The sequence below is a fragment of the Scyliorhinus canicula genome, chromosome 9, assembly GCF_902713615.1.
Source record: "Scyliorhinus canicula chromosome 9, sScyCan1.1, whole genome shotgun sequence".
In the NCBI taxonomy this organism is placed as follows: Eukaryota; Metazoa; Chordata; class Chondrichthyes; order Carcharhiniformes; family Scyliorhinidae; genus Scyliorhinus; species Scyliorhinus canicula.
Window position 1 is genome coordinate 30,553,076 of NC_052154.1, and position 72,089 is coordinate 30,625,164.

Consider the following 72,089-nt stretch of genomic DNA (forward strand, 5'->3'; position numbering starts at 1 on the left):
CACATGAGGTACCAGTGGGAGGTCATTTGGGAATAAGGAAAACTCAAGCTAAAATCCAGTAATATTTTTATTGGCCTGGACTACATAAAGATGTAATTAAATTTTGTCAATCATGTCACACATGTCAAGTGATAGGGTAACCTCAAGCAGTGATGAAACAGCACCATTAATACCCATTCCAGCATTTGAGGAACCTTTTACATGGGTCCTAATTGATTGCATAGGACCGCTTCCTAAAACGAAAAGTGGGAATCAATATCTTTTGACTATAATGGATGTGTCTACTAGGTTTCCAGAGGCCATTCCAGTACGTAATATTACAGCTAAAAAGATTGTGGAGGAGTTACTTGAGGTCTTTACTAGATGTGGACTACCCACAGAAATACAATCGGATCAAGGATCAAATTGTACCTCAAGGTTCTTCAAAGAAGTTATGGATAGCTTACATATAAAACCCAGAATCACAGGGAGCGTTAGAAAGGTGGCATCAGACATTAAAGACAATGTTGAGGGCTTATTGTCACGATTATCCAGAGGATTGGGATAAAGGAATTCCATTTGTACTCTTTGCAATTAGGGATGCACCTAATGAGTGAACCGAATTTAGTCCCTTTGAACTAATTTTTGGTCATGAGGTAAGAGGACCACTTAAATTGATTGAGGAAAAATTGGTGAGTGAGAAATCGGAAATTACATTATTGGATTACGTATCAAATTTTAGGGAACGATTAAATAGAGCAGGTGAATTGGCTCGACAACATTTAAAAGTTGCACAACATGTGATGAAACGGGTAGCGGACAAGAAATCCAAAGTTCGTATTTTTGCCAGTGGAGATAAAGTTTTAGTGTTGTTACCAGTGGTAGTTGAAGCAAGGTTTTGGGGACCTTATCAGGTTGAAAGGAAATTAAGTGAGATGAATTATGTGGTTAAAAACACCAGATAGAAGTCAGACTCACCAAGTGTGTCATGTGAATATGCTTAAAAGGTACTTTGAAAGGGAAGAAGAGAAAAAGGAGGAGGTTTTAATGATTCTAACTCAAAGTGACAAACCAAATCCAGATGACTGTGAATTTGACATACCAATTGGAAAACGACGATGTTCTTAAAAATTGGGATAAATTGTTGAGTTACCTTACAGAGGAAAAACAGACTGACCTGAAAGGGTTATTGATTACACATGGGCAAATTTGTAGAGATAAATTGGGAAGTACTAAAATGGCTATACATGATGTAGATTTGGGAAAGGCTGTTCTTATCAAACAACATCCATATAGACTTAACCCTTTAAAATTGGCACAGGTTAACAAAGAGATTGAGAGTATGCTTAAAAATGGCATAATTGACGTGGGTTGCCGCCAATGGAGCTCATCCATAGTGATGGTACCAAAACCGGATGGGACCCAACGGTTGTGTGTGGACAATAGAAAGGTTGGTGCAGTTACAAGAATGGACTCTTATCCTATCCCACGCTTGGAGGATTGCATTGAGGAAGTGGGCCAGTCAGCTTTTATTTCCAAATTGGATTTACTTGAAGGTTACTGGCAGGTAGCTTTATCCGAAAGGGCGAAGGTGATTTCAGTTTTTGTGACGCAAGATGATATATACCAATTCAAAGTTATGCCATTTGGCATGAAAAACGCCCCAGCCACATTTCAACGGTTAACTAACAAAGTTGTTTCAGGATTTCCCAATTGTGCGGTATACATCGACGATCTGGTAATTTTCAGCCAGACATGGAAAGAACATTTAAAACATCTGATGGAGTTATTCGATCGACTTCAGGAGGCGGGTTTGGTGGTAAACCTAGCCAAAATTGAATTTGGAAAAGCCCAAGTCACTTTCCTTGAGGAGTTTCCAATACCCTCGAGACAAAGGGAAATAATGCGATTTCTTGGCAAAAGTGGATTTGATCGAACATTTGTGCAAAAGTTTTGTAGCGGGGTTGCTCCACTGATGGATTTGCTGAAGAACTGTTGAAAATTTCAATAGACAGCGGAGTTTCAACAGGCATTTAACTGCCTGAAAGCTGTGATAACCAATGCTCATGTGTTGGAGAATTACAAGGGACTCTGTGATCAGTGTATCTGACATTAAAGAGAAATGCCAAGGCGTAGAGAAATGAATGGATCTTGCAGAGAACTTCTTGTTCAAAGAGATTGTCAATCGAGAAGGATTTCAGTTGGAAGAAGAATGGAAAAAATGGACTATATTATTATACCTGTTTGCATGTGTTGTTTTTTTGAAACGAAAAAGTATATTTACTGCGTGCATTTCTTAAATGTTAGTGAAAAGGTGAAAAATAAAACCTTCTTGAAGTTGATGGTTGATTTTTTTTCTTGGGGGGAGGTGTCATGTAAGAGTACCTTTAAGAAATGGGTGCTTCAGAAATGTAACCTTTGCCCCCATTAGTGCAAATGCAAACTTTAACTCACACTGCTCTACAGCAGGTCCCAAATCAATACAGAAGCATTACCAATAACGTCCAAAAAACAAGAAACTTTTTTAACATGAGTGCTGCAGCAAAGTTCAAAGACCTCAGTCCGCCACCAGCCCTTTCCTTCTAGAGAATTCCATCGCTTCCTCGGGCGACTCAAAGTAAAAATGTTGCTCCTCATACGTGACCCAAAGATGGGCCATATACAGCAGTCCAAACTTAACCTTTTTCTTAAAAAGGGCCGACTTTATCTGCTTAAACCCTGCTCTTCTCCTGGCCACATCCGCACTCAGTTCCTGGTATCTACGCAGGATGCTATTCTCCCATTTATAACTCCGTGTCTGCCTGGGCCACCGTAAAATATGCTCCTTATCCAAGTACCCTTGGAATCTCACCACCATTGCCCTTGGGGGGTCCCCCACACACGGCTCTGTGAGCCCTGTCCACCTCCAAGGGTCGGGGGAACATCCTATCCCTCAGGAACTTCTCGAACATGCCCGCTATGTATGCCCCAGCATTCCCTCTTTCGGACCGCTCCGGGAGACCAACGATTCTCAAGTTCTGCCGGCGGGACCTATTCTCTAGATCCTCCTACTTCTCCAGGAGACTTTTCTGCTGGTCGCTCAACATACCCACCTCCAGCTCCACTGCTGTTTGGTTTTCCTCGTGCTCGGTCAGTGCCTTCTCCACTTTCTGAATCGCCTGATCCTGACCATCCAGTCTAAGTACCAGCCGCGCAACTGAGTGCGATCCGGAAGCAAGGGAGATGGTTTGAAGTGTGGGAGGATTTGGAGCGAATAGCACTTTACCGTGTCTGGGTGAATGAAGCTCTTCGTGCTCCCAGAGTCAAACAGGCAAGGCGTTTCGTGTCTTTGGCAAAGTGTCCTTTCTTGCCGCAGTCGCTGAAGTTTGCGTTCCAAGCCGGACAGCGCTGCCTGGGGTGCTGGTGCTGGCCGCAGAAATAGCAGGGTAGCCCTCCGGGTTGGGCAGGCAGCCGCATGGCACAGGCCTGGGGTACTCTCTGGTCGGGAGTCCACGAGGGGGGGGGGGGTCACGTGATCGGACGGGAACGCGTTGAGGCTTTGAATCGCTACTTCTAGGGAGGTGGCTAGTTTTACCGTCTCTTCTAGGTCGTGGGCGCCTTTCTCGAGCAGGCGCTGTCTGATGTAGTTGGACCTGACTCCAGCCATGTAGGCGTCCCAGACTGTGAGTTCCATATGTTGAGAGGACATGACGGCCTGCTGGTTGCAGCTTCATGTGACGACTTTGAGGTTGCGTAGGTACTCCTCCAGCGATTTCCCCAGGGTGTTGGTGGCGCGTGGTGAGGAGATGCCGCGCGTACAATTCGTTCACCGGCCTCACGTATAGGCGCTTCAGCATCGCAAGCGCGACTGTGTATGGGGACGATTCCTCGAGTTGTACAGAGATTCGATGGCTCACCCGGGCCTGGAGGAGGCTCAGCTTCTGGTCATCAGTGACGGAGGGTGAGGAGGAGGTGGCGAGGTAGGCCTTGAAACATCGGAGCCAGTGTGAATAATGTACCATCAATTCACTGCAAGACGATGAGAGCGAGTGAACGTAGGCTTTATTATCCAAGAACTTGCCTGCCTGTGACAGCTGTAAAACTGCTTGGAATTCCTTCCTCGGAAGCATACGAGGAGCCATAAGACCGACCCCCTGGTCGTGAGGGTCCAATGGAGGTTCCATCCTTCCAATGGAAGAAATTATGAGGATTCTGGGGGAATTTGGCCGGTTTTCGGATTATAAACTGAATATGGGGAAAAGTGAAATGTATGCGATCCACGGAAAGGGGCAGGAGAGGCGACTGGGGGAACTGCCATTTGGGGTGGTAGGGGGAAGCTTTTGGTACCTAGGCATTCTGGTGGTGCGGGAATGGGAACGGCTGCACAAACTATATCTGGCCCGACTAGTAGACCAAATGGAGGACGATTTCCGAAGGTGGAATGTACTCCCGTTGTCACTCGCTGGGAAGGTGCAGACAGTGAAAATTACGGTCCTCCTGAGATTCCTGTTTGTGTTTCAGTGTCTTCCCATCTTCATTCCATGGACCTTCTTTAAACGGGTCAATAAGGTGATCACTGGCTTTGTCTGGGCAGGCAAGACCCCGCGAGTAAAAAAGGGGATGCTGGAGCGGAGCCTGGGAGAGGGCGGGTTGGCGCTGCCAAACTTTAGTAACTACTATTGGGTGGCGAATATAGCCATGATCAGGAAGTGGGTGGTGGGGGAAGGGTCAGTGTGGGAGCGAGTGGAGGAGGCATTATGCAAGGGCACTAGTTTGAGGGCATTGGTAACGGCGCCTCTGCCATTCCCGCCAGCACGATACTCCGCCAGCCCCATGGCCCTGAGAGTCTGGGGGCAATGGATGAGACATGTGGGAGCGGAGGGAGCATCGGTCTGGTCTCCAATCTGTAATAATCACCGGTTTGCCCCGGGAAGGCTGGATGGAGGGTTCCGGAGATGGCAGAGAGCAGGGATTGAGAGGCTGGGAGATATGTTTATAGAGGGGAGCTTTTTTAGCTTGAGGGAGCTGGAGGAGAAATTTGGATTGTCGAGAGGAAATGAGTTTAGGTACCTGCAGGCGCGGGACTTCCAACGTCGACAGGTCTCAACCTTCCAACTCCTACCACCAAGGGGGATACAGGACAGGGTAGTTTTCAGAATGTGGGTGGGAGAAGGGAGGGTTTCTGACATTTACAAGGAACTCATGGGGTCAGCGGAGACGCAGACCGAGGAGTTGAAACGCAAGTGGGAAGAGGAGTTAGGAGGAGAGATAGAGGATGGTCTCTGGGTGGACACGTTGAGTAGAGTCAACGCGTCCACATTATGTGCCAGGCTCAGCCTGATACAGTTAAAGGTCGTTCACCGGGCTCACATGACAGTGGCCTGGATGTGCAGGTTCTTTGGGGTAGAAGATAGGTGTGCGGGAGAGCCAGCGAACCATGTCTATATGTTCTGGGCATGCCCGAAGCTTAGGGGATTCAGGCAGAGGTTTGCAGATGTCATGTCCAAAGTGTTGAAAACAAGGGTGGCACCGAGTCCAGAGGTGACAATTCTCCTCATACTCATACACTGCCCCTCTGCCTTCTTTGTGGACACCAGCCCAAACTCCATCTGGAGACCTCACTTGTGTTGTTTACTTCCATATACCCCCGGATGGCAGCCCTCTCCTGCTCACACACCTCCTCCTCCGCTAGCAGTCCCATGTCCAACCTCCGCTGAGACCCCACCCCCCCGATCCACTCGCAAGTCCACTCAATGCGGTGCATGGTCTGAGACCACGATCGGCGAATATCCTGAGTCCACCACCTCTGCCAGCAACGACTTACCCACCACAAAAAATCAATCCCTGAGTAGATCTTATGCACATGGGAGAAGTATGAAAACTCCTTTGCCCTTGGCCTCCCAAACCTCCATGGGTCCACTCCGCCCATGCGTTCCATAAACCCCTTCAGCTCCTTCGCCACCGCCAACACTCTGCCAATCTCAAACTCGACCGGTCCATCGTCGGATCAATGACCGTGTTAAAGTCCGCCCCCCATAATCAGCCGCCACATGTCCAGATCTGGGATCTTCCCTAATATTCGCCTCATAAACTCCACATTGTCCCAATTTGGGGCATAAACATTAGCATCCCCTCCAATTACCCACTTACCATCATGACCCGCCCCTCGAATCCACTACAACATTCCCCACCTCAAACGTCACCCGCTTATTCACCAGCACCGCCATGCCACCAGTCTTCATATCCAACCCCAAATGGAAAACCTGCCTTACATACCCTTTCCTTACCCTTGCCTGGTCCCCAATCGTTCCCCTCTCCCCCAATAAACAAAACAACAAATCTAACCCCCACTGTTACATTAACCACCTGATCACCCCCCCCCCCCCCCCCCCCCCCCCCCCCCCCACTGCGCTCCCATTAACTAGCCTGCCCAGCCAGCCTGGCAGCCTCCGCTCAAGGCACCACACTCCTACCCACCCCCACTGATTCTCCTCCCCCACTAATTCACCTCACAACCACCAGTGCAACAATAAGAAAATAAAAGAGAAACAAAAAAAAACCAACAATGAAAAAGGTGCACTTACCACCTCATCGCCTCGACACATCTCGGAGGAGAAGTGTTCCCCAACCAGCAACCGAACAAATAAATACAAGAATTACTAAAGAACCAGAAGAAAAAAGGAAAACCACATTAATCTCCACAGTTCAATGTCCTCCTTCACCTGCCTGTCCATTGTCCTTCAAAAATTTCATCGCCTCCTCTGGTGTTCCAAAATAGTGCGAGGAGACTTTGCCTACAACAGTCGAAATGGGGCCAGTAGTGACCACCGGGCCAAGGACAGTGGAAACACCCCGGCATTCGGCCGCAAACGGCGCTCCCCAGTTCGTTATACTTCCAGAACACTGGACATTCGAGAGACTGTCTCGAACGAAGCGGGAAAAGGATCTCCCCCCTCCAGCCATCGAGATGGAAGACATGTTGGACTGAGGGAGGGGGAGTTATAACCCGACTGGAGGCCAAGGGATCTGCAACCTCAGAGACCCTGTAGTCTCATCCTAGTACGATCCCCCTAGATGAGGGGGGTGGAGCCATCCCCTTAAGCCAGGGGCCTCTAAGACATAAAAACCCCAGCCCAAGTGTGGGAGATTCTTCGTGGAGCAGGAGGTGTAATATAATATGGAAAACAAATTGGAGTTTTCTTAGTCATCGCTTCTGAGTGGTCGCTTGACTGGGGCTCTAATCTCTTTACATAACTCAATGCAGAGAAACAATCAAAAATAAAGGGTACCATTCTAAACAGAGTGAAGGAGCAGTGGGACCTTGGTGTGTATGTGCATAAATCATTGATGGTGACAGGTCTGGTTGAGAGATCAGTTAATAAAGCATAAGGTATTATAGGCTTTTTTATTAGGAGCATACAGTACAAAAACAGATGGAATGTGTGTTGTAACTTTTCTGTGGTTTCTAAGTTAAACTAGTATAAAACACTGATGTGGCCTCAACTGGAGTATTGTGTCCAGTTCTGGGTGCAACAGTTTGAAAGGATATGAAAGCATTGGAGAGAATGCAGAAAAGATTCACAGGAATGGTTCTAGTGATGAGGAACTTTAGTTATGCAGATAGATTGCACAATTGCTTCACAGCTCCAGGGTCCCAGGTTCAATTCCTGCCTGTGCGGAGTCTGCACGTTCTCCTTGTGTGTGTGTGGGTTTCCTCCGGGTGCTCCGGTTTCCACCCACAATCCAAAGATGTGCAGGTTAGGTAGAGTGGCTATGCTAAATGTTCTATGTTCTATAAATGGAATAGTGTAGGTCAGATAGGCTTCAGATGGTTTCACGAGTCGGCGCAACATCGAGAGCCGAAGGGCCCGTACTGCGCTGTAATGTTCTATGTTCTAAATTGTCCTTAGTGTTGGGTGGGGTTACTGGGTTATGGGGATAGGGTGGAGGTGTGGGCTTGTGTAGGGTGCTCTTTCCAAGAGCCGGTGCAGACTCTATGGGCCGGATGGCCTCCTCCTGCACTGTAAATTCTATGATTAGAGAAGTTGGGACTGTTTTCCTTGGAGAAGAGAAGGTTTATGGGAGATTTGTGGAAGGATTCAAACGTATGAGAGGTCTGCACTGAGTACTTAGGGAGAAACTGTTTCCATTGGGATCGCAAACCAGATGGCACAGATTTGAGATAACTGGCAAAAGAAAAAATGGCCAAATGAGGAAAAACCTTTTTGCGCAGCGAGTGGTTCGGACCTGGAGTGCGCTGCCTCAAGCGTGCGGCGGATGCAGGCTCAACGGAGGCATTCAAGAGAGAGTGGGATTATTATTTGAAAAGGAAAAATGTGAAAGGCTACGGATTGGATTTGTTTTAATGTCACGTGCATCGAGGTACAGTGGAAAGTATTGTTCCGTGTACAATCCAGAGAGATCACTCCATACATGAAATAAAACATAGGGCATACATAAATACACAATGTAAATACATAGGCACAGGCATCGGGTGGAGCATACAGGAGTACAGTCCTACTCAGTAGAGATGAGTGAAGAGGAAGGATAGCCAGCGCGCACACACGAGGGTCCAAATTGCCCTCCTTGTGCTGGAACCACACTGTGATTCTGGGAGCAAGAGCTGATATCTGCAGGCAGGGACGGAGTAATAGTCCCGCCTTTTTGTCGCTCTGATTGGACGGGTCGGGGACACGTGATGGAAGAATCGTCCTGTGGCTGGCCAAGATCCCCGTCAGTCACAACAGGACCGCCCCCTCTCCGCCATCTTGCTCGGTGCCTGGCGTCCGTTGCCGGGGGGGGAAGCTATGGTAACCCGGCACTAACTCATTGGCGGCTTCGTTAAAAATGGCCATCTACGAAATTTATTCGCATCCGTCGCTGGTCCGGTACAAAACCAGCGTTTTCACCAAAACCACATTGTTTTTGTTGATAGTTTTGGCGCTCACGTACATTCCGCCGCTTTTGATTGCTTACAGGAGTCATGGTGAGAGATTTATTTTAATCCAGGGGTACACCATTGGCCTAGCTAGCGGGCATCTCTGAAACTGTTTTACAAATGGAAAGAATTTCTTACGAATGTTCGAGTTAAAAACCAGGTCGACTTAATGTTTGTTATTGTTGTTTATTATTGCTGCTGCTCTTGCAGTTTTTTTTGGGGGGGGGGGGCGGAGTCAACCTTGATAGATTGTGGATGGGTAGAATGATCCTCATCATTATCGCTTAAAACTTGTCAATTTGAGCGACTACAAACGCAGTTCTGGATTAAAATCAACAAGCACTGGTACTGTATTTTGGTCTAACTTAACAATTTCTGCACTTATTGTATTTTCAAGAGTGCATTTGAAGCTATTATAAGTTGCAATCACTTCTGTTTGTGAGGGGAATACTTACCATAGTTGTATAGGGCCTCCCGTGAGACCACACTTGGTATACTGTGTACAGTTTTGACATCCTTACCAAAGAAAGGATATATTTACCTGGGCAGAGTGTAACAAGAGGTTCACTAGACCAGTGTTCTTCAAACTTTTTTTCCAGGGATCCATTTTTACCAACCAGCCAACCTTCGTGACCCACGTCGGCCTACTTGCGTGACCCACGCTGGCCGACCTGCATGACCCACACTGGCTGACCTGCGCGACCCACCATTTTCTCTTACCTTGTTTGTTGCTGACAAAATGGTTTCTGTGAAGAATCCTGAGAGAGAACCTTTCCAGAGCCAGTGGAAGAGCTGTATTGTTACTGTTAAACTTAAAATCCTAGGGCAGACTGCAAAACTACAGACAGACTTGGCTCCACCCATTAATTAGATCATAAGACATTCTTCCGTCTCCTCCCACGAAGATGTCCCATGTCCTGTTTAGTTAGGACTAAACATAATCCCTCAGAAATTATGTATATTCCATTGATTTCCCAAAATAAAAACAATGTTCCATTAAAAATCTCTCTGTAAACAAGTAAATGGTTAAAAACAATGATCACCTCACCTTTCTGACTCCTTAATCACAGCTTTAGCAGACATACTGCTCGTACGTATTTGAACCCAGAGTTTTTAATAACATTACTGCAACAAATGTAAAATATAGGGCAGGATTCTCCCATCACCCAGATCTGTGCTTCTCGGTGGCACGCTGTTCGCTGGCAACGGGATTGTCTATTCCTGCTGCTTGTGAATGGGATTTCCCGCTGAAGCCACCCAAGCTGCCGGGAAACTCAGGGGAGAGGGTGCGCTGTCAGCCAGAACAGAGAATCCCAATGGCTGGAGAATTGCGGCCAAAATGCATAACAATTTCCTACATTCATTACAAGACTCTTCTTAAAACCTACCCTTTGATCAAACTGTCCTGATATCTCCTTATGCAGCTAGATGTTAAATGTTGTTGATGCCACTGTGAAGCACATTGGGATGTTTTATTATGTTAGAGGCACTACATAATCCCGCAACCCGTAATGGATCAGCTCTAGGATCAGCAGTCCTGCCATATCCAGGTGTGAATGGTGGTGAACAATTAAACAACTCACTGGAGGGTGAGGCTCCACAAATATCTCCATCTTCAATGATGGAGAAGCCCAAAAAATTTGTGTAAAAGACAAGGCTGAAGCATTCGCAATAACCTTCAGCCAGAAATGCTAAGAAGATGATCCATCTTGGTCTCCTCCAGAAGTCACCAGCATCACAGATGCCAGTTTTCAGCCAATTCGATTCACCCCATGTGATATCAAAAAACGGCTGAAGGAACTGGATACTGCAAAGACTATGGATCCTGACAATATTCCAACAATAATACTGAAGACTTGTTCTCTAAAACTTGCCACGCCCTTAGACAAGCTGTTCCAGTACAGCTACAATACTGGCATCTATCCGACAATGTGGAAAATTGCCCAGGTGTGTTTGCACACAAAAAGTAGGACCCAGCCAATTACCGCCCTTTCTATCTACTCTAAATCATTAGTAAACTGATGGAAGGAGTCATAAACAGTGCTATCAAGCGTCACTTACATGGCAATAACCTGCACACTGATGCTCAGTTTGGGTTCCACCAGGCTCACTAAGCTCCCCTCATTCTCATTGACTCCAGTTTAGCTAGGATTCTTGATAGCATAATCAGCCGACTTCCAGTGGCTGCCGTGGAGTGAGTGGTTGCACATTTGGGAGCTCCCGCTCAAGGCGGGTTTATTCGGTCTTTTCCCTCCCAAAGGTGTAATATTTGAAGGCAAAAAGTATAGGAGTCCCCGGGAAGATAATATTCCTCTGGTGTGGTTGGTGCATGGACCTGTGGACAAGGGGCAGTGCGAGAAAGAAAGACCAGTTGGAGCAGTAGAGTCATCATGGTGCCACAGGTAAAGATGGCAGAGGTCAAGGGGGGTACGCCAAATTGAATATGGGAAAGATTGCGGAGTTCCCGATTGATGCCAGAGGGCAGGAAAGGAGACATGGGGAGTTGCCCTTTAGGGTGATGGGGGTGAGCTTCAGGTATTTGGGTATCCAACTGGTGCGGAGTTGGGCACAGTTGCATAAACTAAACTTGGCTCGGCTGGTGGAGCAGATGAAGATGGACTTTAGGAGGTGGGATATGCTGCCGCAGTCACTGGCAGGGTGGGTGCAGACAGTGAAAATGACGGTGCTGCCGAGGTTTTTGTTTGTTTTTCAGAACCTCCCAATCTTTGTTCAAAGTTGTTTTTTAGGTAGGTCAATAGGCTGATCTCTGGGTTTGTTTGGGCGGGGAAGAGTCCACGGGTGCGACAGGCCTTTTTGGAGTGGGGGCGAGGGGGTGGCAGGGTTTTGGTGTTGCCGAATATGACATTATTACTGAGCGGCGAACATTGCTATGGTAAGGAAATGGACCATAGGAGAGAGGTCGGTGTGGGGTCGGGTGGAAGTGGTCTGATGTCAGGGTACATGTTTAAGGGCCTTGTTGACGCCTTTACCGTTCTCGCCGGCCAGATACTCTGTGAGCCAAGTGATGGTGTCAACTCTAAGCATGTGGGGGCAGTGGAGGCAGCATTTGGGGCCTTGGCTTGGGCGCCGATCTGTAATAACTATAGGTTTGCGCTGGCCGGGCTGGATACGAGGCTTAGGGAGTAGCGGCAGGTGTGTTTGAGCGCTTCGATGATTTGTTTATCGGGGGTAAATATGCAGGGTTGGAGAACCTGGAGGAAGTGTATGAGTTGCCCAGGGGGAACGGCTTTAAGTATCAGCAGGTTTGAGACTTCGTAAGGAGAGAGCTGCCATCCTTGCATTACGATAGTGACATTTTAATCGGCATCTTGACGAATACATGAATTGGATGAGAATAGAGGGATACGGACCTGGGAGATGTCGAAGATTTTAGTTTGGACGGGCAGCATGGTCAGCGCAGGCTTGGAGGGCCGAAGGACCTGTTCCTGTGCTGTACTTTTCTTTGTTCTTTCCTGGGCTGGCACCCCTTGGGTTGCAGGACAAGGTGCTGTTGAAGGATGAAATAGGGGAGGGGAAGGGGTTGGATATCTATCAGTAATTGATGGTGTGGGAGGGTGCTCGGGTGGGGGACATTAAGTGTAAATGGGAAGAGGAGCTGGGAGGAGGGGGCTGAGACATGGGTGGAGGCCTTGTGGAGGGTGAACGCATCCTCCCCATGTGCAAAATTAAGTCTACCCAGTTTAAAGTGGTGCAAAGGGCTCATATGACAGTGGTGAGGATGAGTAGGTTTTTTAAGTGGGTAGAGAATAGGTGTGAGTGGTCTGCGGGTGGGGCCTGTGAACCATAGCCACATGTTCTGGGCATGTCCAAGACTGAGGGGGTTCTGCAGGGGTTCCCGGACAAGATGTCCGAGGTGCTGGGTGTGGAGGTGGTTCCGAGTCCAGAGGTGACGATATCTGGGGTGTTGGAAGACCCGGGAGTCCAAGGGGTGAGAGAAGCCGATGTTTTGGACTTTGCTTCTCTGATAGCCTGGAGACAGGTTTTGCTAGGGTGGCGAGACTCTGAGCCAGCGAATGCTGGAGTAACCTGGCAGAATTCCTGAGGCTGGAGAAGATCAAGTTCGCTCTAAGGGGGTTGGCAGAGGGGTTCATCCGGATGTGGAAGCCGTTTATTGATTTCTTTAAGGAAGATTGAGGGGTCAGCAAAGTGGGGTGGGGTTTGGGGGGGTAAGGGGGTTAAAATGGGGAACGTGAGATGTGGGGGGTTGGCGTTGGGGGGGCAGGCACGGAGTGGTTGTTTATGAGTTGTATTGTTCTTCTGATTTTCTGTGTGTAGATGTGAAAATGCCTCGAATAAAATATTTTTGAAAAGATACCATACTCGGTCAAAATCTGCCTTGATGTCAAAGGCAGTCACTCTCATCTCACTGCTGGCATTCAGCTCTTTTATCCATGCTTGAATCAAGGCTGTAATGAGGTCGGGAGCCGAGTGACCCTGGCGAAACCCAAACTGAGCATCCGTGAGCAGGTTATTGCTGAGTAAGTGCCGCTTGATAGCACTGTTGATGACTCCTTCCATCACTTTGCTGATGATGGAGAGTAGACTGATAGGACGGTAATTGGCTGGGTTGAGAGAGAAAGGGAGAGAGATTGCTTGCAGATTTTAATGTCTCTCAAGACTGAGAAACAGAAACAACGCTCATGGATTCCCCAGGCGATGGCAAATTAATGTGATAATGAGAAATCATTGAAAACCTGGGTTCCTATATTCCAGCATGAGAGCTTCGTTTGCTGGCTTGGCGATGCCTCACTGTCCCACATGAGGTGCCAAAGGTTAGTGCAGTTTCTCTTGCTGTTCACCTCCCAATCAAGTCAAAGTTAACAATTACCACTGAGAAAGCTGCCAAAATTCTCTCTGCCAAAAAGCCACTGCACAAGCAAGCCATCACCACTGAAGAGGCACCAAGTCTGGGAAAGTCACCAGAATTGGTAGCATCTACCGAGAATTCGTCAATAATCAGAACCACATGGACAGATTCCAACTTCCTTGATACAGGGATAATTCTGGAAGTCTGATGCCATTCCAACTCAAAGGTGGGAAAACCTGCCCATGATCCAAAAAACTACTATCCTATTGCCCTCCTGTCTGCAATCCTTAACTGGGGTAAAATCTGTTCAGAAACTACCCTTTAGAGAAGGAAGAAGCTGCTCTGACCAGTCTGTCGCACGCACTACTAACATCCAGGCAGGGTTCAAGGAGCAGCTGAAGACTGGAGCTGTTTTCATTGACTTGTCATCAGCAAACAGCTCTGTCTGGTAAGAATGTCTGCTACTGAACCTTTCAATCAATGTCAAAAAACTCTGCAGCTTATCAGCACCTTAACATGCAGCTTTAAGTTCCATGCCTATCTTGGTGATGAGCAACTGGACACAGATGTTCAATAATGATGTGCCACAGAAATTGGTGCTCATGTGGCCTTTATCAACCGCTATATCTAACACCCTTGCACCAACTCCCGGATATTTGTTTATGCCAATGACTTGGCACTGCTAACGTGAGCATCAGTGCCACAGGAAACAACTAGGAACTCTCAACTAAACTGGACCTACTGGATCTGGGGCCAGGACCATGCTGGATTCCGATGGGGCAGTCATTCGTAAAACAATAGCAATTTCTAGTTGTACTTCAATTAAAACAAAGTACTTTGAAAAGTTCAGTTTGATCTAACACTTTTTTTACAGTGACACAAACAAGCTTTCAATCAAAATAAATCACATTTACACTTTCATACTTCCATGTACCCGTGGAAATGTTGACATCTGTATTGGGTTAGGAACTCAAAGTGCTAACCTTTTATAAGATGTTGCCAGTTCTCCAGCTCAAAGAAAATGACATTGGGTGAGATTGTCCTCTCCACAGACCATGTCTGCTGATGGGTGGGAAAAGTTGTGTTTTCAATGCTGGCTGCAATGGTGGGTTTTTGTGCTCAATTTGCCTGCTTCTCACCGCATTAACAGGAAACATGTTGTTTCATGTGGAGGTGGCCTTTGACCTCAGCAGATCGTCGCTCTGGTGCCATATTTAAACCTTACCCGCACACTGATTTCTCAGTGCCTTCATCCCAGGACTGCTCCAGGTGAGAGATGATCCCCAAACCAAAAGGTTCTGCATTGTCCAAGTTAAGTGACGTCTCACTGGGACAACTTCGAAAAAACAACCATCGAGGATCACTGGGAGGTGATCTACTCCTGTGATAATCGGAGATGTGGCTTGGGAGGAGATGGCTGCTGTGGTGAGCACCTGTTCCGCACAGAGGCAATTTAGTCATGCAGGAAGAGGATGAATGACCTCATGTGTTCCACAAAGGGAAGTCAACCATCTCATCACTCCACTGTCTCTCAAAAGCCCCTCACAGGATGACCATCCACAGGAATCTAGCACACCGCTTACTCAAAGGACATCACTATCTCACACACATCTTCACATATCCATCTGGGCTTATATTCTGTGTACCTTGCGCACTTATCCTGTGAGTGGCTCCATTCCGTACCCACACAAGGCAGGCATCCTTATCATTTGCCTTTGAATGCATTCTACTTGCATTCTTTCCAACTGTCTTTATGCTGGACAAGCTCACCCACAATAAAAGGAATAAGTTGCAGAATGGTGGCAGATGCCTGAACTCCAGGTCCTCCTCACTCCCGATGAGGAGCATGCTGATGAGCTCACCAGAGAGGGACAGTGCCTGTAGCGACAATGAGGTCAGCGGTGTAGACTCAAGTGAGGATCTTGCACCAGCTGATCCTCAGACAATTATACTGTGAATGCATTGTTATGCTTTTGAGTCGGCTACTATGCACTAATATCTCTATCACCTTTCATGGGCACCTCCACTAAGCGCCCCATGGACACCAGGAGCAGTATGCTCTCTCCAGCCCCCTCAACAGAATCCTGAGCACACCACCGGTGGAAACCCATCACAGAGCTCACCAACACCAGCGCAGCGCCACACATTTTGGTGGGAAGTAGTTCAGGAGCAGTCTGGATGTCATCATCTGGTGAGCACAGCACAGAATCTGGTCCACGGTAGGAGGATACAGGGACATCCAACATCACCAGCACTCTGGAGGACTGCTGAAGACCGGGTTTCTGCCGAGACCCAGTCAGATGATGAGCCTTTGGACTCGGTCTTAAGTCAGATGTTGGAGCTGCAATGGCATCGCAGGAATATTGGGCAGGGATGACAGCTGAATTCCACATAGTTCAACATACAATGAAGGAGTCCATCCGCGTATAATCTGATGCGCTGGCATGCCAGTGTACCGAGGACAACAGAAATGGGATGGTTGCCATGGAGATCTCGAATTGCACCAGGAGATGCACTCTGTTGATGCAGGTACTGATGACATCCGACATATGACTACGTGAGAGGGTTCGGGGCACCTAGATTACTTTCCAGTTGCCCCTTCTCATGAGGCAGCCAGGGGTTTCGGGGGGCCCCCTTTCCTGCGAGATCAACCATACTTCGTTGTAGATGTGTCCCTCCACTCAAGGGTTTTCCTTTGTTAGGGAACCATCTAACATGACCACGGTAACCATTCTCACCATGAGGCTGGGTCCCTCCGCTCCAGGGTTTCTCTTTGTCCAGGAGACACCCAACATGGCTGCCAACTGTGTCTACACCATGTGGGTGAGCCCCTGCACCCCATTTTTCCCTTTGTTTACGGATCCTCCAAAATGGCTTCTTAAGGTGCCATCCTGTTCCACATTTCCGAACTTGACCTGCTGAAGCCAGTCTCGAGCCCTTCACCCCCTTAACACAGTGTTCCTCCCATGGTTTTGATTTCCCCCTTCCAACTCCCTCTAACCTTCCCCATCCCTCGTTTCTATCTTCCCCGCCCACCTCGCGGACACTCTCTCCCTGGTGAAACATCCACCATGGCTCCCGTCTCTCTTATACTTTCTGGCGTTAGCCTTTTGCGCTAGTGTGATGGCCCCCCCCTCCCGTGATTGATCTGACCCCCTCTTATGCCCTCTCTGTCCCCTCCTCACCCACCACTGTGCTCTGCTGCCCTCACCCCTTCCTTCCTATGAGCTAGTTCCCTTACTCGTAGGAGGCAGTGCAGTCCGACGCAAAAGTGTTCCATTTTCCGTTGCTTTCTCTGTGTCTTCCTCACAGCTGCCTCATTTGCCATTTGTCTCGTCCTTTTGTACCGATGAACTAGTCCGTGTCTGCTCCATGTTCTGGTATGTAACCCAGAGCCTGACTGGGAATAACATCCTAAATCTAACCACTTGCATGGTTGAATTCGGCCCTGCGCTTTGCCAAGTATGCCCCAATGTCCTGGTGTACCCGTATTTTGTCTCCCTCCCAGCTGCTTGCCTTCGTCTGTCGAGCCCAGTGCAGAATCCTCTCCCGATCTTGGTATCTCTGCAGCTTGGCTATGATTGCCCTTGGCTGCTCCCGGCACTGGCCTTTGGTCAGAGTGACCTGTGGGCACTGTCAATTTCCGGCAGCTTGGGGAAACTTGGAAATCCAGTTCCTGTATTTTCCTTGGACTTCCAGCCTCCCTCCCATCCTGTTGAGCACCATCTGCATGGCAGCCAGCACCTCCGCCACTGCCACTGCCACCTTGACTTCCGTTTGAATCTCCGCCTTAATCCCGTCCTTCATCGTGGTTAGTTCCTTAGTTAGGAATGCCTTCCAACCATCTCCTGGTTGGGGGGGGGCTTGTGAGTCCGCTGACGCGCTTGCTCGCTGCCCTTTTCCTTTTCCACAGTTTCTGGCTTCCCTGCGGACTCTCGAGCTGCTGCTTCCTGGCATTATTTTCCTCTCTGCTATCTTTGTGGGTGAGGGAATGATTGAGTCCAATTTTCCAGGATAAATTCTGGCAACAGTGCCTATTTTATTGTTTTCTGGAGGAGAGCCACCTGATGTGCGACTGCTCAGCACATCTCTGTCAACAATTTGTTCCTTTAAGCATACAATATTTAACCTAATGCTGCAATTTTAAAATAGAATATATTAACATGTGATGCTTTGTAGTTTGAAAGAGGTATGCTAGATGCAAGTCTATCATTTTAAGTTTATGTATAAATGAATATATGTTCTTTAGGTAACCTGATTTTTTTTAACCATAGGTTTTTGGTTAAAAATAAGCACGTATGAAGAACAGCCAAATGTTAAATTCCAGTACCAAGTTTTGATGATTGTTGGAACCAGCACAAGTGGGGACTTTGTGGCTTGGAGCACGTTTGAGAACTTTAATAATCTCCAAGGGGACAACCTTCGATTCCCATTAGTGACAGTAAGTTATTAAATTTATGTAAATGCAATATTTCAAGCATAACTGGCACCTTAATGTTAAATTTTAAAATATTTTTCACACCTACTAGATTAATTCATGAGTATCAAAAAACTTAACTGGTCAGATCCCAAAGCTGCATTATGGAAACAGTCACCCAGTAGCAATTTTCCCTGAATTGGCCAGTTGGGCCAGAGGATGGGCTCACTGTTCAATTAATGATAGTGGCCAGGCTCTCGAAGCTGGAGGCTCTCTTTGAAGGAACTGCAGCCTGCTGATTCAGTTGAGAGCGATGGTGTGCCTCCATCTTGAGGTCCCATTCAGCAATTTAAAAAACATTTCTGTTAAAATGACTAGAGTAGCCAGGCCATCATTGTGAAGGGAAGCGCCTCCACAGGGTGATCTATGGACGCAGCTGTGGCCTGGCAGTCAGTGATGGCCTCAAAGCCTGCCAGAAGTCCTCGCCCCGCCAGCCTGCCACCAACAGGCTGCCCTCCAGGCAACTGACTTGTTGCCATGCTGTGTGGGCCCCAGGCTGACTGAAAAATTCTGGTTGGTCTCTGACAACAGGCCATTATCTCCCCTTAATTGGCTGCCCACTGCTTGTAGGATGGTTAAGAATTAGATAATAGTTAATCAGTTGTATTTGCTGTCTAATTAATGATAGTCTTGTTATTAATAAAGGTTAATTGTCTTTAAATTTACAAACCTGATGACTGTAGTTATTGAACAGCTAAAGACCAAAGACTTTGGATATTTTTAAAATTAAAAGTTAATTTCAGTTGTGTTGGACACCGGGTCAAGTGGACTGGAATTGACCGCACACTAGCCCAGGGTGTCGTAACAAAAGATTAAAAAGATTTTGTGCATTGAATTCAACAGGTTGATCTCACCAAAAATAATTTAGAACGAACTTTGGTGGTGATGATGGTTCTTTGATAACAGCCTTTATATCAGGTATATTAGCAGCGACTGCTGAGTTTTGTCTTTGGTTTTGATGGGGCTCTGTCCCCAAATGGGGGCAAGTATGGAGGCAGGCGGAAGGAGCCAATTAAGGAGAGATTTGATTGGGACACTTCTCACTCAGACGCTGCCTTGATATCAAGGTTGTTGATTCTCTTCCCTTCACTAGCATTGAGTTCTTGCATCTGTGTCTGGATCAGGGCTGCAGTGAGGGCTGGAACCAAGAGGTTCTCTTGTAATCCATGCTGAGAATTAATGAACAGGTTATTAGTGAATTGATATCACTCTGTTTATAGCATGTTGCTTTTGGTATGAAGCATGCAGCTAGCATAGTGTGTTGGCTTCATGAAGTTTGTTGCTCGTTCTGCAGTATATCACATCTTGCTTCTGACTCATCCTTTGATACTCCATTAGAGCAGATTGGTTGTGTGGCTTGAGGATGATTGAGGAGTGAAGGATGTGCTGGACCACAAAGTTACAGAAAGTGATGGTACACCATTCCGCTGCTCCTGGTGGCTCACAGGGCCTGAACAAAGTTGATTGTTGAATTGCTAGATTGGTTTGGTCAATTTAGCACCGTGCTAGTGAGGAATACTCAGAGTCTGGAAAGGGTTCAGATGAAGATCACCAGATTAATACCTAATTTAAAACATTTTTACTCAGACGAAAAGAGGTGGATTTGGATACTTTCAAAAATATAAGCACAGAGTTTTAAAAAAAGGGACTTTATTCACTCTCAGGCAAGCGCTGGCAAGGCCAGAATTTATTGCTTTTAGTCCAAAAGCTAGATTGGTATTGGATGTTAGTGGACTTTACATTTGTCTTTTCTTTTATGGGATCATATCATCTTTGTTTAACTGCTAATATCCAAGGTTTGTCTACTTTGTCAACAGTGTTACAGTGGTACTTTCAGGTAAAAAAAAAAATGGTAAAATCTGCAATTTGATGCGTGTATGACAATTACAAAGATACAATTGCAGATCCATTATTCATGTGTAAATAGAAAAATAGTTTGGGCGTTTTGGTTTGTGCTCACCATGGATTTGTAGTTACAAAATCATTTAGCTTTGTGCTTGTGGTAAGTACTAGAATTTATGCAATTATTATTCTACTAAATGGGCCTGAAAGACCAAATTTTCATGGATAATTAATTTATTTGCAAACTAGTGATTAAAGCAGAAAAAAGGATAAATTCTAGGATAAAGTAGTCTTGGTAAATTGAAGCACAAACATCCTCACAATTATATTAACTTATTGTTCAAGCAAATGTGATGTCCTCTATTAATTTTACCTGCACTTTCAGGCATATTTCTGCTCAATTTAAACATGTCATCTGCTTTCTGACCATGAATAACTGATTCAAGTAATGTATATTGCCTAGTTTACGAAACATAGAAAATGAGAAGGGGAGTAGGCCATTCGGCCCCTCAAACCTGCTCTACCATTCATTATGATGATGGCTGATCACCCAACTCAATAGTCTGTTCCCGCCTTTCTCCCCAAATCCGTTGAACTCTTTCGCCCAAGATTGTGGTAACCTAGCCCCTTTTAACGGCTGATGTTTTGAGGGCCACGTGACCCGCTCGGAGCGCGAATCCCGACCTATAGGGACAAAGCACGGGGCTGGGTAGTGTGGACCCAGGAGTCGAGTAAAAGCCTGCGTATAGTTAGATTTCATTGTTGATTCCAATAAAATTCTTTGTTCTACAAGAAGCCTCCTCAGTGATCCCTCATGCTACTACATATATCTAACTCCTTCTTGAAAACATATAGGGCGCAATCCAATGGCCACGATGCACCTGAAAAGCAGCTCACCTTGGCGCAATGTGGCCGATAAAAGCTGGAAGACCCCGCTCATGGGATCGATCCGGCTCACAACACCTCGCGAGATCCAATGTGATCTCGCAAGACTTTGCAATGTAAATCCCGCCCATTGTGGGCGGGATCACTTTTTGGCAAATCTGCATATTAGAGCGAGACAGCTAGTCTCACAGTGGGGGTGGGGGGGGGGGGGGGGGGGAATGGGGGGGGGTGGGGGGGGGGGGGGGCGGGGAGATATAATCCTAACCGACTCAATTTCTCCTCATATGACAGTCCCGCTATCCCAGGAATGGCAAACCTTTGCTGCACTCCTCTATAGCAAGAAACTCCTTCCTTGGATATGGAGACCAGCACACAGGTGTGGTCTCACCAAGGTCATGTATAATTGCAGGAATACATCCTTGCGCCTGTACTCTAATCCTCTCACCAGGAAGACCAACATACCATTTGCCTTCTTTTACACTTGCTGTACTTGTATGCTTACATGTATGAGGACACCCAGGTCTTCTTGCATATTCTCCTCCCTCCATTTATAGCCAAACAGATAATCTTTTGGAGTGGCACGGTAGTGCAGTGGTTAGCACTGCTACCTCACGGCGGCGCCTAGGACCCGTGCCCCGGGTCACTGTCTGTGTGAAGTTTTCACATTTTCCCTGTGTCTGCGTGGGTCTCACCCCCACAATCCAAAAAGGGTAGGTGAATTGGCTACGCTAAATTGCCCTTTAATTGGAAAAAAAAGAATTGGGTACTCTAAATTTTTCCTGATTTTGCTACCAAAGTGGATGACGTCACATTTATCCACAATATGCTGCATCTGCCATGTATTTGCCCACTCACTTGGCTTATCCAGATCACACTGAAGCATCTTTGCACCCTCCTCACAACTCACCCTCCCACCCAGCTTTGTGTCGCCTGCAAATTTGGAGGTATTACATTTCGTTCCCTGATCTAAACCATTAATAGATATTGTGAATAGCTGGGGTCCCAGCACTGATCCCTACAGTACCCCACTAGTCACTGCCTGCCTTTTGGAAAAAGACCCGCTTATTCCTACCTTTGTTTCCTGTCTGCCAACCAGTTTTCTATCCCTTTCAATACACTACCCCCAATCCCATGCACTTTTATTTTATATGCTAATATCTGATGTGGGATATTGTCAAAAGCGTTCTGAAACTATCACCAAAGTTTTTAAAACGGAGTTATTTAAAATCAGTTCCCACAAAAATCAATTTTAATATAACATTCAAAATATTCTGCTGGTGCCATGCTCAAGGACATGCATGTTTTCAGTTTGGCTGGATAGCAGAGGTGGGAAGTTGGAGATTGGTGGATCTGTGCAGGATTAAAATAGTGTTGTGCAATTATAAACTTGTTGCCTGTGTTATATTACTCTTTGGTAATATATCATTACTTTTTGCTTGATATATCCAGAATGGTCTGATGGTGTGATTCTGAAGAAATCACCAATCTTCAACTTAAAACAAAACAGATTTAATGCGAGGCCTGGATAGAGTGGACGTGGAGAGGATGTTCCCACTTGTAGGAAAAACTAGAACCAGAGGACACCATCTCAGACTAAAGGGACGATCGTTTAAAACAAAGATGAGGAGGAATTTCTTCAGCCAGAGGGTGGTGAATCTGTGGAACTCTTTGCCGCAGAAGGTTGTGGAGGCCAAATCACTGAGTGTCTTTAAGACAGAGACAGATAGGTTCTTGATTAATGAGGGGATCAGGGGTTATGGGGTGAGGCAGGATAATGGGGATGAGAAAACATTAGCCGTGATTGAATGGCGGAGCAGACTCGATGGGCCGAGTGGCCTAATTCTGCTCCTATGTCTTATCGTCTTATGGTCTAATGAATAACAAATTGATTAATATTGAGTTTGCACACTCGACAGAACTATCACTAGTAATCAAGTAATCAAGTTCTATACAAGGTTGATTATTTTTGCCTCTGATTCCTTTCTTACTCTTTTCTTGCTGTTCAGTTCTATTTATAAGATGACCTGTTTTATTTGCCTTTGAATTAGATTTTTTTTTCTATAAAAACTTGTGATAGAAAATAAAATTGTTTTAAGTGACATTTTCTTTTCATAGGCATTGGAAGAAGATCAAAATCTGGATGGGAAGATGGATCGTCTGAATTTCCGCTTGGAGCTTCCACTCCAACCATCAGAGCAAGTGTACAGCGTGCAATTTATTCTGACATTTTCATACGAGCTCTTTGTGAGTATTCACTTGTTCCTCGTTATGCTCTCCTTAATTATGCTAGCTCAAGAGTCGCCAGGTATCCTTTCAATACCGCCACAAGGTTCAAAACCGAATACTGACCAAAGACTCGATACACCAGTTAGTAAATTTGAAATCAATGCCCATTTATTTACACACACAGTTAATTATACTCATGCACAAACTCTACTCACTAAACTACAACTACTACTAAAAGCCTATACTTAGCTTCGGGTGCCCACTCAGTCAGAGGAACAATGGCCGTTGTCCGGTTCTGAGGCTGTTAGCATCGAACTGGTATAGAATAGTAACTCGGAGCGCCTATCTTGTAGCATGTGTTGACTTTAGACTTACTTGGCTGGTGCTTGGCGGGTCTCTCGTCACTGAGAGCCAAGGCCAAGATGAAGGTGAAGAAGAAGAGGGCGATCTGTCTTGGGGGCTCCTCTTCATACCCCAAAGGGGCTTCGCGCTCTTTTGGGCGGTCCTTGAACTTGGCCCCAATTAATTCGACCATGTCCTAATCATCTGTATTGATTTTCTCCAATAAAGGGGTGGTTGCTTGATCGCTGGGCGGGCCCTAGGTGACCGTTGGCCTGCCTTTGTTTTAGTCTCCACTGGCGCCGGGGAGTCTGCTCTGGTATCGTTTGCTTAAATGTTTCTCTTTTGTCCCCGGAGATAGCTCATTACTATGCTAACGGCTTGTCGTATGGGTTTTGTCTGGGAGCTGCAAACTCCAATCCACAGACAAACCTTGCACCTGCTTGTTTTCTTAGCATGGTCCAATTTTCCCTTTACTCTCTGCAAGTGTCCATTTTGAAATCGGGACGTGGCCACCCCAGGTGGCTGCACTCCCTCCTTGTGATCCTCAACGCGAAGGGTGAAGGATCACATTACTGCGTCGTCTTCATTCTCTGACCAAGCGGGTCACCCGTGACTAGGCTCTACACTGACCTATACTATGCAACACAATTTTACCTAAATCATTTAAAATACATACATCATCAAAAAAACTCTACGGGGCGCTATGGCATTACGGCATGCATTACAAAATAAAAAACTGGAACCTCTAACTATTCTCAATAAACTATCCTCACAAACAATCCAAAAATATTCTAACATTTTTTAAAAAAAATACTTTTTATTCAAATTTTCCAACAACAAATTTTATCCCAACAAAGAAAAAAAAAACTAACCCCCCCCCCCCCAATTCAAAAACAATAAATTAACAACAAAAAAAAGTAATAAGCGTAGAACCATAAGAACAAACCCCCATAAGGAGCCCCCAGCCCGGTTCCACCCTGGAGCCGACCACCTTGGACAAGGTCCCCGCCACCCCCTTGCAGAAACCCTTCAACGCTGGACACGCCCAGAACATGTGGGTGTGATTCGCTGGGCTCCCCGAACACCTGCCACACCTGTCCTCTCCCCCAAAGAACTGGCTCAGCCTGGTCCCAGTCATATGCGCCCTATGCAGCACCTTTAGTTGGATTAGACTAAGCCGTGCGCAAGAAGAGGAAGAATTCACCCTCCCCAGGGCGTCCGCCCACGTCCCCTCCTCAATCTCCTCCCCCAACTCCTCCTCCCACTTCACTTTCAGCTCCTCCACCGAGGCCTCCTCCCCGTCCTGCATCATCTGATAAATTGCAGAGATCCTACCCTCGCCGACCCACGTCCCCGAGAGCACCCAATCCTGAACCCCCCTTGGCGGCAATAGCGGAAACTCTGCGACCTGCCGCCTAACAAATGCCCTAATCTGCATGTACCTAAAGGAATTCCCTGGGAGTAGACCCCACTTCCCCTCCAACTCCTCCAAGGTCGCAAACTTCCCGTCTAGGAAGAGTTCCCCCATCCGCCTGATACCTGCCCTGTGCCAACTCAGAAACCCTCCATCTATCCTCCCTGGTACAAACCGGTCGTTCCCCCGTATCGGGGACCAAACTGAGGCCTTCACTTCCCCCCTATGCCGCCTCCACTGCCACCAGATTTTGAGGGTAGCCACCACTACTGGACTCGAAGAGTACCTTGCCGGGGGGAGCGGCAACGGGGCCGTCACCAGCGCCTCTAAACTCGTGCCCACACAGGACGCCGCCTCCATTCTCTTCCATGCGGCTCCCTCCCCCTCCATCACCTACCTACGAATCATTGCCACGTTCGCAGCCCAGTAATACCCACACAGGTTGAGCAGTGCCAATTCACCCACCTCCCTGCCTCGCTCCAAGAATACCCTCCTCACCCTCGGGTTCTTCTGCGCCCACACAAACCCCGTAATTCTCCTGTTAACCCTCCTAAAGAAAGCCTTCGGAATCATAATGGGTAAACACTGGAAGGGAAACAAAAACCTCGGGAGCACCGTCATCTTAACCGACTGGACCCTGCCCGCTAGGGAGAGTGGCAACACATCCCACCTTATTCTAACATCTTAACTGTACAAAAATAGCAGCATACAAATTTCTCTGGCTTGGCAGTCAAGCACAGAGATCACACTTCTTTATTGAAACAAACAAAACACACACAACAAAAACGGATGCACTTGAATCCATGTCAAGGGGTTCGGGGGTTTGGTGAAATACGAAAATAGGGGATCTAAGTCTGTATACCGGGGTGCGAGAGCGGTAGGCTCTCCTTCGCCATTTCCTCATTCTAATGGTCTGCACGACACTGCAAAGTATTGCCAGTGCTAAAAGTGCTTCTACAACATATGAAAGTAAATACCAAGTGATAAACTTATCACACCAGGTCGGGGTACTGTTGACTGTCGCTGGGCTCTGTGTACTGTGGGGGAGGGAATCATTGACGGCCTGTGGGGTGGGGGTGAGGGGGTTAGCATCCGCGCGCAACCGAAGAGATCCCGCTAAGATCCATGTAACAAAGATGGAGGTCGTCTTCATCTTTTTCTTCTCTTCTTTTCTTCTCTTCTTGTAGCCTTTGAGTTTCCGGAATCCTGTGAACACAAGCATAATACCTGTTATTATCTTGCTTAAGATCTCGTGTGTTTGTCTGTCTGTCCTTTATTGCCAATAGCCCTTTATAATTGGTCACCATCTGTGACTCCCTCATTTTTTTAAAAAGAAAAACCGAATTGCTGGACAAGACATTCTGGAAAAATACTGACACAGTGCGAGCCGTCTCGTAGCCTGTGCGATTTACCATTCCAATGTTTGAGGATGTAAATAGCATGAGGAAAGCAACCTAAGGGTCGCTGTGAAACAAAGCAAAAAATATTTTTAACTGAGAGAGCCAAAAGGAGGTGGGTATGGGCCGCAACGGGTAAGAAATGGATGGATTCCTCGGGTAGGACGGTGATCAGTGCCGCATGTACTCTACCCGAGCGTTGCTGACCAGAGGGGGGGTCCTCAGGCACGGCGGGGACCAGTGCCGTTTCTCCACTGCCTGAGCAACCGGCAAGAACGGGTACGAATATGGTCACAGTGGGGGTTGCAGTAATGCCTCTTCTCTCTCGAACCAGAAGAGCAGTTACAAACCGGTGTCTGGGCAAGTTCTCAGAGGTTTCTGCGGATAAGCTAGTCGGTTGTCCGTGGACAAACTGGTTCCATTAACTGCCAGTGGGTGTTAAAGGAGTGGTGGCCTGGGGCCATAAAAACATTTAGCAAACAAACAACATTCAACATTGACAGTAACAAACATTGAAACAACAAACTAACATAACAGAATCGTGCAGGTTCCATCAGAAAGAAGAATACCGTAAATCACATTTGGATTGGGGTGTAACTAGCATATGGAATCAGTGTAGTGTGACTCAATAAGAGAGGAAGGAAGAGAGAAACAAAAATGAAGTGGCATTACTGAGGTGTCCCTGCCATGAAAAGTGGCGGGTAAGCGCTCACAGTTTGCATGGGGCAGCTGGGACCTTGCAGCTGCTGTGGGTGGTGTTCTCTTTCGTATCTGGGGGCGAGTCTAGCTGGTGGTAGGGGTCTCCTGCAATCTCGGGCGAAGTGACCTGGCTGCCCACAGTTGTAACATGACCCCTGGGGCACGTAAGGTGGAGCAGGCTCTCTGGTACATTGCTCCCTTGGGTATGGTTCCTTGGGTGGGGTGTCGGGGCTGTTGGTGTCGTTGCTTGGTTCGGGGGCGCTTGACATTCTCGTGTGTAATGTCCTAACTGGCCGCAATTAAAACATTCCTGGGATTTGGGTTGCTGTGAGCTGTTCTTTCTCTCATTTACCCATGTTGGGTTCTGGTGCGCTTTAACTGGATTCATGTCTGCAGGTGCCTGCTCTTCCTCGGGTTTTATATATGTGGTTTTGCCTTGTACTGATTGCTCCCAAGCGCGGGACAACCTTTTCAAAACCCATTTTTCATTGTGGGCCTCGTCTGAGGGGTCATAATTTGCGCAAGCTCTCTGTCCTGCCTCTGTTGCATGAGAGACCAGGATTCGAGTCCATTTGGCCATGTTATCTGCGGACAAATGGACGCGGGCTAATTCTCCAAAAACTGCTGTGAAGTGTATACACAAGCATCCAGCAAACGCTGTGGGGTTCTCTGTTTTCTTTTGCCTACATTTGTTTAGGCCTTCTACCGGGTCTCCTCTGTTGTAGCCGATCGTATCAAGGATCACCGTGTGCATCTCTTGGAGTGTGCCTCCTCCTACATTCTGTGGGTCGGGAAGGGCTGCCACGACTGAAGGGTCGAGGCTTAAAACTGTGAGCTTTACCTGCTCTCTTTCTCGTCCAGGCCGTACATGGTGGCCTGCTGTTTTACTTTCGTGAAAAATTAGGGGGGGTCTGAAGTGGGGAGGAACGGTGTAATTTTTCCACACGTGTCCTGTAATTGGGTCACGGTTAAGGGGGTTGTGTAGAGGAAATCTGCTTCTCCTTCTGCTGTGGCCCTGCGGTGTGTGGTTACCGGGTTCATGGGGGTGTGTTCTGCCTGTTCAGTGGGTGGTTGGGGTGCTCTCCTTTTCTGGGGTTTCTCCTGCGTACATGCTCCATGTACGTATCTATGGGCCGTTTCAAGTCTGAATAGCCTAGATAACAAGGCAAGTTCAGATGGTAAAGGTTTTTTTCCCCATTTCTTTCAGTATACCAACTCTTTTGTCTTCACCTTTACAGGTTCTAGTGTCCTGTGGGAGGGGGCTGGGGTAGATTTTCTGCCCCTGCTTTTGGTGGGAGTCCCCAAACAGCTTTTACGCGGACGGGATTTCCCATTGACATTTTCCCCGCCAATGATGAACTCCCGTTCAAGTACCATTAGTGGACTTCCCGTGCTGTATTAATCCCCGCTGTATTATCCCCTCCACGTAAGGATCCCTCCATCTGACGTCACTTCAGCTGGATTTACAACAGGTCTGCACCAATGGAGACCTGGTCCCCACTGGGGGTGCAGAGGTAAGTACAGCCCCAAGAGGGAGTGGGTCATGCCCAGACAGTACCCAGATACTGCCCCAAAAGTGCTGTGGGGGGGTGGATATTAGGGGGACTTCTGTTGGGGAAGATGGGGGGGAGGGGGGGGGGGGGTGCATGTCCATTGTGGGGGCTTCCATTGGGGATGTTCAGAGTGGGAGACAGGTGGGGGGTTCTATTTGAATGGGGGGGAGGGATCCTTTTTAAAAGATCGGGGTGCCCTTCAGTGGCCGAGGTCGCTGGTGGGGAGAGCTCAGTCAAAGCCCACCTTGCCAGCATGGCGTGATGGGTCCCAGCAAGGCAGCTGGTGGGCTGTCCACTGCTTTTCCCTCCCTGAGCAACACAAAACAAAATCATAAAATGTTGCCCCTGGTCTCAATCGTCCTTCTTGAAAATCTGTTCGAACTATTGATCATACTAGGGGAAGAAATACTTCCTAACAGTGTCTTAATTTTGTCCTTGATGGCCTTAAATCAATGCATTTTGTTCTGCTGCCTTTGCATAACTTTTCTATGATTCTCTGATATCTGAAAGCAACGTTCCTAGCTTACTTTGAAAGGTTTACTTAACAGTATAGCTTTTTCTGAAATATCTCTCAAACTGAAGAACTTCGATATACCAAGCCATGCAACATGGCTAATTACACTAATACTGGAGAGACAATCCTTGTAGCTCTCCTGCGGACTGTCTGTAGGGATTGCATAATGCCTATAATGCCATATGATCAATTTTATACAAGTCCTCCAGCTGAGGTTTGTTCAGAGGATTGGATAGCTGGAGCATGATTTTTGGAGTTTTCAATTCACCCAACCTGTCAATATAAACTTAGTATTCTATTTGTTTTATTCATTGTCACATCTTAGTTTTTGTACATGAGGAGAAATACATTTATTAAAATTCTGAGATCTCTTCAGTTTATTCTGTGGTAAACTCTGTCTTTTAGAAAGTGAATGCTGTTCTGAGATTGTTTGGGTCCTTCTGTCTTGGACTGTAGGTGGTCTACAGTCTTAGGTGACTAAGAACCTGGTTCTTAGACAGACTGTAGATAGCCTCTGGTATTTGATCACACTTGTTTTTCAGTGCTACATCTAATCATAGAATCATAAAATTTACAGTGCAGAAGGAGGCAATTCGGCCCATCGAGTCTGCACCGGCCCTTGGAAAGAGCACCCTACCGAAGCCCACACCTCCACCCTATCCCCGTAATGCAGTAACCCCACCTAACCTTTTTGGACACTAAGGGCAATTTTTAGCATGGCCAATCCACCTAACCTGCTCATCTTTGGACTGTAGGAGGAAACCGGAGCACCCGGAGGAAGCCCACGCACACACTGGGAGAATGTGCAGACTCCGCACAGACGGTGACCCAAGCCGGGAATCGAACCTTGGACGCTGGAGCTGTGAAGAAACTGTGCTAACCATTGTGCTACTGTGCTGCCCTGGAATGAGGTTGCAGATAGGGACATTGCACCTACTAGGCAAGTCACTCACCACCTTGACTGGGAAATATATGCTTTCACTGTCTATGGGTAAAAATCCTGGCACACTCTCCATAACAGCACTGGGGGTGTACCTACACAACATGGACTGCAACGATTCAAGAATGCAGCTCACCACCATCTTCTCAAGGGTACTTGGGGATGGGGAACAAATGCCGGGTGAGCCAGCAAAGCTCACGTCTTGTTAAAATGAATTTAAAAAATGATTCCAATATCTCTCTCTTGTCTAACACATGACTTATTGATGTCAGTAGTACATCATCATCTACATCATACATAGCATATACCATTATTAACCCTTTAGACTACACCTCTTCCCAAGTACACTTTCACATGAACCTGTCCCCAGACCAGATTTTCCGGTGCCACTGAAAATCAATGGACTTTTGGCTGGCTCTCTAAATTTTCCATTCCTGCTTGCGATGTGTCCTGCTGTGGGTGGGATTGGAAAATCTCAGTCTATGCCTTTGACTATTTACATTAGGGCAGCATGGTGGCACAGTGGTTAGCACTGCTGCCTCACAACACCAGGGACCTGGGTTCAATTTTGGCCTCGGGTGAATGGTCTGTATGGAGTTTGCACGTTTTCCCGATGTCTGCATGGGTTTCCTTCCACAGTCTAAAAATGTGCAGGTTAGGTGGAATGGCCAAGATCAATGCGATGGATTATGGTGCTAGGGTAGGGAATGGACCTAGGTAGATTGCTCTTTTGGACTGTCATTGCAGACTCAATGAGCCAATGGCCTTCTTCTGAACTGTAAGGATTCTATGGACTATATTTCTGTAACTGCTTTTTTAAGAAGGGAAATGGAATTTTTTCCTTCATTGCGAGATACATGGAGTGGATGGAGTTTAAAAACAGGGAGGTTATGTGACAGCTCTATAGGATGCTGGTGAGGTCACACCTGGAGTACTCTGTACAGTTTTGATCTCCTGACTTGAGAAAGGTTGTACTGGCACTTGGGGGGGTACAGAGGAGATTCACTAGGTTGATTCCGAAGTTGAAGGATCGGTTTATGAGGAGAGACTGAGTAGACTGGGACTATACTAGTTGGAATTTAGAAGAATGAGGGGAGATCTGATTCAAACATAAAATTATGGAGAATAGATAGGATAGAAGCAGGGAGGTTGTTTCTACTGGCGGATGAAACTAAATCTAGGGGGCAGTCACAAAATAACGGGGAGCAGATGCGGAATTGAGTTGAGCAGGAGCTTCTTCACCCAAAGGGTTGTGTATCTGTGGAATTCCTGCTCAGTGAAGCTGTCAGGCTATCTCATTGAATGTTTTTAAGGCAAAGATTAATGAGATTTTTGAACAGTAAAGGGTTATGGTGAGCGGATGGATAAGTGGAGCTGAGTCCACAAAAAGAGCAGCCATGATCTTATTGAATGGGGCAGTCTCAAGGGGCCAAATGGCCTACTCCTGCTCCTAGTTCTTAGTAATAACATTTGTTCCGATACACCATATCCAATATACCATATCACCATTTGTACGTGGAATCACTCCTGGAGTGAAGAATCCATTTCTCACAGTCTTACAAATTAAATAAAATATTTGAGTTTCTGTTTGATATCCTAGCAACTGTTGGGTCTGGCCTGGGATCATAATAATGGTATTAGGTGCAGATTTCTGTAATGGATTGGGGAAGGTTACTTAAAGGTATGACGGCGAATAGGCAAAGGCAAACATTCAAAGAATGCCTGGGTAAACTGCAACAATTGTTTATTCCTGTCTGGTGTTAAAATAATGCGGGAAACATAATCAAACCATGGCTTACAAGGGAAATTCGAGATCGTACTAGATCTAAGGAAGAGACATAAACATTGGGCAAACAGCAGACCTGAGGATTTGGAGCCATTCAGAATTCAGAAATGAGGGCCAAAAGGATTGATTAAGAATGGGAAAATAGTACGGTTGCTTGGGACATAAAAACTGACTGTAAAAGCTTCTATAGATATGTGAAGAGAAAAAGATTGGTGAAGACAATACAGTCAGAAACCAAGGAACTTATAATGGGAACAAAGAAATATCTGACAAATTAGGTACATATTTTGGTTCTGTCTTCACAAAGGAGGACACAAATAACATACCAGATTTGTTGGGAACACAGGGTTTAATGAGAGGGAGGAACTGAAGGAAATCAATTAGTAGGGAAATGGTGTTGGGAAAATTGATGGGATTGAAGGCTGATAAATCCCCACGGTCTGATAATCTACATCCCAGTGATTTAAGGAAGTGGGCTGGAAATAGTGGATGTATTGGCGGTCATCTTCCAAAATACTCTGGAACAGAACAGTTCCTACAGAGGGTAGCTAATGATGTCCCACTTTTTAAAAAGGGAGGAAGAGAGAAAACGGAATTATAGACCAGTCAGACAGATGTGTGATGTGGGGAAATGCTAAAGTCCATTATAAAATGTTAATATCAGACCACTTGGAAAACAGTGGCAGGATTGGACAGAGCATGGATTTACGAAAGGAAAATCTTGCTTGCGAAATCTATTGGATTTAGTTTATTTGGAATTTCCAGAAATCGTTTGACAAAGTCCCACAAAATAGATTAGTGTGTAAAATTGAAGCCCTGCGGATTGGGGGTAGTGTTGAGATGGATAGGAAATTGGTTGGCAGACAGGAAACACGGAGTAGGAATAAACAGGTCTTTTTCCAAGTGGCAGGCAGTGACTAGTTTGGTGTCGTAGGGATCAGTGCTGGGACCCCGTCTATTCACCATATATATTAATGATTTAAATGAGGGAACTAATGTAAGATCTACAAATTATCTTTAAATGTGAGGCACAAAAACACGAAGGCAGATTATTGTCTGAATGATAAATTGAGAGGGGAATGTGCAACAAGACATAGGGGGCAAAATTCTCCCCTACCCGGCGGGGCGGGGGGTCCCGGTGTAGAGGAGTGGCGCCAACCACTCCGGCGTCGGGCCTCCCCAAAGGTGCGGAATTCTCCTCATCTTTAGGGGCTAGGCTCGCGCCGGAGTGGCTCCTGCTCCGCCGATGACCCCAAAACTGGCGCCAACGGCCTTTGGCGCTACGCCGCCTGGCGTCGGGGCTGGCCTAAAGGCCTTTGCCGGTCCGCGCATGCGCCGCAGGGGTTCTCTTCCGCCTCCGCCATGGTGGAGGCCGTGGCGGCGGCGGAAGAAAAAGAGTGTCCCCATGGCACTGACCCGCCGGCCGATCGGTGGGCCCCGATTGCGGGCCAGGCCACCGTGGGGGTACCCCCCGGGGTCCGATCGCCCCCAGGATCCCGGGGGCCCGCTCGTGCCGCCAATCCCGCCGGCACAGAGGTGGTTTAAACCACGTTGGCAGGATTGGCCTGTCAGCGGTGGGACTTCGGCCCATCACGGGCCGGAGAATTGCCGCGGGGGGCACGCCGATCGGTTGGGCGTGATTCCCGCTCCCGCCGGTTCCCGGGTGGCGGAGAATTCAGGCCACGGCGGGGGCGGGATTTACGTCAGCCCCGGGCGATTCCCCGACCCTGCAGGGGGTCGGAGAATTCAGCCCCAGGAGTGGGGTTTGTGCAACACATTGAACACCTTTTTGCAAAACCATTTTGTAGTGCAGGTCTATCCCCGGACCCTTTGCCCATCTCTCAAGGCAACCCCCCCCCCCCCCCATCCCCCATTGGTGGCCCAGCCCTGTGGAGGGTCCCCCATCCCCTGCCGATGGGGGTGGCAAGCTCAGCACCCCCAGGCTTTTTACCCGTGAGCAAAGATGGCTACTCACAACCTCTGCTCCTCGCAGAAGCCCTTCTGCCACATTCCCATTTTTCAAAAGGAGTACTAATCGGTGCCAGCGTGAGCACTTGCTGGGGAGGCCGCTGAATGACGGGAGGCTGTTGGATATGGGGTTTCTCTCGTTAATTAGATGGAAATGGGGCTTAAGTGGTGATAAGGTGATAAGAGGAAATGGTTCAACTATTGGTTAGACACATTGCAAGGTAGGCAAGGAAAGAACATCCAAACCAAGAGCCGTCTGAATGACTAAAGGTCGATATGAAGCAGGAAGAGAGGACTTATGATAAATGCCATGTTGATAATTCAATAGAGGACCAAGCTAAATACACAAATACATAAAGGGAGGAATTGAAGAAGGAAATAAGAGGGGCAAAACAAATGTATGAGATTAGTTAAGATCTTAGTGAGTATGGACCTAAATGAACGAGAAGTGATGGATGAGGAGGGAGTGGTGGAGAAACATGACTCATAGTTGCAAGGACCTCCAAAATCAAGTTATGGCCTCAGGGCTTCAAAAAGGATAGATTGGTCCTCCGGCTGCACCGACTCAAACATGTTTATCATGAGGATCCATTATTATGGAAAACGAGGAACTCATGAACTTATGTTTCAAGGGGAAGTGTGATAATCGAATTTGTGAACAATTCATAGAGGTCCCACTGGTTCCACATTGCCTGGAAGACAAGTCTCCAATTTGTCAACTAACACACTCATTGGCTTCTCTCCCCCATCTAATCATTTACCCTCCATTAAACCATCAATAATTAGAATCAGCAGTCTGGGTGCAATCAAAATCATATTAGTTACAATATATTGATTGGTTCATATTAAATGATGTTAATGATCAAAAGCATAAAGACCATCTAAGCTGAGAGATTCCAGAGTCTCAGCCAGTTCTACGGGATGCTCCTGTGGAAGAGGCCGAAACGGAGGCAAGTTGCTCACTTGTGTGTGGAAGAGACGGAGATGTCCATTGCTTTGGTTCCAGTGTGGATAATGGAACAGGCTGTCTCATCTCATGTGCATGCTCATGTGTGTGTAATATGATGGTGTGCCATGAGTGGTGCTCCTGCAAATGTCTTTCACCCAGAAACTGCTTCCTGACACCCACAATCATGTCCATGGTCTGGGACATAACTCACAGGGGATAGTTTCTGCTCTAATGATAATCATCACAGGCTATTACAGTTGTTTTTGCAGCACATATCTTCCTTTTTAAAAAAAGGTGCGACATTCCTTGGTCTCTCTTGGGACTAAGTATAACCCACACAGGAACTTTCCAGACAGTCATTGAATTATATCTCAGAATTTACATTCTCAGCCATTTTTGGCTTGTAGCTCCTTTTTAAAAAATACATGTCTTTCTTAAAAGTTCAATATGTCTGAAAGTAATTTGGCGCTATGATCCACTGTCATGACAGTGTGGATTCTGTTTCTACCTTAATATAAATTATGCCCATTTCCTCTAATGCTTGAATGTTGTCTCTAATTAGTACAACTACCCACCCACCCTCATCTTCATTCCTTATCTTTCTAAATATGTTCTGTCCTTGTATCCTGCCAATCCTGTTCTTTATGTTCCCTTTATCCCTACAATATCTGGCTCTTCATTTCAAATTATCACCTCCAATTCCCCTGTTTTGTTTCAAATGTTGTGCACAATTAAATTTGTTTGTTGTCCTCACTTTATTTTTAACAGTCATTTTGAGTGTGCGCTGACCAGCTCATACTGTACAAAGTGTTTCTGTGGATTAATTTTTATTTACTTTCCAATTAGCCCAGGAAAGGATCCTTTGCCTGTAAATCTTGTTACCTACTTCAAAGATAAACTTAACAGATAAAACTTCAACGGGTATCTATTCTCACATCCTCTCATGGACCTCTTTATTTCAGTGGCAGAAGATCTAATTTCTTTAGCCCTCTGTCTACAATGGGGAAGGAAAACATTTTATTTATTTTCCAGGAATCAAATATATTTCCAAAATCTTACATTGGAAATGTGCAGCACTTTCCCTGTACTCCCGCCATCCCCTCAAACTACAGTACTCACAACAGTAATACTTCCCAATTATGGAAGATCTGCCATTAGCTGAACTATGTCATGCTGTTATTTACAGAGAATGTCTACATTCATGATGCAGAGTATGGCGTATGCTTACTTCTCATCCTCCATACCTGGTTCACAGTTTACTGTGAATGGTGACTTGAAGCTACATCAACGAGAGCCACTTCGACACAAAGGTGTTGACACACGTTATAATGTAAGTTTATTTCCTTTTTTAAAAGCTTATATTTTAATAAGAATAGGGAATCTCTGCCTTGAAGCTATTTGTGAACAATAAACTGTCACCATGATGATTTAAATATTTTCTAAATTTATGTCTAAACTTGAAAAATATCTTCTAATTGAAATGATAACGAGTGAAACTGTTCACTTTCTACATTTGCATGTCTCAATAAACAGTGCCATCTCAGCAGTTTAAAGAAGATTTTACTAAGTTGTATTTATTTCACCACTGAATTCCATATCAAGAAGACTACATTCAGATTTGCACACATGGTACTTGAAACATTCAGTGAGGATGATTTTATCCTAAGGCATTCAACAGAATGTTGATGGGTGAAGTATGTCTGATGTTGTTGCTGTTGTAAGTTTCAAGCCATTTCAGGCCTAGCCTTGATTTATATGTTACCAGCAAGCTGCAGGTATCAAATTGCTGCAGGTATCAAATTGACACTGACGTAGGTAGCCAGTTGGGAAGAACCAGAAATTGGCATAATATTATGCAGAACCAGCTGAAAGTCAGAACTGAGGCATTCTGGGAAGGGTGGATGTTGTTCTTAAAAGGGCAGGCATATGAAAAAACGAGTAGAGGATTGACACTACTGGATAGATTGAATAGGCAGCAGAGGCATGATGGGTTGAATGGTCTTTCACTGATTGCTGTTCAAACCATTTAACACTGTTAAGAAGATAGGCGGAGCATTCATTGCAAACACTCTACCCATTAGTATCTCAGAATTGCAATTGAGGCCCTGTATATGTAATAGCACTCCGATTTATATATTTCAAGTAACCTCCCACCTCCACTTAGGTGCTCAAATCTGGATCCTGCTTCGGATGGTTGTCATTGAAGCATTGTAAATAAGGCAGCAAAAGTTCCAACCAGCGTTTTTGGACTGCAGATGCACCTTTTTTCACAGGCAAGGGCATCTAAATTCTGCTGTAAAAAAAAAGCAGAGACAAAAAGAATGCTATTTTTCTCGAGGCAATTAACGTTTTTTTAAAATTTAGAGTACCCAATTTTTTTTCCAATTAAGGGACAATTTAGCATGGCCAATCCACGTAACCTACACATCTTTGGGTTATGGGGGTGAAACCCACGCAGAAATGGGCAGAATGTGCAATTCCCACACAGACCGTGACCCTGGGACAGGATCGACCCGGGTCCTCAGCGCCGTAGGCCTTAGTGCTAACCACTGTGCCACCGTGCTGCCCAGCAATTAGCTGTTGTTGATTGGAGGGAATCATGGGAATTAGTTGATCGATTCATATGGATCAAACAGCTACTTTTTCTGCACTTAGCTTTGTGAGGTGGTGTGGACAAGCACCACAAATCTCGATCCTAGTGCCCAAGTATACTCTAATGAAGAAACTCTTAAAAAAACAAGTCTTTACACTTCATAAAGAATTACTGAGTAGGACTTATTACAGATATATAGTTAGTAACCAGTTACAGAAAAAAAAAATCTGGGGTGTTGCTTCAAACAACATGTTGTGTTACAGGTTTGTTTGGTGTCTCAATGATGCAACTTGTATGTTTAAACATGAACCGAACAGTCTTGACTATTTACAGATCCCAGGTTTGTCATGCATGGTGTTGCTCACCATGCAGATAGCTGCTTCCAACTGTCACTAATGAGCACCAATTGCTTCCAGAATGTTCTCTCCGAATTTAAGACCATGTGACTCTACATCATACCGTGGGCGGGTTCTTATACATCACAATAGCACGCAGGCACATACAACATCCGCATTTCTTCTCAAAAGAAGACCTTCCTCTCTTCCAACAGAGTATAACTATTTGTAATACAATCTTTACTTGCTATCCCTTCTCCCTCACCTGAAATAATGTTGGAGTGATTCTGAGGAAGTTCACGAGATTGATACCTGGAATGAGTGCCTATCTGATGAGAAAGGATATGTCAGGCTGGGCTTGTCTACACTGGAGATTACAAGAGTGAGGGGTGACTTGATTTGAAGTATGTAACATCCTGAATGGTCTTGACAAAGTGGACGCTAGAAAGGATGTTTCTTTTTTGTGGGTGAGTCCAGAATTAGGGGGCACTGTTTTAAAATTCGGGGTCACCCTCTTGGAACAGGAATGGGGAGAATTATTTTCTCTGACGGTTGTGCAACTGTGGAACTCCCTGCCTCAGGATGCCATTAAATATTTTTAAGGCAGAGGTAGGTAGATTCTTGTTAGGAAAGGGAATCAAAGGTTAGGGAATCAAGATTATCATGGGTAGTTGGGAATGTGGAATTCGAAACACAAACAGATCAGCCAAGATCTTATTGAATGGTGCCGCAGGTTTGAGGGACGGAATGGCCTACTTCTGCTCCTATTTCATCTGTTAGTATAACATCAAAACGGTAGGATATGGCTGCACGATAAAACGGGCAAAAACTTGAATGAGGAAGTTTGTCTTCACTAAAGGAACAGATCGTTTGGAATGACCTTTGTGGATTATCAAGCCAAAATCTCCTAACATCGCCTACCTCGTTTCCAGGAATGTTGTATTGTAGGTTGTTTATTGATTTTAAAATAGTCCAAAGTACCTTCCTCATTAAAATTTATACCGTGTGATCTTATGTGTGTACAGTCAGTTCAGTCTGCGGGGGTGAGGACAGTGTTGGTGAATAATTAGGGTGAATAGTCCACTGATCAAAGAGGATTAGAAATGTGTACCCATTAAGGGAAGTAGAGGGCACAGGCTGAACATGGTGTTGTGCAAAGTAGAAGTAAGAATAATTAAACATACTAAATTCCAGAACCCTAATCTTTTAATTACATATTTGTTAGTTCTCAACACTTGGGCTTGAGAGATTGAGGCCTGCCCCAAAGTTTGTGGCAGCACCCCCTTCCCTATCGCCACCTCAAATATCCCCGCCATCAGTGGTACCAATTTGTCCTTAAATTTGTTATAATACTCCACTGGGAACCCATCTGGAGTTGCCACCTTCCCCGACTACATCCTCCCAATTGCCTCCTTTAGCTCCTGTTCCCCTACCAACCTTTCCAATATGGCCCTGTCTTCCTCCGCCAACCCTGGGTATTCCAGTCTGTCCAGGAACTGCCTCATCCCCTGATCCTCCCCCGGTGGCTCCGACCTCTACAAATGTTCATAGAACTCCTCAAACACCCTGTTAATCTGGTCCAGGGCCACCACCAATTTCACTGTTCTGAACCACACCTGGACAATTTCCCTTGCCACCGCCTCCCTCCGAAGCTGGCCTGCCAACATGCCTTTTCCCCATACTCAAACTGCTCCCCTTGCCCGTCTCAATTGACGCACTGCCTTCCCCATGGATAACCGATTAAAACTAGCCTGTAGCTCCCTCCCTCTGTCTAAAAGTGCTGGATCTGCATTCCCCGTGTACCTCCTGTCTACCTCCAACATCTCATATATCAGCCTTTGCCGCTCCACCTCTCTTTATCCACCTTGGCCGTGAACAATATCACCTGTACCCTCCACCGCCTTCGGGTTTCCCATACCACCGCCTGCGATACTTCCCCCATGCAATTAAAACCCACGTACATCTCAATTACCCTCCCGATCTTTTCACTAAAACTTTGGTCCCCCAGCAACCCCACACACAATCTCCACCCCAATCTCTGCACTGTGCCCTTCAAGACCATGTCCACCCAATGCGGCGCATGATCAGAAATTGCTATCGCCGAATACTCTGATCCCCTAACCCGGGCCAACAGCGTCTTCCCTACTACTAAAAAGTCTATCCTCGAATAAGCCTTGTGAATCGAGGAGCAAAAGAGAAAAACTAATACTCCCACTCCCTAGGGTGCAAGAACCTCCATGGGTCCACTCCTCCCACCCACTATTAACTTGTGCAAATCCAAGTCTGCAATGGCCCACCCCCAAACTTGCCCTCCATTCTTACCTTATCCAAAACAACAACTCTACCCCATTTAACCCATGTAACAGCATGAAGTAAAAAAAAAGAACAATAGACGCTCTTCAAGTCCCCTCCCCATGGTCTACGACCAACCCTGAGTCCCATTCCTCACTTCTACCCCAATCCTTCCACCTTCACAAACGCCTCCACCGCTTCCACTGCCTCAAAATAAAAGTCTGTGGAGTTGTAGGTTACCCTCAACTTAGCTGGGTACACTACATCAAATCATACGCCACTAGTATACAGTTAATACATTCATTTTAATAGCACCATTTTAATAGAATTCATTTTAATGTGACAAAAGACTGAGCTAACGACCGACTTGTGTATTATGGATTATTTGCATACTACCATATGTTTTTGATAGTTCAATGAAATGTCAGTCGGATAAATGGATGAACAACTGAAAGGATTTTATATATTATTTTGTATTCCCTAGGTTTCAATATTTAATGATGGAAGTCCATTTGCAAGTGCCTATGACGTGGCACGTGTTATTGCATCATATCAAGATAGAAATGGTGAGATTTTCATTGTTGTGATATTGTGAATTGGTACAACAATATAAAATATTAATCACAAACCTACATTTTTGCCTTTGAGTCTAATTTGGTCACTATATCTTTTTTGTTTTTAGTGACAACAACTTTTAGCAATCAGTATCCTGTGTGGACAGCAGGAAGAGCAGCTGATGCTCCATTTGTGATTAATGCAGTCATCAGATATCCTGTGGAAATTATCACATATCCTTTTTAAAATTCAAGATAATGTTAAAAGTTACGATCTGTCATTCGGGATTCTGCCACAGGCAGTGATTTTATTTTACTGCTTTTTGTTTCATTGTTGGTTATCTGTGAAAATCCTTTAATGTGATTGGCTGTTTAAATAGCCATTTGATATCATTGGTGCTCCAGGCTGTGAACACCTTGTAAAGAATGCGGCAATCAACTGCACGGTGATAAAGTTGAAAATCTCAGTGGTGAGATTGCTAGGGTTCTCAACAAGACAAACACCGGGCCAGTATTCTGAATGTAACTAACATTTAGAATTCCGTGTTGAGGTTGAAACAATTACATTACAGTGCTAATATTTTTTCTTTTATGAAATTGCGCTGGATGTTTTTTTAGGAAACAAAGCAATTACAAACATACAAAAAGGACGGTCTGGAAAAGACCCGCTGGCCAATTAAGCCTGCCGTACCATCATGGCTAGACACACTTTCACCCTCCCACAAGCATTGAATCTCCTGGGGGAGGCAAAAAAAAATTTGGCAGAAAATTGTCCTATTATTTGTTGAAACAACCATCTGCAGTTCTGGTCTGGTGGTAGTTAGGCTGTTGTATACAACCATAGTCAGACTCCATTTGGAGTACTGCATTCTGTTTTGGGTACCAGATTTCTTGGAGGAGAATAGTAACCTTGGATTAGGGGCAGCACAGGTTCACTAAAATGACCCTGGATTCGAGGGTTACGTTAGGAGGAAATGATTGCAGAAAATTAGCTTGTATACACTTATGTATATGAGATTGAGGGTTAATTTGATCAAGTTGGTTGAAATGTTAAAAAGCACTCTGAGGCTTATAGAGAATATATTTCATCTGTTGGGAGAATCAAGAATGTGGCGAGATGTTTTGGGATGTTTTACATCTCCTCAAAATGATGGATGTAGGAAATTTACCTGCCACCCTTTCAATTTGGCTAAAACACAGCAATGAGAGGAAATCTTTTCCCAGGTTTATTCAGCAATGCTTCAATATCACGAATTAGGATATTTAAGACATTCATGTAAGCATTCGTGGGCAGCACGGTAGCATGGTGGTTAGCATAAATGCTTCACAGCTCCAGGGTCCCAGGTTCGATTCCAGGCTGGGTCACTGTCTGTGCCAGGTTCGATTCCCGGCTGGGTCACTGTCTGTGTGGAGTCTGCACGTCCTCCCCGTGTGTGAGTGGGTTTCCTCCGGGTGCTCCGGTTTCCTCCCACAGTCCAAAGATGTGCGGGTTAGGTGGATTGGCCATGCTAAATTGCCCCTAGTGTCCTAAAAAAGTAAGGTTGGGGGGGGGGGGGGGTTGTTGGGTTACGGGTATAGGGTGGATATGTGGGTTTGAGTAGGGTGATCATTGCTCGGCACAACATCGAGGGCCGAAGGGCCTGTTCTGTGCTGTACTGTTCTATGTTCTATGAAGTGATCATTCATAGATTTAAAATTGTTGCTTTTTGCCAGCCAGGCTATGTGCTCATTGGAGTTAATGGATCATTATTCAACTTTATGGTCCATTTGGAGCATCATGCTAAAGTCTATTGCCTACCGTCTATACCTTGTCAGTTCTATGGCAGGAAATGACGCTCTCATGATAAACAAATACATTATTTTATAATCGGTAACAGTCAATATGATCTCAGGCTCAGAATTCACTATCCCCCATCTATTACATTGTAACCCAGACCTAGTAGTCTTCAAAGTTTAACGAATTATAATAGGAACAAGAAGTATAAAGAATCGAAAATGAAAGACGTTATATAATGCCTTTCATGACCTCATGAGGTCCCAAAGAGCTGTCAGCCAGTAAGAGGAGAACTTTGATCTGCCAGCTATTGCTCAATTTTTGGATTGAAGTCCAATCACACACAATGCAAGGTACTGCCTTTCATGCTGCCTTCTCAGACGTATGTTAAAGATCCTATGGCACTATTTTTAAAAAGAGTAGAGGAGTTTTCCCTGGTATCCTGACCAATATTTATCCCTTCATCAACACCATCTTCTTCTTTCATATGACTTTGGGAGCAGAAGCTGTTATCACAATTTTAATGTCAAGTTCCCTAACCAGTCCAATGCCCTATTGGAGAGCAAATGCACTCCTCAAACTTGAGTTGGGGACAAGATATTATTATGTGCTCCGTAGTTTGGTCAGGGTTTCTGCAGTTGCAACCGGACAAGGTTTTATATATAATCTGCCATGTCCAGTCCTTATTCTATTGACGGCTGTTTTCATGCTTCAGGGGAGATTGAAACCTGATCTGAGAGCGGGTGTTTTATGCTCAAGCTTTTCGCCAGGTTTCATCAATATTATGGCGTTTGAAATGTTCAATTGGTCAACGAAGGAGTTTCATAGAGCCATGTGGCGAGTTGTGAGATCTGAAATTCTCTATGGATGGGGAAGCCCAAGTTATTCCTCTGCATTTTGCTCCACCCCCTCAATTGGAGGAAGGGGTGATATTTTAGAGAACTGGTAACTACTGAGTTAGAGCTGACCTCAGAGTTCAAGAGATTATCCTCATTACTGAGTGAAGCTGCGTGCTGGTGAATTTGGTGTGATGGCTTGAGGCCCATGCAGGTGAACAATACTTAGCTGCTGAGAAGACCAGATATATGGAAGGTGGCAGTTTTTGCACCCCAGCTTGTGTGGACAGACTTATGGGTGACACTTCCTAAGTATTCCCTTTTCCTTTTTGTTTTTATTTCTTATAACTATTATAATCTGCGTTACTTTCAAGGTTACTCGGTGTCCATGAGTGTGAATTTTAAACCATAGACCACTGCTTCTGCTCAGTATGGGTGTACAACAAGCAAAATATGTGAATGCAGGACGTCTGAAATAAAATTCGAAAATTGTGGAAAATGTTCAAGAGGTCAGGCAGGAATCCACTGGCAACAAGTCTGTTGCAATACTTATACATAGTTAAACTTCTACTCCTGTATTTTGTATTTACTTCCTTCTGCGTGTTTTGTTCCTTAATTGTGATTTTACCTATCGCCCTGGTTTCTGGGAAATGATCAAGTTTGCTTGGATCCAGTATGTCAGCATTCTTCTCATATTTTTGTGGATCTTTGCGAAAATCAAGCTCTTTGTCTTCCAAAATCATGTGTTAACTGCTATAATGGTGCCACCATATAAGCAGCACCAATTGTAACTAACTACTGAAGAACTGTGTTACTGATCCCAATTCACAGCAGCAATCAAATATTCCACAAGTCATGTTGTCATATCAATATTTGATCCTTAAGTGCAATTTACTTCTATATATGCAGCATACCTCAAGTGCAAATTTTAATCTGTATTGCTTGCATACCTGTGTGAAGTAAGGGTTAAGTACAGTTATAGAAAAGGTGCTAATCACAACCTTTCCCTCAGCAAAAATATATTGTGCCCTATAACACCTTTCATAGAATTACAAGGAATTTTATAACAGAGAAGCAGGTCATTCCGCCTGTTAGTTCAATACCGGTGCTTATCCTCCCAACTTAATTGCCCAATTTAATTCATCACATTCTATCAACATATGGTCCTAGTCCTTAATCCCTCATGTACTTGTCTGTCTTCACCTTAAAAGCATCTATGGTTGGAGGTTATTCATGTCTTGCACAGAATAATCACAGCATCACTCAGTGCAGAAGAGGCTTTCGGCCCACCAACAGGTGAAAAACACCTAACCTTCCTACCTCATCCCTCATCCCATTTACCAGCACTTGGCCCATAGCCTTGAATGTTCTGATGTGCTCGTCCAGGTAATTTTTTAAAAAAGATTTAGAGGACCCAATTCATTTATTCCAATTAAGGGGCAATTTAGCGTGGCCAATCTACCTAGCCTGCACATCTTTGGGTTGTGGGGGCGAGACCCAATGCAAACACGGGGAGAATGTGCAAACTCCACACGGACAGTGACCCAGAGCTGGGATCGAATCTGGGACCTCGGCGCGGTGAGGCAACAGGGCTAATCCACAACGCCACCTTGCTGCCCCTCGTCCAGGTAATTTTTAAAGGATGTGAGGCAACCCGCCTCTGACACCCTCCTAAGCCGTGCACTCCAGACCATCAACCACCCTCTCGGTGTTTCCTCACATCAGCATGGTAGCATAGTGGTTAGCACAATTGCTTCAGAGCTCCAGGGTTCCAGGTTCGATTCCCGGCTTGGGTCACTGTCTGTGCGGAGTCTGCACGTTCTCCCCGTGTGTGCGTGGGCTTCCTCCGGGTGCTCCAGTTTCCTCCCACAGTCCAAAGATGTGCAGGTTAGGTGGATTAGCCATGCTAAATTGCCCTTAGTGTCCAAAATTGCACTTACTGTTGGGTGGGGTTGCTGGGTTATGGAGATATGGTGGAGGCGTAGGCTTGGGTAGGGCGCTCTTTGCAAGAGCCAGTGCAGACTCTATGGGCCGAATGGCCTCCTTCTTCACTGTAAATGCTATGATCACTCCCACCTCCCCCCCCCCCCCCCCCCCCCCCCCCCCCCCCCAAAACCTCCTGTTCCTCACCTTGGACTTGTGTCCCCTCGTAACCGACCCTTCAACTAAGGGGAGTAGCTGCTCCCTAACCACCCTGTCCATGCCTCTCACAATCTTGTACACTTTGATCAGGTCAGGTCACCCCTCAGTCTTCTCTGCTCCAGTAAGAACAACACAAGCCTATCCAACCTCTCGTCATAACTTAAAATGTTCCATCCCAGACAACATCCTGGTGAATCTCCTCTGCACCCTTTTCCAGGCAATTACATCCTTCCTATAATGACAGTACTCCAGCTGTGGCCCCACCAAGGTTCTATATAACTCCAAAATTACCTCCCTGCTTTTGTAATCTCTACCTCGATTAATAAAGGTACATGTCCCATATGCCTTTTTCACCACCCTGTTAACCTGCCCTTCCGCCTTCAGAGATCTGTGGACAAACATGCCAAGGTCCCTTTGTTCCTCAGAATTTCCCAATGCCAATCATTGAATACTCCCTTGTCAAATCACTCTTTCTGAAGTGTATCACCACACACTTTTCATGATTAAATTCCATCTGCCCATTTGACCGGTCTATATCTTCCTGTAGCCCAAGACACTGAACCCCATTGTTAACCACCCGGCCAGTCGCAAACTTACTGATCCTCCCATCCATATAGTCATCTATGTCGATTATATAAGTGACAAATAATAGTAGGCCCGGCACAGATCCCTGTGGTATGCCACTGGACATCGATTTCCAGTCACTAAAGTAGCCTTCTGTCATTACCCTCTGTCTCCAACGACTTGTCCAATTTTAAATCCACTTTCTCAAATTACCATGTATCCCGTGTGCATTTGCCTTCTTTAAAATGCTCCCATGTTAGACCTTGTCAAAGGCTTTGCTGAAATCTAGATAAACTACATCAACTGCACTCCCTCATCTACACACCTGGTCACCTCATAAAATTCAATCAAATTTGTTAGGCATGACCTACCTCTGACAAAGCCATGCTGATTGTTCCTGATCACATTAAGAAGTCTTACAACACCAGGAAATGAAAAATTGAAAATCGCTTATTGTCACAAGTAGGTTACAAATGAAGTTACTGTGAAAAGCCCCTAGTCGCCACATTCCGGCGCCTGTTCGGGGAGGCTGGTATGGGAATTGAACCGTGTTGCTGGCCTGCCTTGGTCTGCTTTCAAAGCCGGTGATTTAGCCCTGTGCTAAACCAGCTGACTTCTTACTGTGCTATGTCCAATGCCGGCATCTCCACATCATGGCTATTCCTAATCAAACCTTGCCTCTCAATGGAGATAAATTCTCTCCTTCAGAATTTTCTCCGTTAGTTTCCCGACCACTGACGTGATACTCACTGGTCTGTAGTTCCCTGGCTTATCTCTGCAACCCTTATTAAATAGTGAAACCTCATTGCTGTTCTCCAGTCCTCTGGCATCTCCCTCGTGACCAGAGGTGAATTCAAAATTTGGGTCCGTGTCCCTGCAATCTCTTCCCTCGCCTCCCATAGCAGCCTGGGACACAATTAATCTGGACCTAGAGGTTTGTCCACTTTTAACTTGCCAACAGCTCCAATACCTTGTCACTCCCTATGACAGATTCCTCAAAATAATCGCAGTTTCTCTCCCTGAATTCCATTCCTACATCTTCATTCTCAGGTGAAAACAGATGTGAAGTATTCGTTCAACACCCGACCAATGTCCTCTACTCCACCCACAGATTGGCCCCTAATGGGCCCGACTCTTCCCTGGTTATGAGTTTTCTCATATCCCCCCTTTGCTCTCTTAATTGATTTCTTAAGCTCAATTTGCACTTTCTGTACTCCACTAATGCCTCTGCTGATTTACTCCCTTTGGATCTAATGATGAACAGCATCACTTCATAATTTGGTTTGCACTTCTGTGGATCCACTTCATTTCAATACTAAAGCATCATATTGATGAGGAATTCACAAGATAATACCTATATGAAGCACGGTAGCATAGTGGTTAGAATTATGGCTTCACAGCTCCACGGTCCCAAGTTCGATTCCCGCTTGGGTGACTGCGGAGTCTGCACTTTCTCCCCATGTCTGCGTGGGTTTCCTCCCACAGTCTAAAGATGTGCGGGTTAGGTGGATTGGCCATGCTAAATTCCCCTTGGGTTAGATGGGTTGCTGGGTTATGGGGATGGGGTGGAGGTGTGGGCTTGGGTGGGGTGCTGTTTCCAAGAGCCGGTGCAGACTCGATGGGCCGGGTGGCCTTCTTCTGCACTGTAAATTCTATGATTCTATGAAGTTAATGGACTTTCAATAAGAAGTTAGGACATTTATAAAGTTTTAAATTATTCTCTGTAAGAACATCAAACTTTTATGAGAAGCTCTACCTCGGATACAGCACAGCAGTAGAGCACACACATAATGCCTAATAATAGATTGGAATATTTAATTGTAGATCATTGGAAAATCCTTGCATTTAAATGATCTCCATACAAATTCTTTACAACTTTCATTGTTTAGATATGTGAATTTGAATTTGTAATGTTTGCATATGTTATTGCTGATGCAATTTCAGAAACACACGTGCATTATTTATATATGTATATATGTATACAAAGTCAGAGGATGTAATATTTTCTAAGTAATGTACGATACCACTGATTTACAAATCAAATTGTGCTTTTGTTACATGATAATCTGACGGTGTTATCAGTATTTAATAGTTTGAATTACGTGATTAGATCTATATTTTGAACAGAGTTGTCCATCATTGACCTTGATTATGATTCAAAAATAAATAAATTGCTGTAATCTGTATGAGATTTGGCACCTTTGAGGTTTTTCATTTAATACGCTACGCAATAAACAGATGTATGTGGATCAGATACAAATGCTGGAAAATCTCAGCAGATCTGGCAACATCTGTCGGGAGAGAAAAGAGATAACGTTTCGAGTCCAGGTGACCCTTTGTCAAAGCTAAAGACAAAGTGGGAAATATATACCGTGGAGTGAGAATGAAAGATGAGTCAAAGCCACAGAAACCCACGGAAATGAGGCGCTATTGCCACAGAAAGCAAGGGGAAAGAGTGCTAATGGCAGTCCCCAGAGAGAACAAAAGGTGTGAAAGACCAAACTGCAGCGAAACTAACATCAGAGGGTAAACTGTGACAGATGTAGATGTGGGGGAGGGGAGGAGGGAAACAAAGGGGAGAAAGGGTAAGTAACTGGATAAGATGGGGGGGTTAATATATATATATAAAGAAAGACGAGAGAAAGAAATGGTAAAAAGTAGTTTAAATGAAATGGGATGAAAACAAATGGGTTGAGGTGGGGTACAGTTAATCATCTGAAGTTGTTGAATTCGATGTTGAGACCGGAAGGCTGTAGTGTGCCTAAGCAGAAGATGAGGGGTGGGATTCTCCGACCCCCATCCGCTGTCCTCCAAATTCTCTGGGCCCTCAAAAATCGGCCTGACATGAGTCGCGCCACCCACCTCGGAGAATGGCAGGGTCCGGCGCGACTCACTGGGACCCGGGGCCGTCCAAATTCTCCGACCCGCAATGGGCCAAAGTTCCGCAGGTTAAAAGCTGTTTAACCTGGAATTTGTGTTTTGGGCCTGGGATGTTAAGCATGGAAGAGGTAATGGGGCAGGTGTTACACCTCCTGCGATTGCATGGGAAGGTCCCATGGGTGATGGGAGAGGTGTTGGGTATGATGGAGGACTGACTAGATTATCTAAGAGGGAACGGTCTCTGGAATGCTGACAGAGGGAGTGAAGGGAAGATGTGTTTGGTGGTGCATCATGCTGGAGTTGGCGAAAATGGCGGAGGATTATGCTTTGCATACGGAGACTGGTGGGGTGAAATGTGAGAATGAAGGGGCTCTTTCCTTGTTCTGGGAGGGAGGGGGCGAGGATAGTGGCGTGGGAGATTTACCGCATATTTTTGAGGGCCCTGTCAACAACTGTAGGTGGGAAATCATGGTTGAGGACGAAGGAACACATTTTCGAAGCACTATGTGGAAAGTGGCATCATCGGAACAAATGCGACGGAGGCGAAGGAGCTGAAAGAGATGGAGTCCTTGCAGGGTGTAGGGTGCAAAAAGCTGTAGTCCAGATAGCTGTGGGAGTCAGTGGGCTTGTAGTGGATATTAGTCTATTGCAGGAAATGGAGACAGAAAGATTAAGGAAGAGAAGGTATGTGTCTGAAATGGACCAGGTGAAAGTGATGGAGGGGTGGAAACTGAAAGCGAAGTTGATGAATTTTTCCAGGTCGGGACAAGAGCATGAAGCGGCACCAAAATAGTCATCAATATAATGGTAAAGGAGTTGTGGGAGGGGAGGGGACCGGCTCAACATTGGAATTAGGGAACGGCGCAGTAGCACAGTGGTTAGCACAGTTGCTTCACAGCTCCAGGGTCCCAGTTCGATTTCCGGCTCAGTCACTGTAATCTGCACGTTCTACCCGTGTGCACGTGGGTTTCCTCTGGGTGCTCCGATTTCTGTAAACGCCGGGGGCGAGCCCGCCGACAGGCGCGGCGCGATTCCCACCCCTGCCGAATATCGGGTTGGAGAATCCAGACCCTGATGTCTGTGGGTAAATGTCGATGGAGCAGGCATTGCTGGAGGAAATAAAGAGGAAATGGGATGCTGAGATCGGTTTGGTCATTGACCAAAGGAGGGTGGGAAGGGTGGTATGGTAGCACAGTGTTTAGCACTGCTGCCTCACAGCGCCAGGGACCTGGGTTCAATTCTGGACTTTGCGTGACTGTCTGTGTGGAGTCTGCACGTTCTCCCTGTGTCTGCTTGGGTTTCCTCCGGGAGCTCTGGTTTCCTCTCACAGTCGGGAGATGTGCGGTTTGGGTGGATTGACTGTGGTAAATTACCCCTTAGTGTCCAAGGGACTGCAGGTCAGCTGGGGTTATGGGGATGTGGGTCTTGCTAGTGTGCTCTTTCAAAGGATCAGTGCAGACTCGATGGGCTGAATGGACTCCTTCTGTTCTGTGGGGTTCTATGATTCTCTGAGGGGGGAATTGTGAAGTGAGGCTGGTGAATCACATGTTTCGGTCTTGCCCCAAGCTTGTTAATTTCTGAGTCTCCTTATTTGTGGGCGTTCAGCTGGAGCTGAGCCCTTGGGTGGCCATTTTTGGAATATCAGATTCCCCGGTGCTGCAGACGGGGCTGAGGGAAGGTATCCTCGCCTCTGCCTCGTTAATAGCCCAGTGGTGACATCTGCGTGGGTGGAAGGACCGGATGGAATCTTTACACCAAGAGGAGATTAAACTTAGCGTGAGGAGGGGGGTGGAAAGGTTCTACTCGAGGTGTGAGTCCTTCATCCCCTGTTTCAGAGAACTGGGTTACTGTCAACTGTTGGGGGGGTGGGGGGGGGGGGGGGGGGGGGGTGGAGAGTTGTCTTTTTAGTTGGGTTAAGATTTTGTTTTCTTTATGCGGTGGAGGGGAATTTGGGATTGGGTGGGTGCATTTTGGGAATATGGTTGGGTTGGGATTTGCTGTATTGTTGTTGTGTTTGTTCGAATGAAACATTTGTTTGAATAAAAAATGTAATTTGCAGATGTGTATATAAATATCCTGTGTATGCACAAATGGAACTTCCAAGACTTTATAGCCTCGATTCTCCCAAAGGCAGACAAAGTGCCGACGTCGGAGTGAAAACCGGAGTGTTTTACTGCGAAGGCCACTCTTTGCCCCCTACCCTACCCCCAGGGGGCTAGGAGCGGTGACGCGTCAATCTCGCGTGCCGGGCCTTGATGCTTGCGTCAATGGGGCGCCGCCTGAATGACGCGGACGGCGGCGCCTAAATGACGTCACCCGCACACGCGCGGTTGCCGTCTTCCCCTCCGCCGCCCCGCAAGTAGCACAGTGGTTAGCACAGTTGCTTCACAGCTCCAGGGTCCCAGTTCGATTTCCGGCTCAGTCACTGTAATCTGCACGTTCTACCCGTGTGTGCGTGGGTTTCCTCTGGGTGCTCCGATTTCTTCCCACAGTCCAAAGATGTGCAGGTTAGGTGGATTGGCCATGATAAATTGCCCTTCGGTTAGGTGGGGCTACTGGTTTACGGGGATAGGGTGGAGGTGTCAGCTTAAGTGGAATGCTCTTTCCAAGAGCCGGTGCAGACTCGATGGGCCAAACGGCCTCCTTCTGCACTGTAAATTCTATGAATAGGCCCCAAAACCTCAACTCCCCTGGCCCCAAAACCTTTGACATTGTTTCAAAGAAGGCTGTCCAGAACCCACCAAGTCTAGGCATAGAATCCCGACAGTGCAGAAGAAGGCCATTCGGCCCATCAAGCCTGCACTGACCCTTCAAATGAGCACTCTGCCCATCTACACGTGTCCACCCTGCCCTATCCCTGTAATCCCAAAACCTTACACATCCCTGGACATTAAGGGGCAATTTAGCATGGCCAATCCACCTAACCCCCACATCTTTGGGCTGTGGGAGGAAACCGGAGCACCGGGGGGAACCCATACAGACACAGGGAGAACATACAAACCCCACACAGACAGTCACCCGAGGCTGGAATTGGACCCATGTCACTGGTGCTGTGAGGCAGCAGTGCTAAACACTCTGCCGCCCAACCAACCCTCAATTCATGCAAATATATTAGCCCCTCACCTGAGCCTTAACTTGTGCAACATTCTTTCGTATGGCACCTTATACTTTTTGAAAATTCAAATATACTCAGTCCACTGATCTAGCTTCCACAAACTCTGCACAACTTGCCCCTGAAGTAGTGTTTTTCAAACTTTTTTGCCCGGGACCCATTTTTATCAACTGCCCATCCTTCGGGACCCACACCACCCGATCTTCACGGCCTACTCGAGTTGATGTTTGCAACCCATGTCGGAAGTCCTTCGCAACCCACCATTTTCACTGACCTTTAATGTGACAAATGAGCCTTCTTGGTCCTCACAATCTCACTTGCTTTGTTATTCATTGTTACATTTTTGACACTGACTTCCACTGATGACTGAAGATCTCACTGCATCCATTGAAACAAATAGAGGTTTGTTGATAAATTGCCCTTCGTGTCCAAAAAAAAGGTTAGCTGGAGTTACTGGGTTACAGGGATAGGATAGAGCATGGGCTTATGTAGGATGCTCTTTCCAAGAGCTGGTGCAGACTCGATAGGCCGAATGGTCTCCTTCTGCACTGTGAATTCTATGATTCCTCGTACTTGCCATGTTTAGTTTCCAAATGTCTTTGAAGTATTGAGTTTTAAACTTTCATTTGCCTGTGCTTCCGTGCATATAAGCACATGAACTTTGAATCCACATGCAGTGGCACAATTAACAACCCATACCTCAAGTAATCTTTATGCTGCTTTGTTCCTGTTTTAGCTTATTCTTCTTGGGTTGTTCACCAGAGGCCCTGGAGTTCACACCAGCACTGCTAGCACCTGCAAAATGGAGAATCTCTCTCGCACCCAGAACACGTGGCATCAGTAAACGGGGAGCGTAACGTATTCTCTGCCTCTGCTTCCGGCGGGAGGACTCTGTTATTTGCTGAAAAGAACTGGCCCGAAACAGCACGCTGCCTGTGCGGAGTCTGAACGTTCTCCCCGTGTCTGCGTGGGATTCCTCTGGGTGCTCCGGTTTCCTCCCACAGTCCAAAGACGTGCAGGTTAGGTGGAATGGCCATGATAAATTGCCCTTAGTGTCCAAAAAGTTTGGGAGAGGTTATTGGGTTACGGGGATAGAGTGAAAGTTAGGGCTTAAGTGGACCGGTGCAGACTCGATGGGCCGAATGGCCTCCTTCTGCACTCTATGTTCTGTGTTCTAAGGTCCAGAAAGATGTGCTGTTCGGTGAATTGGACATTCAGTGTACCCGAAAAGGCGCTGTAGTGTGGCGGCTGGGGGATTTTCACACTAACTTCATTGCAGTATTAATGTAAGCCTACTTGTGACAATAATAAAGATTACTATTACTATTTTGGAATATTATAACCAATACTAATAACATTGTTGGAGATGAGGAGCAGAAAGTGATTCTGCTGGCAGCATGTGGACCCTGACATTTAGCCTGATAAACAGCCTGGCCCACCCAGATGCCACTCATTCGAAAACGTTTGTTGAGCTCGTAGATCAAGTGCGAAACCACTGAGATCTAAAGTTTTCTATCATCCCTCCGGAGATATCTCTTGAACATGGCATGGGGAACCTGTTACTGAATGTTTGACCAGATTGCGGAAACTGGCAGAACAACGTAAATTTGGTCCATCCCTGACTGAGATGTTGCGAGACAGATTGGTGTGTGGAATAAACAATGTTATTGGCAGAGCCCAATCTGGATCTTAAAAAATCCATTGAGATAGCCCTATCCCGGGAGCACATAGAAAAAGGAGCTCAAGAACTACAAAGGGCATCAAACAGAAATGTCCTCGCTTCGAGGTAGAGACCTTGTGTAAAAGTACCCATTCCTCAACTGTAGGTGCCTGTGTAAATAGTCCATCACCTAATCAGAGCTAGGCTTGAACCCAGTGCAGTCAGGGAAATATAATGGCAGTTCTAAGGAGACTAGAGATCCAGCTCCAGAAGGTTGCAGATGTCAGACGATGGACGATGGACTGCCAAAGGACACAACCAAGGCAAAGCTATAGGAATAGGCAAGTCACGGGCTACTCAGGGAAGAAGCTATGGCCAGCACAGGCCCATGCCATGCAGGTATACCCACTCCCAGAAGCAATGACAACACAACAAAACCATATCATGACCAGGGTTTCCCCAATAATGATATAACTGCTGTCATCGCAGAGCAGACATTGATCGCCCCTAACCGACCCTTGAGTTTAGAAGTCACTAGGGCCAGACTAGCCACCTACATGGGAGAATTTTTGCGGATTGTCAGGTCCCTTCCTGTTGATTCCATTATTTTCCATGTATTTACTTGCTGGTTATCATTCTTGCTCCATGGTTATTAATGGACATGTACCTTTAAGTCGGGCAGAGGAAGTGAGGAACTCAAAAGTAGCAAAATAGTACACTGTGCTGTGAAGATTTAGATTTTGAACAGAAGAATCCAGACTTTATGACATCTAAGACATCGGAGGGATTTGTTTCGATTGGTTGGCTGGTGGCCAATAGATTGGCCAAAGGTCGTATTCTTGCCCGGTGACAGACAGTGATTGGGTCCTGCGAGGTGGGAGGTTTTCAGAGGACCCAGTAAAACAAAATGTGCCTGGACTTGAAGAGAAGGAGCTGTGAGCTGCTCTCTCTCTGTCTCTCTCTCTCTGTGTAGAGGGTGGGATGAGTTAAAGAGGGAGGGGTTAAGAATTAGGTAATAGTTAACCAGCTGTATTTGGTGCCTATTTAATTATAGTTATTGTTATTAATAAAAAACAATTGTGTTTAAACTTACAAACCTGATGTCTGTAATTATTGGGCAATCAAAGACCAAGGGCGGAATTCTCCGCTCCCCACGCCGGGTGGAAGAATCGCGGGAGGGCCGGGCGACTCACGACATGCCAAATACTGGTTTGAGGCTTGTGGGGGGCGGAGAGGGGAGTGAGCCATACGGCCGTGCTCGGGAGGGGACTGGCCCGCGATCGGTGCCCACCAATCGTCGGGCCGGCGTCTCAAAGCGACGCACTCTTTCCTCTCCGCCGCCCCGCAAGATCAAGCCGCCACATCTTGCGGGGCAGCGGAGGGGAAGGCGGCAATCGCGCATGCGCGTGTTTGTGCCGTCAGCCGTCGTGACATCAGCCGCGCATGCGCGGATTGGGGCCGCCCAACCTGCGCATGCGCGGCTGACGTCACTTAGGCGCCGCCGTCGCGTCATTCTCGGTGCGCCGCCTTGACGCAAGCGTCAAGGCCCGGCAGCCGAGAGTTACGGAGCGCCGCTCCTAGCCCCACGGATGGGGGTAAATAAGGTGAGAGGAGCGGGCTCCGAGGCCGTCGTGAAGCGGAGAATTATGCCCCGAAGACTTAAGATGTTTTCCAAGAATTACAGATAATTTCAATTGTGTTGTGAAGCGGGGTTGGAAGTGACCACACACTAGCGCAGGTTGTTGTAACAGGATTAAGGGCAATACAATAATCCCAGCGACCAGCAGGCAGCAATCAGCCCGCCTTCCACTCATTGTTGTGTGGGGACAGGGACCAAGTCTGATGGGAGAGATTGGCTCCAGCAGATCAGGCTGAACTGGCTAGAGATTTTCAGACATAACATGGGAGGACTGTATGACGCCACTAGCAAATACCCTGAAGTATTCCAGGAGGACCTTGGAAAAATAAAAAGAGCATGAGCCAAAATTTATGTTGACCCCAATACCACGCCTGCATAATTTAGAGAAAGACGGGTTCCGTATTCCCTGTTGGAGAAGGTGGAGACCGAGCCTAGGAGCTTGAAAAAAAAAACTAGGTATAATAAGACCAGTGCAATTCGCAGAGTGGACAGCGCCTGTCATTCCATTCTTAAGCCGAACCAATCGCTCCACCTCTGCAGGGATTATAAGCTTTAGATATGTACCCCATGCCATGAATGGAAGACCTATATGTCAATCTACCAGCCGGCCAGATGTTCACTAAGCAGGTACTAGTCGCGCCCATCTTCAACTCGAATTAGACAAGACTTCCTGCAGGTATGTCACAATTAACACGCAGAAGGATCTGTATGAGTTTGCTCGCTTGCCCTTTGGGGTCTCATCAATGTGCACCATGTTCCAATGGATCACGGAGAACATACTCCAAGGGTTACGTAAAGTGATGGTGTACTGGATGATGTTCTGTTCACGGGGGCCAAAGAACGAGAGCATTTGGCAAAACTAGACGAATCTTGTGGTGATTTTCAAAAGCAGGGGTAAATCTAAAAAGGGAAAACCACATTTCCCATGTCAGCGAAGTGACCTGTCTGGGTTATCAGGTGGAGAAAAAAGGGTTATATCCAGCGGAGGACAAGGTGGGGACAAGGAAATACCAACTCCAAGAAACACAACAGAATTAAAATCCTTCCTGGAATTAATCAATTATTATGGGATGTTTATCCTGTATTTGGCCTCTGATGGATCTCTGTGTCTATTTGGAACCCTGGATATCCGTTATCTCTTCTCAGTTCCTAAATAACAGAGATCAAGTCTGTGCTTTTTGGCAAAGTTCAGTTGAACTTTATTTGTCAGCTTGTGCCACTGGTAAACTTTATTTGTCAATACAAAATTAGGTCAGATTGATTGTCTTTAGCGAATACAAGTTTTCATTCAATTACAAATCGTGGTTATTCTTCAAATCACAATACACAGTATAAAATGACTGCGTGATTTAAACGAAAGAAAGATGGCGATTTAGCAAAAGCAAGCAAAGAAAATAGGTTTCAGGAAGAGATGGATTGATTCCAGGATGAATTTTTCCATCCCGACAATGATTCTTAAGGAAATTATTATCTTAAGGTCTCGCCTTCTTTACAGCTGTGATTGGTTTTAACTAATTTATAATTCACTCAATTCGGCCAAACTGTCTGTCCGTCAATTTAAGAGAGATATGTATTTAAATATATTGGTGTGAATTTCCCATTCCGTCGCTTGAGGAAAAACACATTCTTCGCTAGGACTTATCACCCCAGACTGGTTGTTACCAAAGAAACAAAATTGCCCGTTCTTTCAGACAATGGGGCCGTTCAGCCAGCTGACGTCGCTGTTCCTTCAGTCTCTAGCAATGCTCAAGCAATTTGCAAAATGTTCCCAGCTATTCAGTTTCCCTCATTCCCATGGTTAATATGATTCAGTTAATTACTCTTAATCAGTTCTTAATTAAATCTTTTACCTATATTATCTATAGCTAACTAGAAAGCCAATTTCTATCAGCCTCCTAAGATAAATTCATTAGATATAGGAGCATAATTTGGGGCAGCAGGGTAGCATGGTGGTTAGCATAAATGCTTCACAGCTCCAGGGTCCCAGGTTCAATTCCCGGCTGGGTCACTGTCTGTGTGGAGTCTGCACGTCCTCCCACTGTGTGCGTGGGTTTCCTCTGGGTGCTCCGGTTTCCTCCCACAGTCCAAAGATGTGCGGGTTAGGTGGATTGGCCATGCTAAATTGCCCGTAGTGTCCTAATAAATGTAAGGTTAAGGGGGGGGTTGTTGGGTTATGGGTATAGGGTGGATATGTGGGTTTGAGTAGGGTGATCATGGCTCGGCACAACATTGAGGGCCGAAGGGCCTGTTCTGTGCTGTACTGTTCTATGTTCTATGTTCTATAATTAGGCCATTCTGTCCATCGATTCTGCTCCGCCATTCTATCATGGCTGATACGTTCCTCATCTGTTACCTGCAATGTTACAGACCAAAAGCTGGATTGCAAAATCAGCCAGAACATCTCCTCCCAAGAACACATGACCAAGGCATCTTTTTAAAAATAAATTTAGAGTACCCAATTCATTTTTTCCAATTAAGGGGCAATTTAGTGTGGCCAATCCACCTACCCTGCACATCTTTGGGTTGTGGGCAAAACCCACGCAAACACAAGGAGAATGTGCAAACTCCACACGGACAGTGACCCAGAGCCGGGATTGAACCTGGGACGTCGGCGCCGTGAGGCAGCAATGCTAACCACTGCGCCGCCGTGCTGCCCACAAGCCTAAACATCTTCAATGTGATCGTGGCTGATCCCATCCTGGCCTCAACTCCACCATCCTGCCTGTTCTCCACAACCCTTCAATCCATTACCAATTAAAAATCTGTCTAATTCCTCCTTAAATTTACTGTCCCAGCACCAACCGCACTCTGGGGTAGCGAATTCCACAACCCTTTGGGCGAAGTAGTTTTTTCTCAAATTTGTTTTAAATTTGTTACCTCTTCTTCTAAGATTAGAACATAGAACATAGAAAAATACAGCACAGAATAGGCCCTTCGGCCCACGATGTTGTGCCGAACCTTTGTCATAGATTAATCATAGATTATCATAGAATTATGACCTCTCGTTTTAGAATGCCCCACAAGAGTTAGCATCAGCTCCACATCTATTTTATCCATACCTTTTATAATCTTGTATACCTCAATTAGATATCCCCTCATTCTTCTAAACTCTACATAGGCCTAAACTGTTTAATCTCTCCTCATACGACAAACCCTTCATCTCTTGAATCAATCTAATGAACCTCCTCTGAACTGCCTCCACTGCCACTACATCTTTCCGCAAATAAGGGAACCAAAACTGTGCACAATACTCTAGGTGCAGTCTAACCAATACCTTATATAGTTACAACTAGGGGATTTTCACAGTAACTTCATTGCAGTGTTAATGTAAGCCTACTTGTGACAATAATAAAGATTATTATTATTAATGGCTGGCCCAATAGCAAATGTGTGGTGAGAACTTAAACCCCACTGTTCAAACCTGGACCTACATCTCTGTAGATACTCAGGTTTGGATGTGTTTCTTGTTGGCCATGGTAGTGCCGTTTTTCATTCTTACAATAAAGGGAAGACCTGGGGCGGGATTCTCCCGTACCTGGCCGGGCGGGGGGTCCGGGCAGGATGGAGTGAACCACTCTGGCGTCGGGCCGCCCCAAAGTTGCGGAATCCTCCGCACCTTCAGGGGCTAGGCCTTCACCTTTAGGAGCTAGGCCCGCGCCGGAGTGGTTGGCGCGCTGCCGGCCGGCGGGAAAGGCCTTTGGCGCCACACCAGCGTGGGCCGAAGGACTCCGCCGGCTGGAGGATGTCCGCGCATGCGCGGGAGCATCAGCGGCTGTGCGGGGAGGGGGGGGGTCACCTCCGCCTCGGCCATCGCGGAGGCTGATGTCCGACGCGGAATGAAAAGAGTGCCCCCACGGCACAGGCCCCCCCCGCAGATCGGTGGGCTCTGATCGCGGGCCAGGCCACCGTGGGGGCAACCCCCGGGGCCAGATCACCCTGCCCCCCCCCCCCCCCCCCCCCCCAGGACCCCGGAGCCTGCCCGCGCCGCCTGGTCCTGTCGGTAAATACCTTGTTTAATTCACGCCGGCGGGACCGGCATAACAGCAGCGGGACTTTGGCCCATCGCGGGCCGGAGAATCGCCGGGGGCGAGCCCGCCGACAGGCGCGGCGCGATTCCCACCCCTGCCGAATATCGGGTTGGAGAATCCAGACCCTGATGTCTGTGGGTAAATGTTGTCGATGGAGCAGGCATTGCTGGAGGAAATAAAGAGGAAATGGGATGCTGAGATCGGTTTGGTCATTGACCAAAGGAGGGTGGGAAGGGTGGTATGGTAGCACAGTGTTTAGCACTGCTGCCTCACAGCGCCAGGGACCTGGGTTCAATTCTGGACTTTGCGTGACTGTCTGTGTGGAGTCTGCACGTTCTCCCTGTGTCTGCTTGGGTTTCCTCCGGGAGCTCTGGTTTCCTCTCACAGTCGGGAGATGTGCGGTTTGGGTGGATTGATTGTGGTAAATTACCCCTTAGTGTCCAAGGGACTGCAGGTCAGCTGGGGTTATGGGATGTGGGTCTTGCTAGTGTGCTCTTTCAAAGGATCAGTGCAGACTCGATGGGCTGAATGGACTCCTTCTGTTCTGTGGGGTTCTATGATTCTATGAGGGGGGAATTGTGAAGTGAGGCTGGTGAATCACATGTTTCGGTCTTGCCCCAAGCTTGTTAATTTCTGAGTCTCCTTGTGGGCGTTCAGCTGGAGCTGAGCCCTTGGGTGGCCATTTTTGGAATATCAGATTCCCCGGTGCTGCAGACGGGGCTGAGGGAAGGTATCCTCGCCTCTGCCTCGTTAATAGCCCAGTGGTGACATCTGCGTGGGTGGAAGGACCGGATGGAATCTTTACACCAAGAGGAGATTAAACTTAGCGTGAGGAGGGGGGTGGAAAGGTTCTACTCAAGGTGGGAGCCCTTCATCCCCTGTTTCAGAGAACTGGGTTACTGTCAACTGTTGGGGGGGGGGGGGGGGGGGGGGGGGGGGGGGGGGGTGGGGGGGGGGGGGGGGTGGAGAGTTGTCTTTTTAGTTGGGTTAAGATTTTGTTTTCTTTATGCGGTGGAGGGAATTTGGGATTGGGTGGGTGCATTTTGGGAATATGGTTGGGTTGGGATTAGCTGTATTGTTGTTGTGTTTGTTCGAAAGAAACATTTGTTTGAATAAAAAATATAATTTGCAGATGTGTATAAATATCCTGTGTATGCACAAATGGAACTTCCAAGACTTTATAGCCTCGATTCTCCCAAAGGCAGACAAAGTGCCGACGCCGGAGTGAAAACCGGAGTGTTTTACTGCGAAGGCCACTCTTTGCCCCCTACCCTACCCCCAGGGGGCTAGGAGTGGTGACGCGTCAATATCGCGTGCCGGGCCTTGATGCTTGCGTCAATGGGGCGCCGCCTGAATGACGCGGACGGCGGCGCCTAAATGACGTCACCCGCACACACGCGGTTGCCGTCTTCCCCTCCGCCGCCCCGCAAGACATGGAGGATTGATCTTGCGGGCCGGCGGAGGGAAAAGAGTGCGTCTTTCAGAGACGCCGTCCCGACGATTGGTGGGCACCGATCGCGGGCCAGACCCCTCCTGAGCACCCCCCTGGTGCTCGATCCTCCCTCCGCCCCCCCACAGGCCCCAGACGCAGCGGTCACGCGCTGTTCACGCCGGCAGCGACCAGGTGTGGTTGGCGCCGGCGTGAACCGGTCGTATTAGGCAGGTCGCTCGGCCCATCCGGGCCGGAGAATCACCGCTCGACAGGAGCGGCAATTCTCCGAGTGGCCTGTCGCAAAACGCGACACGCTGTTTTGAGGAGGGTGGGAGAATCGCGTGCGGGTGCCAGGGCGGCATGGTGTGAATCGCCCGGCACTCCCGCGATTCTCCCACCCGGCGTGGGGGTCGGAGAATCGTGCCCTATGTAGTTAAGAATTATAGAGTTATAAAGGGAATTTAAAAAAAATTATGAAGCTTTTGTAATTTTATACAAAAATACAAACAGTAAAGTAAATAAAAGCAGTAATCTAATCTACACCGCCCTCACTTATCGAAACAAGCCCTCCCCCACCCTCAATTTGCACCCTCCCCCTTTATTCCACCCCCCAATAGCTAACATTGATCAATTCCTTGAAATACGATTTAAACGGTTGCCATCTCTTCAACTGACCCCCTCGCAGTACATTTGACCCTCTCGAGGTGCAAAAACTCCATGAGGTCACTTAGCCACACCCGAGGCACTAGGTGATGTCATCAGCTTCTAACTCAACAGGGCTCGCTACTGGGCAACCAATGAGGCGAAGGCAAAAACATCGTCCTCCGCACCCGTCCACAGCTCTGGCACATCTGCGAGACCCCAAATATAGCTGCTGAAGGACAGGGCCTGTCATGGTGCTGAGAACAGAGACTCAAACACCCACATGTTTGGGACATGGCCGGAACATGTGTGTGTGTGGTTTCAGGCCCTCTCAAACAGCGCTCGCACCTATCCTCAACACCTGCAAAGAAACAATTCATTCTGGGCTTGGTAAGGTGTGCCCTAATCACTATCTTGAGCTGGGTCAGATTCAGCCTTACACAAGATAATGAAGTGTTCGCCCTGCGGAGGGACTTACTCCACATCTCCTCATCCAGCATGGGTCCCAGCTCCTCCTCCCATTTAGCCTTCGCCCCCTCCACCAAGACCAGATCCTCTCCCAAAATCCATCCCATATAAATGTCGGATGTACTACCCTCCCCTAATCCTGGATCTTTTCCAGCAAGGGTAATGGTACTGCCACGGGGAATGTCAGAAACATCAGTTGAACAGAATCTCATACCTGGAGGTCGCTAAACGAGTCTGAGCCCGAGAACCCAAATATGTCATTCAATTCCTCCAGGCTGACAAACTGCCCCTCCAGGAATAAACCCCTCACTCTCTCCCAACCCTTTCCCTCCCATCCGCCAAATGTGGCATTCAACGTTGCCAGCTCGAACGATGGTTCCCACAGATGGCGAATTCCCATCGGTTGCGATGTGACCGACCCGCTCTATTTCCATACAATTAACGGGAGCGATCCAATATCCAACGGCCTCCCGTCATTCAGCGGCCTCCCCAGTGAGTGCTCACGCTGGCACCGATTGGTATTCCTTTTGAAAAATGGGAACCCAGCGGAAGGGCTTCTGTGGGGAGCCGAGGAGGTGAGTAGCCGTCTTTGCTTACAGGCAAAGAGCCCGGTGGGGCTGGACTTGCCATCCAGTGCTCAGTGGGGGGTGGTGAAACCTGGTTGGGTGTGGGGGACCCTACGCGGGGGTGGGCCGCTATGGGAGGGTGGGAGGAAGGTGTCGGGGGACACCCGGGGGGCAACCGTGTGCGGCACCACCCTGGATGGTGTGTAGTCATTCTGGGGGCAACCCTTGTCCCTGCCCGTCTGCCCAACCGACCACCCATAACCCCACCGACTGCCGAGGCCTCTGGCCGTGCCGCTGAAGGCTATGGCTAACAGGGAATTGGCAACCGTGGTTAAGTGAGCAATCCACACAACCCAAGCGTATTGCCCTGGGTGGTTGGGTCATGTAGCATGTGGAAGTCACTGCCTAGCATCCCGATCATACTCTGATCCTGGACACTGGAGGAAGCAACACCACACAGGGATGGGACGCAGCTCCGGGGACATGTCCGCATCTGGAGGGTGGGTGAGTGCCACAGGGAGGGGAGGGATGCCCGGGGAGATGGGCCAAGGGTTCGGAGGTCAGGCCGCTAAGTGGAAGAAAGTGACAGAGGTATCATACTAGTTGTGCACAAAGATGTTTATTGTGTTTTACAATTCCCCACTCTCCCGATGGTGCTGCCTGCTCACCCCCTACCTACCCCCTCCACCCCTTTCCCCTCTCCCTCAGTGATGCGCGATGTGCTTGGCGCTCCTAGCTCTACCTCTGCGTCTCGGTGTTTCCCAGGGTGCACATCTGAGATGGGGCAGCCAGCTGCTTACCACGTCCTGTGGCCTTCGATGCCCCTGGTGGGCGCCCTCTGGGGGCTCTGAGGCCGGAGGGCACGGTTCACTTGTCAGTGGCACTGTGAAGTGAGGCTCTTTACAGGCATCTTCTCGGGGGTGGAGAAGAGGTGTGAGTGGTGTTCTAGGGGGCAGCCAATCACACGCACACGCCCTGCCCCGTGTACTGGGTATGAGATGCTGCCTCATTAGCGGTGTGAAACTCAGGGGAGCTGGTGGCCCTCGTCGCCACCCCATGGGACGGGTCCGGGTTGGCACCCAGCGTCCCCTCCTCCTGGTCGGTGACCATAGGGACCTGACCTTCACCTTGGGATGGAGGGGCCAAGCCCCGGCTGCCCCTGCATCATCTGGCTCTGCCAGCCCTAGCGGTTCCCCATGGTCTGCACCATAGTGTCAGTGCCCTCGGCAATGCCCACCGGCGACTGGGACAAGCTCTGCAGCACCTCGGCAATACCCACCGGCGACTGGGACAAGCTCTGCAGCACCTCGGCAATACCCACCGGCGACTGGGACAAGCTCTGCAGCACCTCGGCAATACCCACCGGCGACTGGGCCAAGCTCTGCAGCACCTCGGCAATGCCCACCTGTGACTGGGACAAGCTCTGCAGCACCTCGGCAATACCCACCGGCGACTGGGACAAGCTCTGCAGCACCTCGGCAATACCCACCGGCGACTGGGACAAGCTCTGCAGCACCTCGGCAATACCCACCGGCGACTGGGCCAAGCTCTGCAGCACCTCGGCAATACCCACCGGCGACTGGGACAAGCTCTGCAGCACCTCGGCAATACCCCCACCGGCGACTGGGCCAAGCTCTGCAGCACCTCGGCAATACCCACCGGCGACTGGGCCAAGCTCTGCAGCACCTCGGCAATGCCCACCGGCGACTGGGCCAAGCTCTGCAGCACCTCGGCAATACCCACCGGCGACTGGGACAAGCTCTGCAGCACCTCGGCAATACCCACCGGTGACTGGGACAAGCTCTGCAGCACCTCGGCAATGCCCACCTGTGACTGGGACAAGCTCTGCAGCACCTCGGCAATACCCACCGGCGACTGGGACAAGCTCTGCAGCACCTCGGCAATACCCACCGGCGACTGGGACAAGCTCTGCAGCACCTCGGCAATACCCACCGGCGACTGGGCCAAGCTCTGCAGCGCCTCGGCAATACCCACCGGTGACTGGGACAAGCTCTGCAGCACCTCGGCAATACCCCCACCGGCGACTGGGACAAGCTCTGCAGCACCTCGGCCATTCTCATCTGAGAGCAGGACATGTCCCGCAGAATCTCATCAAGGTCGGCCTGGTACTGAGTGACGTCCCCCAGTGAGAAAGATATTCTGTTGAGACTTTTAGCTATGGCCGTCACTGACCGCGCAACACCTTGGACACCTTCATTAATGGTGCCGATGTTGTCATAATATACATCCAGGTATATGATGGTGCACAGACAGGCAGTGATCGACACACAGGATGACCAATGAACACACAGAACACAGCAGCCAATCACCAGACAGGACACGGCCACTATAAAGCCAGAGGGCGGTAGTTTTCCCGCTCTCTGGGGATCCAGCCTCTGAGACAGTCAGAGCTCGTGAGCAACAACTAGAACATACACCATGTGGTGGTAAGATAGTCTGGTCAGGTTAGCCTCAGGTCTCCAGTCAAGTCAGCATAGTGTCAACCCACAGTTAAAGTATGTATTACAGTTAAGACTTCAATACAATCGAGTTGCATTTCTTCAAGTGTTGGAAGACTGTCTCTCTCACTGCTGCAGTAAACGCAGTCCTCGCAGACCCAGCTTACCCAACACATCAGACGTCGTGCACCAGGCTCTCCACTGCGGTCGCCAGTGTAGCAGTGTTGACCTCGGTGCCACTCATTGCTGGTGATAACTCTAGCGCCTGTAGCCTCTGGGAGTCCTCCAAGCGGCTATAGATCTGCCGGAGTGACGCTGACATCTCCCTTTGAAAGTCCCGGCCGCACCCTAACGTCTCCATCAGCTCCGGGATGACCTCTTCCCAGACTCAGCATCAGGCTGGGACCCAGTTGGGACCTCCGATTGCTGCCTCGCCTGGGGGGTTCCTGCCTCCACCTGATGTACATCAGCAGCAGTGTGGTGCTCACCAGATTGTGCCCCAGAAGCCTGACCACTAACATTTCCCAGCAAGGTGTGTATATCTGCGCTGGTGGAGGGTGGGGGTGACAGCTTTGACTAATACGGTGGCATCCTTGGAGCTCTCCTCTGAGTGTTGTCCTCTGAGTCAGGAGAGGGGGCCACCTGGGATGGAGCGCCGTCATCGGCTGGAGGACCTGTGGGAGAATGGACATGTAGCGAGTGGGAAACATGGTTCAGTCAGTATGGGCCAGTCGGTACGGGTCAGTCGGTATGGGTCAGTCGGTATGGATCAGTCGGTATGGATCAGTCGGTATGGGTCAGTTGGTATGGGTCAGTCGGTACGGGTCAGTCAGTACGGGTCAGTCGGTATGGGTCAGTCGGTATGGATCAGTCGGTATGGGTCAGTCGGTATGGGTCAGTCGGTATGGGTCAGTCGGTATGGGTCAGTCGGTATGGGTCAGTCGGTATGGGTCAGTCGGTATGGGGCAGTCGGTATGGGTCAGTCGGTACGGGTCAGTCGGTACGGATCAGTCGGTATGGGTCAGTCGGTATGGGTCAGTCGGTATGGGTCAGTCGGTACGGGTCAGTCAGTATGGGTCAGTCGGTATGGGTCAGTCGGTATGGGTCAGTCGGTATGGGTCAGTCGGTATGGGTCAGTCGGTATGGGTCAGTCGGTATGGGTCAGTCAGTATGGGTCAGTCAGTATGGGTCAGTCAGTATGGGTCAGTCAGTATGGGTCAGTCAGTATGGGTCAGTCGGTATGGGTCAGTCGGTATGGATCAGTCGGTATGGGTCAGTCGGTATGGGTCAGTCGGTATGGGTCAGTCGGTATGGGTCAGTCGGTACGGGTCAGTCGGTACGGGTCAGTCGGTACGGGTCAGTCAGTATGGGTCAGTCGGTATGGGTCAGTCGGTATGGATCAGTCGGTATGGGTCAGTCGGTATGGGTCAGTCGGTATGGGTCAGTCGGTATGGGTCAGTCGGTATGGATCAGTCGGTATGGATCAGTCGGTATGGGTCAGTCGGTATGGGTCAGTCGGTATGGGTCAGTCGGTATGGGTCAGTCAGTATGGGTCAGTCGGTATGGGTCAGTCGGTATGGGTCAGTCGGTATGGGTCAGTCGGTATGGGTCAGTCGGTATGGGTCAGTCGGTATGGGCCAGTCAGTATGGGTCAGTCGGTACGGGTCAGTCGGTACGGGTCAGTCGGTACGGGCAGTCGGTATGGGCCAGTCAGTATGGGTCAGTCGGTACGGGTCAGTCGGTATGGGTCAGTCGGTATGGGCCAGTCAGTATGGGTCAGTCAGTATGGGTCAGTCAGTATGGGTCAGTCAGTATGGGTCAGTCAGTATGGGTCAGTCAGTATGGGTCAGTCGGTATGGGTCAGTCAGTATGGGTCAGTCAGTATGGGTCAGTCGGTATGGGTCAGTCGGTATGGGTCAGTATGGGTCAGTCAGTATGGGTCAGTCGGTATGGGTCAGTCGGTATGGGTCAGTCGGTATGGGTCAGTCAGTATGGGTCAGTCAGTATGGGTCAGTCGGTATGGGTCAGTCGGTATGGGTCAGTCGGTATGGGTCAGTCAGTATGGGTCAGTCGGTATGGGTCAGTCGGTATGGGTCAGTCGGTACGGGTCAGTCGGTATGGATCAGTCGGTATGGGTCAGTTGGTATGGGTCAGTCGGTATGGGTCAGTCGGTATGGGTCAGTCGGTATGGGTCAGTCTGTATGGGTCAGTCGGTATGGATCAGTCGGTATGGGTCAGTCGGTATGGGTCAGTCGGTATGGGTCAGTCGGTATGGGTCAGTCGGTACGGGTCAGTCGGTACGGGTCAGTCGGTATGGATCAGTCGGTATGGGTCAGTCGGTATGGGTCAGTCGGTATGGGTCAGTCGGTATGGGTCAGTCGGTATGGGTCAGTCGGTATGGGTCAGTCGGTACGGGTCAGTCGGTACGGGTCAGTCGGTACGGGTCAGTCGGTACGGGTCAGTCTGTATGGGTCAGTCGGTATGGGTCAGTCGGTATGGGTCAGTCGGTATGGGTCAGTCGGTATGGGTCAGTCGGTATGGGTCAGTCGGTATGGGTCAGTCAGTATGGGTCAGTCGGTATGGGTCAGTCAGTATGGGTCAGTATGGGTCAGTCGGTATGGGTCAGTCGGTATGGGTCAGTCGGTATGGGTCAGTCGGTATGGGTCAGTCAGTATGGGTCAGTCGGTATGGGTCAGTCGGTATGGGTCAGACGGTATGGGTCAGTCGGTATGGGTCAGACGGTATGGGTCAGTCGGTATGGGTCAGTCGGTATGGGTCAGTCGCTATGGGTCAGACGGTATGGGTCAGTCGGTATGGGTCAGTCGGTATGGGTCAGTATGGGTCAGTCGGTATGGGTCAGTCGGTATGGGTCAGTCGGTATGGGTCAGTCGGTATGGGTCAGTCGGTATGGGTCAGTCGGTATGGGTCAGTCGGTATGGGTCAGTCGGTATGGGTCAGTCGGTATGGGTCAGTCGGTAGGGGTCAGTCGGTAGGGGTCAGTCGGTATGGGTCAGTCGGTGTGGGTCAGTCGGTGTGGGTCAGTCGGTGTGGGTCAGTCGGTATGGGTCAGTCGGTATGGGTCAGTCGGTATGGGTCAGTCGGTATGGGTCAGTCGGTATGGGTCAGTCGGTATGGGTCATTCGGTATGGGTCAGTCGGTATGGGTCAGTCGGTATGGGTCAGTCGGTATGGGTCAGTCGGTATGGGTCAGTCTGTATGGGTCAGTCGGTATGGATCAGTCGGTATGGGTCAGTCGGTATGGGTCAGTCGGTATGGGTCAGTCGGTATGGGTCAGTCGGTATGGGTCAGTCGGTACGGGTCAGTCGGTATGGATCAGTCGGTATGGGTCAGTCGGTATGGGTCAGTCGGTATGGGTCAGTCGGTATGGGTCAGTCGGTATGGGTCAGTCGGTATGGGTCAGTCGGTATGGGTCAGTCGGTATGGGTCAGTCGGTATGGGTCAGTCGGTATGGGTCAGTCGGTACGGGTCAGTCGGTACGGGTCAGTCGGTACGGGTCAGTCTGTATGGGTCAGTCGGTATGGGTCAGTCGGTATGGGTCAGTCGGTATGGGTCAGTCGGTATGGGTCAGTCGGTATGGGTCAGTCAGTATGGGTCAGTCGGTATGGGTCAGTCAGTATGGGTCAGTATGGGTCAGTCGGTATGGGTCAGTCGGTATGGGTCAGTCGGTATGGGTCAGTCGGTATGGGTCAGTCAGTATGGGTCAGTCGGTATGGGTCAGTCGGTATGGGTCAGACGGTATGGGTCAGTCGGTATGGGTCAGACGGTATGGGTCAGTCGGTATGGGTCAGTCGGTATGGGTCAGTCGCTATGGGTCAGACGGTATGGGTCAGTCGGTATGGGTCAGTCGGTATGGGTCAGTATGGGTCAGTCGGTATGGGTCAGTCGGTATGGGTCAGTCGGTATGGGTCAGTCGGTATGGGTCAGTCGGTATGGGTCAGTCGGTATGGGTCAGTCGGTATGGGTCAGTCGGTATGGGTCAGTCGGTATGGGTCAGTCGGTAGGGGTCAGTCGGTAGGGGTCAGTCGGTATGGGTCAGTCGGTGTGGGTCAGTCGGTGTGGGTCAGTCGGTGTGGGTCAGTCGGTATGGGTCAGTCGGTATGGGTCAGTCGGTATGGGTCAGTCGGTATGGGTCAGTCGGTATGGGTCAGTCGGTATGGGTCAGTCGGTATGGGTCAGTCGGTATGGGTCATTCGGTATGGGTCAGTCGGTATGGGTCAGTCGGTAGGGGTCAGTCGGTGCGGGTCAGTCGGTATGGGTCAGTCGGTATGGGTCAGTCGGTATGGGTCAGTCAGTATGGGTCAGTCGGTATGGGTCAGTCGGTACGGGTCAGTCGGTACGGGTCAGTCGGTACGGGTCAGTCGGTATGGGTCAGTCGGTATGGGTCAGTCGGTACGGGTCAGTCGGTACGGGTCAGTCAGTATGGGTCAGTCGGTATGGGTCAGTCGGTATGGGTCAGTCGGTATGGGTCAGTCGGTATGGGTCAGTCGGTATGGGTCAGTCGGTATGGGTCAGTCAGTATGGGTCGGTATGGGTCAGTCAGTATGGGTCAGTCAGTATGGGTCAGTCGGTATGGGTCAGTCGGTATGGGTCAGTCGGTATGGGTCAGTCGGTGTGGGTCAGTCGGTGTGGGTCAGTCGGTGTGGGTCAGTCGGTATGGGTCAGTCGGTGCGGGTCAGTCGGTATGGGTCAGTCGGTATGGGTCAGTCGGTATGGATAAGGCGGTATGGGTCAGTCGGTATGGGTCAGTCGGTATGGGTCAGTCGGTACGGGTCAGTCGGTACGGGTCAGTCGGTATGGGTCAGTCGGTATGGATCAGTCAGTATGGGTCAGTCGGTATGGGTCAGTCAGTATGGGTCAGTCGGTATGGGTCAGTCGGTATGGGTCAGTCGGTATGGGTCAGTCGGTATGGGTCAGTCGGTACGGGTCAGTCGGTATGGGTCAGTCGGTATGGGTCAGTCGGTATGGGTCAGTCAGTATGGGTCAGTCGGTATGGGTCAGTCGGTATGGGTCAGTCGGTATGGGTCAGTCGGTATGGGTCAGTCGGTATGGGTCAGTCGGTATGGGTCAGTCGGTATGGATCAGTCGGTATGGGTCAGTCGGTATGGATCAGTCGGTACGGGTCAGTCGGTATGGGTCAGTCAGTATGGGTCAGTCGGTATGGGTCAGTCGGTATGGGTCAGTCGGTATGGGTCAGTCGGTATGGGTCAGTCGGTATGGGTCAGTCGGTATGGGTCAGTCGGTATGGGTCAGTCGGTATGGGTCAGTCGGTATGGGTCAGTCAGTATGGGTCAGTCGGTATGGGTCAGTCGGTATGGGTCAGTCAGTATGGGTCAGTCAGTATGGGTCAGTCGGTATGGGTCAGTCGGTATGGGTCAGTCAGTATGGGTCAGTCAGTATGGGTCAGTCGGTATGGGTCAGTCGGTATGGGTCAGTCGGTATGGGTCAATCGGTATGGGTCAGTCGGTATGGGTCAGTCAGTATGGGTCAGTCGGTATGGGTCAGTCGGTATGGGTCAGTCGGTATGGGTCAGTCGGTATGGGTCAGTCGGTATGGGTCGGTATGGGTCAGTCAGTATGGGTCAGTCGGTATGGGTCAGTCAGTATGGGTCAGTCGGTATGGGTCAGTCGGTATGGGTCAGTCGGTATGGATCAGTCGGTATGGGTCAGTCGGTATGGGTCAGTCAGTATGGGTCAGTCAGTATGGGTCAGTCAGTATGGGTCAGTCGGTATGGGTCAGTCGGTATGGATCAGTCGGTATGGGTCAGTCGGTGTGGGTCAGTCAGTATGGGTCAGTCGGTATGGGTCAGTCGGTATGGGTCAGTCGGTATGGGTCAGTCGGTATGGGTCAGTCGGTATGGGTCAGTCGGTATGGGTCAGTCGGTATGGGTCAGTCAGTATGGGTCAGTCGGTATGGATCAGTCGGTATGGGTCAGTCGGTATGGGTCAGTCGGTATGGGTCAGTCGGTAAGGGTCACTCGGTACGGGTCAGTCGGTATGGGTCAGTCAGTATGGGTCAGTCGGTATGGGTCAGTCAGTATGGGTCAGTCGGTATGGGTCAGTCGGTTTGGGTCAGTCAGTATGGGTCAGTCGGTACGGGTCAGTCGGTATGGGTCAGTCGGTATGGGTCAGTCGGTATGGGTCAGTCGGTTTGGGTCCGTCAGTATGGGTCAGTCGGTATGACAATAGATAGATAGAACAGTACAGCACAGAACAGGCCCTTCGGCCCTCGATGTTGTGCCGAGCAATGATCACCCTACTCAAACCCACGTATCCACCCTATACCCGCAACCCAACAACTCCCCCCCTTAACCTTACTATTAGGACACTACGGGCAATTTAGCATGGCCAATCCACCTAACCCGCACATCTTTGGACTGTGGGAGGAAACCGGAGCACCCGGAGGAAACCCACGCACACACGGGGAGGACGTGCAGACTCCACACAGACAGTGACCCAAGCCGGGAATTGAACCTGGGACCCTGGAGCTGTGAAGCATTTATGCTAACCACCATGCTACCGTGCTCCCCTTGATAACAACTCATGTTTGACAAGTCCTCTGGGTGGAGTCCAGTGGCTCCTCACCTCTGTGGCGTCCGCCAGCCTCCATTTGGGTGAGTCCTCGGCCACACCGGTCACCTATAGGGCACACTCCCCGAAGGTGATGAGGATGTCCGGCACACCACCACCAGTCTGGCCCTCTCCCGGCGATTGTGCGATTGCTTTTCCTGAGGAGACACAGAGAGGACATCATTAGCCACATGCGTGTTTCACAGGGTTGGAAAGGAGTGTGAAGGGAGGGTTGGGGGGTTGAAGGAGGAGGGGGGGTGGAGGGATAGTTGGGTGTCGCATGGAGAATTGAGGGCTGGCCGTGAGGCAGAAAGGTCTCGGTTGAGTGGTGATGGGGTGCGTTGGTGTCTACTCATTTGTGCCGCCCGTTGTAGGTTATTAACCTTTTTCCTGCACTGGAGGCCAGTCCCAACACTCACAGTTGCTGCCACCTTGTCCCAGGCGGCACTGGCTGCCCTATGGCTGACTCTCCTGGACCCTCGGGACAACAGGACATCTCTCCTGGCCTCCACACTTCTAGCAGCCTCCCCGAATCTTGGGGCTGGTCTCCTGGGTGCCATTGTTGCGTGCTGGCTGGGGTTGGCTGAGCAAGTGCAGCTTGACCTTGTTAACGGGGGAGCTGGCGAGCGCTGTCCCGTCGAATCAGCTGCCAAGCTTTTATTTGGGGCAAGAAACCCGTGAGGCCTCATTAAGTGGGCCAGTTAATGTTGAAAAGCGTTACCGGCCTCTCTGGGTCGAGTGGCAGGAATCTCATGGCAATCCCCGCACGCTACCACACTTGGAAATCTTTCTAGAGAATCGCTCCCACAGT

General features: G+C 48.2%; 1 protein-coding gene across 1 annotated transcript; it reads left to right on the forward strand.

Moving 5' to 3' along the window:
* Positions 1 to 8,731: 8,731 nt before the first annotated feature.
* On the forward strand, positions 8,732 to 44,549 carry tmem231 (transmembrane protein 231). The gene is made up of 7 exons (XM_038806410.1): positions 8,732 to 8,944; positions 17,999 to 18,165; positions 23,044 to 23,172; positions 35,903 to 36,046; positions 40,421 to 40,502; positions 40,619 to 40,724; positions 43,729 to 44,549. Exons 1-7 carry the CDS (start codon positions 8,806 to 8,808, stop codon positions 43,889 to 43,891), a joined length of 930 nt encoding a protein of 309 aa, XP_038662338.1. The 5' UTR covers positions 8,732 to 8,805; the 3' UTR covers positions 43,892 to 44,549.
* Positions 44,550 to 72,089: the final 27,540 nt, after the last annotated feature.

Excerpts from the sequence above, each read along its gene's own strand:
- tmem231 (XM_038806410.1), top strand. The coding sequence starts at position 8,806 with ATGGCCATCTACGAAATTTATTCGCATCCGTCGCTGGTCCGGTACAAA. Across the intron at positions 18,166-23,043 it reads TTCGATTCCCATTAGTGACA|GCATTGGAAGAAGATCAAAA; the intron begins GTAAGTTATTAA and ends TTCTTTTCATAG. Across the intron at positions 23,173-35,902 it reads CATTTTCATACGAGCTCTTT|AGAATGTCTACATTCATGAT; the intron begins GTGAGTATTCAC and ends TGTTATTTACAG.